The sequence below is a fragment of the Triturus cristatus genome, chromosome 7 (genome assembly GCF_964204655.1).
Source record: "Triturus cristatus chromosome 7, aTriCri1.1, whole genome shotgun sequence".
In the NCBI taxonomy this organism is placed as follows: Eukaryota; Metazoa; Chordata; class Amphibia; order Caudata; family Salamandridae; genus Triturus; species Triturus cristatus.
Genome location: NC_140590.1, coordinates 720,764,278 through 720,836,366, shown reverse-complemented (window position 1 = coordinate 720,836,366; position 72,089 = coordinate 720,764,278). Strand labels below are relative to the sequence as shown.

The window sequence follows — 72,089 nt, the reverse complement described above, 5'->3', positions numbered from 1 at the left end:
GTATTTCCGAAAGCTGCAGAGGGGCTCAGCTCATGCTTAGGCACCCTCTCACACAAAACCAAGCACTCTGCCTTCAGGATTGTCAAGGCCTGCCATAGGAGGGGCTTATAGGTTTATATGTGTCTGTATAGGGTATTGACATAGGTAGCCTATACCACAGTAAGGGGTGCAAGCACACCCTTACCCAGGCTGCAGTAGAAGACCTGTGGTGTCATTTTGGAGTGCTTCCCAGGGGTGGCATAATACATGCTTCAGCCCCTGCTAGGCCTCTGAGGTACCTATGCCCTAGGTACATAGTATACCATATACTAGGGGCTTATAAGGCACTCCAGAATCCAATTAGATATATACCTAATGTACATGGAGACCATTTTAGAGAGGAAGCAGCTAGGCTGTGGTCCTGATTAGCAGGGCCACAGCCAGACTCGAAAAACAGTGAAACACCAGCAAAAAGTGGGGGTACCCATGTGAAGCAGATCCTACATGAAGGACATATAAAAAGAAGAAAAACACTGTTACAAGAAAGAAGTAGAAAAGCATGAAAAGATGAATGCAAGGGCGAAAGGACTGCTGGATGAAGTGCACGGGTGGGTGTAAGAAAGGATGGCTGAAATGATTAAATGCTGTACAAATTGGTGGATGGATAAATGGAAATTTGGATGGATGGTGAATTTATAAAAAGAACGTAAAATGATAGATGGTTTAAAAAGAATGGATGAATGTTAGGGAAAAGGATGAATGAATACCTGGAAGTGCGAGTGGAATGACAGGAGGATGGAGGAAGAGTGCAACGATGAGAGGGTGGATAGATAGAATGTTAAAGGAAGGATGGATGGCATGGTGAAAGGATGGATGGAAGCATAAAAAGATGGATGGTTGAATGCATGAAAGGCTTAAAGGATGGAAAGCTGGACTGATGGAAGGTGGGATGCAGGGGCCTCATCTGGCATGGGTAAGGCATAGGTACTTTGATCCCCGTTGGCATTCAAGGTATGAATCAAAGTGGAGAGTATTTTCATTTTCCAGCTACTCCCTCGGTGGGGGGGAAAACACTAGGTGCTAGATGTACAAAGCTTTTTTTAATTCGCAAACGGCCCAATTCACAGAATCGGGCCGTTTGAAAACAGAAAAAGGCATTTTTATATGTACAAAGCTCAATTTGCGAATTGGTAACCTGTTCGCGAATCACAATTTGGGTTTGAGATTTGGTATTAGGAAGGGACGTGTTTAGGGCATCCCTTCTTTATACTGAATCGCATTGGTATGTGTGAATGTTTTGCAATCAAAATGCAGTCACAATACATTTGCATTTTACCGCCTATATCATGTAGGTGGTAACCCATTTCCAAATTGGAATGGGTCCCTAAGGGACCCCTTCCCCTTTGTGAATGTTTGTAAAAACATTGTTTAAGAGAAGTCACTGACCCATGGACTACTGCCTACTCTTAAAAAAAGGAAAGACAACTTGTAATTTTCTATTTTGAAAAGCATACCGTTTTCCTTTAATGAAAACAGGCTGCATTAAAAAGAAATGCTTTATTGAAAAGAAATCACAGACATGGTGTTCGGCAGACCCCATGAGGCCACCATCCCTGTGAATTTTGCAATTCCCAATGGGTTGCTAACCAAGATCATGAATATCAATTAGGAAGGTGACCCACTAGGAATCGCAAAATGTGTAAAGCACACATTTGTACATGGGTGTTTGTGATTACGAAACAGCGAATCACAAACATTCGCTATCTGGTAATTGCAAACGATTATCTACGTAAACCTGGCAATAGGTTTCCAGTTTTGCAGCTCAAAACGAGGGAATACATGAACATTTTATTGTTGCCCCCTATTATTACCTACAGAACTCAGAATGGAGCAACATACTTCATCCCGAAAAAAATAACAAGGCTCGCAGTATTGTGATTTCTCTTGTGGTATTACCTTCCAGTATGCAGCTGCACCAAAAATGAGAGTCCTCGAGGAGTGCTAAATCCCTCCTAAAAATATGACAATGAGCTCATGAGAGCTTGTGCTAGCCTTGGTACGTTTGAGACCAAAAGGGGTCTTTTCCTTCTCAGAGCACATTTGGCAAAAGTTTCATCATCTACTGAGGAATGTCCAGATTCTGCAATTGAAACAAATGAAATGAATGGACTTCTTGACTTCTTTCAACAACGATAGCCATAGATTATTGTTTTTTTACTTACACAGTGCAGGTTCTTATGAAGGCATTTTAGTGGTGAACAATTATGAATATAGTGATGAACCAGCATGAATACAGCATGATTGTAATGCATACCAACATTTTAGAACATCTGTTTGAGATCAAGGATGGAAGGGTGAGTTGTCCTAAAGTGATGCTGCCATAGATGGAAAGCCCTTCTGCCAGGACTTGTTTGCTTAGCATAAGCAATTGATAGCAATCCAGTCCTTGGGGAATGGAAACTGCAAGTAGATATGTCTTCTGAAATCAAATTGTGAGACCAGGAATGGCTGAAAGCTCTGATGCAGAGAATAATGGACCAAGAAGAGTAATTTATGCACAAGTTTATTAGATATTGGCTAGAAGGACCGCCAGGCCGACCGACCTAAGGGGCTCAGTACGATGGCGGAACGATCACCACCACCAGGCCGGCGGTGGCGATTGTTCCGCCATCACAATGGGATTTACCCTCCGCCATTTTAGGAGGGTGGTGGGTATCACAGCGGACGCAAAGTCCGTCCGCCGCTTTTCTGCCAGTGGCAATCGTAACGACTGTCTGGTGGATGGAGCAGGGCCACTAGTATGGTGGCGGTGCCTAGAAGGCACCGTCCGCCATATTAGGATGTGGGAAATGAAAGGCCTTTCCATGGCGGCGATGCCGCCATGGAGAGGCTAGTGGGGATTGGGTATAGGGGCCAGTTGAGGGCCCCCCTTGTGTCTAGGGATGGTGGAGTGCACTTGTGGGGGTACCTATGGTACCCCTCTACATTTCACTGCAACAAGTGGCAGACACCGTGTGGTGCCTGCCATGTGGTGCAGTGAAATGCTAGACATGCGATTTTAATATTGTGGCGGGTGCTGCTGTCAGCAGCACCCGCCGCAATGTTAAATTGCAGAATGCGACCGCCATGGTGGCGGTCGCATCCTAATTTGGGGTGCAGGACCGCCGCATGTCTGGTGGCCAGCCCAAACACCGCAGGGATGGCGGACAGACTCAGGTCCGCCCGCCATCCTAATGAGCCCCCTAAGTAATGTATTTTAAACTTATTAAAAGGCTGGCTGATTGTGCTATCATTTGTGAATCAGAAACCTTGGGTGAGCAGATGAAGACTGCTTTGCAGCAGCTCAGTTGCATAGAGCCAAACACATTCACTTTGGACACTTTCCGAGAGAAACTAAAAAGGGTCAGGATTTAGCTAACTATATCTATCTTAAGGGAGCATAATTTAGAAACAGAGTTCATCAGGACATTCTACAACAGACTGGTTCTTGACCGCCATAAAGGGGTTGGGTGAGAAGAAAATTGTGGAGGCCAAAAGGTCAAAGTTGATAAGGAAGCAATATATCAAATGTATTGCAGTTCAGTTTTAGGAGTTTGGGACTGATTGTTAGTTCCGAAAAGCAATAAAAGCAATAAAGCAGCATCCTTTTGTAGGAGTACTCGCTCAGGTTCAGATTTACTACATTTTGATGAACCTGGCCTCAACTTTCGTTAGCGGCTAACACATGGATGTTTTCAAACTTGGTTAGTGGGGCACAGCAGGCCATTTGTAAGATGACGTCTCTGTCCCGAAAGTTAAACGCTCTGGCCAATATTGGCATGGGGGAACTCCAGGTTTCGGCCTTCCTCCTGGTACTCTGTGAGCCCGTTCAGTCGAGAAGTAATGTGAAAGGCCTTTTGGTTGAAGATGCTTTGTAAATAACTCTTCTACGAAGAGGTCTTTTGCTTGCCCTTTTGCATGTTCTGGCACGCATAGGATGCATACATTGTTTTGGCGTGCCCTGCCTTCGTAATCGTCCAGTTGTGCTTCCATCAGTTCTTGTTTGGTCTGTAGTGTTTGTACTTCCTGGTTAAGGTGGGTTGTGTCTGTAGATATTGCGTTGATCGCGTCTTCCACATCTTTAACTCTGACATCCATGTTGCGCAGGTCTGCTCTCAGTGAGAGTTCGATATTTAGTGTGTCTAGTCTCGACTCTAGTGAGGTGCGTACATTATTGACAACCGTTATTATTTCCTGGAGGGTGAGTTCGGATTGTCTGGTAGTGGTCTGTGCTTGCGCTTGGGCGGCTGCCTTCGCCGTCTCTCGTTCTTCCCCACTTTTTTGCCACGCTTATTTATCTAGCTTGGTCTGCAGTGTGGCCTTCCCACCTTTTCCGCCCGCCATATACCTGTGGATTCTTAGTGGCTGTTCAATTGTGTCATTGCGCTGGAGTCCCCGCCGCCTGCTTCAGGGCAGTTCACCCTTTTCGGCCTGTCAGGTTTCCCTAAGATATCTCACAAACTGTATAGCCACTGCCCAGTGCTTCTTTGCTTTTGTGTGGCCTGTTTTAATGGGGTTCCTAATTCGGGAGGTGCCTTCTCCACTTCTCTGTCCTGTGATATGTGGGTCTTCCCCTGTATCTTCTATCAGGCTGGTTGTTCGGTGACTTGCACGTTTGTACTCTGAGGTGGGGGGGGGGGGGGCTGAGCCACATGCGAGGTCTCGCTTCTCTGTGCCAGGACTGTGGCACAGTTACCCACATATCTCAACCACTGTTGTAAAGTAGACCTTGCAGTTCCCTTACCGATTTCACACGTAGCTATTCACCCCCTCACTTTGTCCCTACTTTACTATGGCAATCTACCGTTTATTTCCCCCGTGAGCCGCCTCTGTATCAGCGCAATGGTAAGGCATGCATACCTCCATTCGGCCAGGGCACCGTAAGCTCCGTCTGCTCCCCTTACGTTTGTCGTTGCGCTTGGTCACGGCAGGCTGTTTCGGCACCTCTACTGCTCCAAGGTGTGCACACCTTCACTCGGCTGGGTTCCGTAAGCTCCATCTCCTTCCCTCATGTCTGCCGTTGCGCTCTGTCACGGCAGGCTGTTTCAACACCTCTCCTGCTCCGTTGGGTATAGAAACAATGCGGCACGCACTCACCGCCCTGCTCGTGCTCGCCGCTGCTTGCGCGTCCGGTGCTGAATTCTTGGTCTCGCACTCGCTCAGTTATCAGCTGAGCGATTTTCCGGGTGCCACCATTTTCTTCTTCTTCGCCACCGTCGGGACAGGTACGCTACAGTCGGCCCTTTCCCTCAGTGCTTCGTTGATTTTTGAGCTGCTACGATGTTGCCCAGGACGTCATGGGTTTGTACCGCCGATTACGTTGCTTTAGGTCCAGATGTGAGTGCGGATATTGTGGGAATACCGGGTGAGGGTTTCGGAGCATCGCTAGTGAGCGCCTATTTCCTTCGGCTGCTGGTCACGCCCCCTCCTTTAACGAAAGAAAGATTTCTTACTGCTATGTAGGTGTAAGTAAATGTAAATTCACTACACATAGGATTAAGAAGGTGCCGTATGTCATGTAATCCCAAAGAGGAGTCAAGTGTTTCATACATTTGTGTGCTTTATTCGGTCTATAAGAGCATGCTGATAATCCATCCAGAGAGCAGAGTTGGTGGTATAGTGGTGAACAGAGCTGCCTTCCAGAAAAATATCCATATCTAGGTTAAATTATCCTGATATTTGACCAAACGTTTCAGGCATTGTTGAGAGAGTCTTGTACAAGTCAGTCCAGAATTTTTAATCATCCCCATTGGTGCATATATGTTGGCCATATAAAACTCTTGTCCATCTTTAGACAGTTTAGATGATAGCCATCTACCACCATTATCATTAGTATTTTCCAGACAGAGAATGCTCGCAGTCCTAGAATCCAGTGTGACCACCCCATGCTTTTTTTGAGGTTCAGAGATAGTGCAACCATATCAAATCTAAAATTGTACAGAAGTCATGATTCATTCTCCCCAATTTATGTTTCTTGGGGAAGAATAATGTCACCTTTAATTTTACGATAATAGTGTACAATGTGATGCTTTTGACCGGTTGTTTAAGTCCCTTGGTATTTATCAACACTTTGGGGTCCATAAGGATGTCGGGCGGTGGCACCACCGCGGTGCCGTGAGCAGCGGTCCTCACGCCCGCCATATTAGTATGGCCAAACATAGTCCATTTCCCAACCGCCATGGTGCGACGCGCACCACCATCAAAGTGCGCCCGCCACCGCGGCGGTGGGAGCCAATGGAGACTCTCCGCCGTGCGAAATGACGTCTGCCCCGCTCCACAAATTAGGATGACCCAAACAAGCAGACACACCACAGCGGAGAAACCGCCCAAACAGGGACGGCGGAAGCACCACAGCGGAGCACAAAACCAGAGTCCCGGTCCACACCACCCGGTCACGACCACCATGGACCCCGCTCTACACATCTTTCCGGTACTGTACCTGCTACATCACTAGGAACTCATGGACCGCCGCGGACGCCGCCGCAGGTACGCAATGACACAACACACAACATATGGGCTGACACAGGGTCCAAATCCACATCAGACACCCTGGTGGGGACAGGGACACATCCACAAAAGGGCACCCACACATCACCCACCTGCCACCAAGTCACCCCTCTGCATCCTTGACACACAGCTACCGCCACCATGCAGCAATGTCCCGGTCACATCACCGCAGCGGTGAACACAAGGAAATACATGTGCACAATGCAGAAGGCAGGGCCAGTGCCAGGCATAGGCAGGGCACAAAGACCACAGGGCCACACCCCCTCCCACCACACTAGAACACCCCATGATGGCACATGCTATGTGCCCCTCCTGTGCACCCCATGCACATCAACAAGCCAGGTCAATACACACCCTGAACCACACAACAAACAATCATGTAGACAGACACTGCAGGAGTGGCTGCACAGGAACACACAACACACAGCACAGTAGCACAGGGCCAGGGAAACACACACACCACCACAACACCACACTCAGGGAAACTAAAATGAGGACAAGCACCAAATGAACACATACAAGGAACAAACATCCAAATGAACACACAGCCTGCTTAGTCACACATACATACCACAGACTGATACACAGACACATACACACCCCACATGCCAACAGCAATGGAGCACAACAAATAGGAAAACCAAAGTGGGATGCACACAAATGGAAGGCCAAGGAGACACACAACAATCATGTGTACAGCACATGCAAGACAAGGAACAGAGAACAGCACCCTCACACCATCAAAGCACACATGGCTGGTACAGGCAGTGAGGACAACCCACAGACATCACAGTGCAACAACACAGGGAGACAGCAAGGCAAACCATGTAGAGGCACAAGGATGAAAGGAAAGCCCTGAAGTCAAACTGTGAACAGCCACACATATATACAACTACTTCACAGAAGTACACCAGCAGCACTACACACAGGGACCATTGGCACACGCCATGACTGACAAACACCAGAAGGAATCCACACATATACCACCCTCACACCAGCAGCACACAACACCAGTGCCAAACATACTGAAGTCTGGCAATACTTGCCAGTCAACACACACACAAACAATCACACACCCTGGGGGTAGCCACAAACATCACACACTCACAGGGATGCCACAACAAATGTCTGCACAAAACCAACACACCAGCACATGACCCAACAGAAACAAACACAGAACCACAACAAGAACAGACATGCCCTGTGCAGCTAAACTGTGGAAAGGCAATGGGAGCACAGACACAACAGGAGGGCACAACATCATCACTCAGGAACAATGCACAGACAACATACCACAACACACACAAGAAGTGCACCATCACAGAAAAACACAGCCACATCAAACAAACAACAGATGCACAGGCACACAAATCACACAGCAAACACAGCAGGACATCAGGGATGCACACCAGGCAATGACAAGGCAACAGACACACACAGCACTGCATGCACAACAAGCAGTGTGTGCACACCAGGCATACCAGCCACACACAGACATCAGTGACAGAAGAGCAACCCACACAACACCATACAGTACAGCACAAAGACAGCAGCACACCCAGGAAGTGAAGCAATACCACAGCTAACACACACACATCCAACACAACACCAACAGATGCACAAGTCCGGGACACAAAGGTGGAAACAACTTGACCAGAGGACTGAGCAGCACACACAGCTGGACTGCATAGGAGCAACCATGACTGCCAAACAGCACCAGCACATCACATACAAAGCATTGGGGAAATGCCCTGAGTGGCACATTGACCCTGGGCAAAGAACTGCACCACAAAGCACAGTGGCACAAATGAAGTGATGGGGAGGCACACACACATGGAAACCAAGGGGACAGCTGACACCAAAGTTAAGTGTACTGCATGCCAGTAGGGGACATGGCAGGAGTGTACCATACACAAAGAGAGGGAGTGCAGACCCACAATGGGTAGGCATCTGAAGCACAGATGGGGGTGGCATGACAACACACACAACATTCCACACTGGAGGCAAGAAGGCACCATCTGACAGCAAGGCATGAGAAAACACAAACACAATGGCAGTGTGGAACAGCAGGTCTGCACAGTCCCCACAAACAGCCACCAGACACATGGATGTGCAACAAAACACAACACTGACTCGCCAGTCACACACTCTGCATACTCACAAGTGACAAAAACAACAAGTAGGAGTCAGACAGAACTGCAAGGACACACCAACACACGGTACAGTGCACTACATACAACTCACACATGTGCATACAACCACATCCACAGGGCTGAACAATCAAAACAACAGGCATACAACTCCTGAGTGACACATGTGTGTAGTTCACATTGTAGGGGCATGCACACATTAACACTCCCCACAAACTCACCCCCTTCACACGGCACACCACCTGACCATCCAAGAGCGCACGTGGAAAGTAAGCCATGGGACTAGGATGAATGGCCATCACAAGATGACCACACACATACACCACTGGGCACACATAAAGGAAGAACACACATACATGATGACACTGGACAGCCTGCCTGCAAAACTGTTTTCAGAAACCCACTCTCTGCCGGCAGTGCCCCCCAACCTGACATGTGTACAATATAGCCAACATGAACTAATCAAGTAAATGACAACTGCTGCACATTGTAAAATTACACCGTTGCCCCCACAAGTATCTGGTTCATGAACAACTGAAGACCCCGTCACCCCAGAAAACTGATTAGTAAGTGAGACCAAACATTGACCATGTTGAAGTGGCACGCAGAGCATGTGGCACAGTAAACCGTATACATACAGCAAAAGAACTTCATTCAGTAAGGACACTGACAAAATAGACAACAGGAGCAACTGTCTTTATTCACATATTGCACAGATAGGCACCATGACAAGAGAAGAGCAAGGCACAAAATGCAGAGCATGTCCATGAGAAGCTGCAGAGGTAGGGGGCACACAGCAGTGAATGACAAGGCCAGTGGGCAGGACAAAGTGCAGACTGAGTCCATGAGAAGCTGCACAGGCAGGGGGCAAAACACAAGGCCAGTAGCCAGTCCAAGGTGCTGACTGAGTCCATGAGAAGCTGCAAAGGCAGGGGGCACACAGCAGTGAACGACAAGGCCAGTGGGCAGGACAAAGTGCAGACTGAGTCCATGAGAAGCTGCACAGGCAGGGGGCACACAGCAGTGAACAACAAGGCCAGTGGTCAGGACAAAATGCAGACTGGGTCCATGAGAAGGCAGGGGGAAAAACACAAGGCCAGTGGCCAGTCCACGGTGCTGACTGAGTCCATGAGAAGCTGCACAGGGAATGTGTGCGACTGTACCTTTCCATGGTCACCAACACAGTCAGGGGGTAACAATGTGCAGTACAGGCCCACCTGTGTGAGAGAAAGGTGTGTGAGGGTAACTAACACTCAGACTTGGCTGTCAGGCGGACTGGGATCTGGCTGTGTCTTGGGGACTGTCTGGGCACCTGAACGGGAGAGAGCGGAACAACTGAGGTAGAGCTATCAGTGGCTTGGCAAGCCGGAGGGCTCCTTGGACCAGATGGTGTAGTGGCACGTGGAGGTGGAGTCATGCAGACGGGAGACACGGTGTGGCTTGGAGATTGTCGAGGGGTACCTTTCCACTTCTTGGAGATTCTAAATGGCTTGCCTGACTTTGTATCAATGGGAAGTGGTGCGGGCACAACAGGCACACTCACCACCAAAGCTGCATCAGGTGCAGGCGCTGGTGATGTGCTGGACCCAGCGGAACGCTTTGCCTGATTTCGCCTCTGCCCCCCCCCTTCCCCTGTTTACCAGGTGTCACACCTACAGTGCACTCCGGCCCCTGCTTCAGTGGGCTTGGAATGGGAGTCGAGGTGGAGGGTGAATCTGCCTTGGAGCCCTTCCTAGTTGTACCCTTGGCATGCACCACCTCCTTGGTGGGCACAGACACTGTATGCTTCTCTTTGCGCGATGCTTTAGGGGCAGGAGAGTCCTTGGATGGGGATGCCTCTGAGGCATGTGTGCCTGAGGCCTGCTGCTTTGCTTTTTGTCCACTGATGTCGCCTCACGGGCTTTCCTCCCTGCGCTCTGGGGTGGCTTTGGTCTTCTGTGGGGATGGTGTCTGCGGCCGGGACCGCTTGGGCTGCTGCTGCTGTGTGCTTCGTGTGCTGTATCGTGACTGTGATGTATGTGGACCGTGGTCACTATTGTCAGACGTGGCCACTGCCAGGGGGGTGGACAAAGGACCGGAGCTGGACTGTGAATATGTGCCTGTTGGAGGGCGTCACTGTGGATGACAAAGCCTGGACTGTCCGGTGCAGCCCACCCACATCAGAATGTATGCCCTCCATGAAAGCAACCACCTGGGCCAATATTTTGTCATGGTCAATGAAGGCATTGAGGAGAGCTGTCTGGCCTACACCCAGCTTGTGCAAAAGGTCCACAGACTCAGCACTGATGGCAGCAGGGGGGCAGGGGCAGCTGTGCAAGGGGTGAAGGACACTCTTTCCCTCTTACTGAGGCGGACACAGGCAGCACCAGAGGAAGTGGCTGGGAGGGTGGGCACTGGCCGCTGTGTGGTGGAAGTGGATGCAGACTCACCGTTCCCTGTGCCCTCCAACATGGATGCATCCCCGCTGGCATCTGATGATGTGGTGCTTTGCGTCTCAGGCTGGGATTCCTCCAGCAGACTCCTGTCCCCCTCTGAGGCACTGGTGACATCTGTGTCACTGGGCTCCTGTGCAGCTGTTGTGCTTGTTTCACCCCCACTGGTGTCCGTCTCCTGTCCCTTTGGGACCACAGGAGATGCGGCATGAGAGAGAGAGATGTAGGGTCAGGTCAGTGACAGCAACAGAAGAAACATATGCAAGCAATCGATTACAAAAGATGACCAAATCTACATGTTGCACACCACCCTGTGCAATCACATCGTGCTAACTCACTATATAGACTCAAGCAGTGCGTGGAAACTGGACACTCAGGCATGAGTGAGCCATGTGATGACTACACAGCACAACACCCTGCTTGTGGCTCTGTTCAACCAGACACACAACTAGCTTTGAGCACACCTAGGGACATGATGGGGGCACACTACTTGTTGCCAATGGCAGATCTGGATAGAACAGGAGGGGACAACACAGACCAAGACTACAACATGACAGTCCACAATGGACATTAGCCCATGCCACCCACCATGTTGTACTGTGGGGACAATAGAATGGTGCACATTGCTGTCAGATGTGTAGGTCTCCCCAATCTGGGTACATGCAATGGACGTATTGATGAAGGCACAGTCAGATTGGGCACACTGCCGTTCCCTCCCATGGGATTCCCAAGACTACCCCAGTGCAGAAGAAACCTGAAGATCACAACTCAGAATGTAATGTGAATGCACAGCATCCAAATCACCGTTGTCAGTACAGGTAGGGCAAATGCATGCCACCGGCACAAAGCCCAGCAGCCACTTACATGCCACAGCATCACACTACCAACATCACATAGGCCAGCGCTGGCACAGGCTCTGTACACATGCAGCCACTCCCAGCCAAAATTACCCTCCCCAAATGCTCACCCCTGGCTTGCTGCTGATGCTCCTTCAAATGTGCATCAGCTCAGGCTGTGTCACCGCCAAGATGCGGCCCATTAGTGGTGTCATGCTGCGCCGTGCCAAACGCCCAGTGCAAGGAAGCAGCCCCAAGGTCATCTCCGCTACGTTCTTTGCCAGCCGGCTGATGTCGTCCCACCTCTTGTGGCAGTGGGTGCGCCATCGGTTTGAGACCCCCAGGGCTCAAACCTTCGCAGCAATGGCCCTCCACACGGCCTTACGCTGGTGTACCTTGAGCTGCAGGCATGGGAGACAAAAGGGGGAAATGATCAGGGACACAGTGTTATGTATCAACAGCTATCAGTATAGCAGCAAGATACAAACTCATCACAAATCCAAAGATATGTCTATCAGAGACTAAAATACATCTCAAATGGTACATCTGTATAAGAAAAGCTGATGTGAATACATGCAGGCATGAGGGGGTACACAGTCCCTGCACATCTCACACACATGCAGGATGCCAGCACTGGAACCCCTATGTAGCCTGCCCACATCTCCAGTCCATTGTTGGGTTGAGCAACATATACATCACATATCAACCTGAGGGGGGGGTGACCCACTGTGTCCAGGACTGTGCAGCCCCTGTGAATAGATAACTGTGTCATGGATGTCAAATTGAGGGACACGATCTCACAACTACAAAATGCCATTCACAAGGGCGGTTGTGTGCAATCTACAGTGGTGGGATGGCCCATAGCTGGAGTGCAATGTGAATAGACTGATGTCATACTCTGTAAGTGAAGTGATGTGTCCTTGTCCTTGTCTTTGTAGACGGGGACTGTGCTGCCCAGCTGTGCTCACACTGAGATGGACTACAGGGGCACACACAGCCATCCAGCCAAGCAATCACTGTCCTGACTACAGCATTAACAACCTTCTGTGTCACTGTATGGCTGACAACACAACACAGGTCACTCATGCATACATGTGCAGGGAGGGAAACCTGTGGCATTGGGTATACACACCCTCCCCCTGGAGACAGCATGCCAGGCAGTGCATGGCACTACCCCACACTCCCAGGCACATACTGCATCAGTCCTACTACATGTGTGGCCCCCCTGCCCTACCACCGCACTGTTGACGACTTACCACCACATTTGGGGCACCATATAGCCTTGGGTACTGTGTGAGCACCTCGTCCACAAGGACCTCCATCTCCTCGCTCGTGAAGGGACTGGCACGGATCTTCTCTGTCCTTGCCATCACTGTGGACATGAGACAACAGCGGCTGAATTGGGTGGTGAGGGGTCTCAGGCAGCAGTCCCTGGAGGCAGCAGCAGGTGAGGGGTCTCAGGCAGCAGTCCCTGGAGGCAGCAGCAGGCGAGGGGTTTCTGACAGCAAGCTCTGGAGGCAGCAGCAGGTGTGGGGTCTCTAGCAGCAGGCTCTGGGAGCAGTGGAAATGTGAGGCTCAATTCCACACATATATAGCCCCCTGGGGTCGTTTCAAATGTGCAAAGCTGCAGCAATTGATGGTCCAGGTCTGCCTCTTTCAAATGTATCCAATGACCACCCCCGCGGTGGCGGAGCACGCCTACCGCGATTTTCAAAATTGCATCATACCACCGCTATCAACCTTCCCTTTGGCTCTAGGGCAAGCTCCATGGCGGGGACACACCGCCGGGGCCCGGTGTGCGCTAGCGCGATGGTGTATCTTTCAAATGCATCCAATGACCGCCTCCGCGGTGGTGTACCGCGATCTTCAAAATTGCATCATGCCACCGCTATCGAGCTTCCCATTGGCTCTAGGGCAAGCTCCATGGTGGGAACACACCGCCGGGGCCAGGTGGTAGCTACCACGATATGGGTGCCATACATTGACACGAGGCACCACGATTTAGGCAGCGGAGCATACCAACCGCCATTTCCCCATGTCTCCATGCCTATCACTACCGCACTTGTGTGAATGGGGGTGCTGGCGACACACCGCCGGGGCCAGGCGGTAGCTACCGCGATATGGGTGCCATACATTGACACAAGGCATCACGATTTAGGCGGCGAAGCATGCCAACCACAATTTCCCCATGTCTCCATGCCTATCACTACCGCACTTGTGTGAATGGGGGTGCTGGTGACACACCGCCGGGGCCAGGCGGTAGCTACCGCAATATGGATGCCATACATTGACATGTATGGGTAGGGTGTGCCTTCAAGGGGTTTATTAAAGACTTAGTTGTGTAACTTGTTTATAGGATAAATATATACCTATAACTGAGATCAATCTTATCTTTTGGTTTCCAGAAGGTTATACACCATGCAATAGTCAAATGTGTATACGGATCTCAATTTACATTAATTTCGGAATATTTATACAGTCAGAATACAGAGAAATGAAAAATAGACAAAAGGTGTGTGAGGAACAAAATTCATTTATATCAGTGAATGGTAGTAAGGGTACATAAAAATAAGAAAGTTGTATATCACAAGGGAGGCATGATTATACATCCAGTTATTACTCCACTGTACAATATATCAAACACTTTTTCAAAGATATATGATCAATTATCTAGAAAGAAGTGTGACAGTCGACGTTTCGGTCTTCATACGTGAATTTGTGAGACCATCTTCAGGACAAGAAGTTTAAAAGTTGACCCCTATAAGTTAAAAAGTATATAATGAATATATAAACTATACAAAACACACACCTAAGACAAAAAATAATAACAATTTGAATAATCATTGAATAAAGGAAAGTCAATTCTGACATTTCAGAAATGTTGTATCAGTCAATTAAACATCCAATGATTGTTGAACAAGCTAAAATGATGAAACACTTTAGTCAAAGTCAAATGGTCACTTGTATTAGGGCTCCATCTTACTAAATTATACTGTACTTTAACAATAATCGTTTAAACCATCTCGTTTCATTTCATGGTTAGACAAGGCTAACTGTTTATTCTATGTCATCACTCATAATGACACATTCAAATGACATAATCAACGAATAAAGGAAAATCAATTCTGACATTTCGCAAATGTTGTATCAGTCAATTAAGCATCTAATGATTGTTAAACAAGCTAAAACGATGAAACACTTTAGTCAAAGTCAGATGGTCACTTGTATTAGGGCTCCATCTTACTAAATAATACTGCACTTTAACAATGATCGTTTAAGCCATAAATTCATCTCGTTTCATTTCGTGGTTGGACAAAACTAACTATTTATTCTGTATCTTCACTCATAATGACAAATTCAGATGACATATTTCTAGGGAGAGAATTTGATTCGTCCTTTCCTCAAAACTTAATAGTTTCTCACACACCTTTTGTCTATTTTTCATTTCTCTGTATTCTGACTGTATAAATATTCCGAAATTAATGTAAATTGAGATCCGTATACACATTTGACTATTGCATGGTGTATAACCTTCTGGAAACCAAAAGATAAGATTGATCTCAGTTATAGGTATATATTTATCCTATAAACAAGTTACACAACTAAGTCTTTAATAAACCCCTTGAAGGCACACCCTACCCATACATACTATCTGCCCAAGCCCTCAAGGGTATATTGGGTTATCCATTACATAGATTGTGTTTAAGCGCAGACAATTGTCTGTTGTGGATCACTTTTAAGTGGTTTTTTATTATTTTTTTGATTGCCTCTAAAAATAATAACGTAGATGTCTGAAGCAGAGACATTATCCTATACTGATGATTATATATTGAAAATCGCTAGCGGCCCCTCACTATTGGGCAATAAAGGCCTCACCGCCTCTTTTCCTTATGAGTCTGATCTTAATCAACTCGAGCGTCTTAAAAAGAAACTAGTACGAACAGAACTCCATGCTAAGTTTCTGACGGACTGTTTGAATGCAAATATCATCCCAACGGGTCTCCAGATCCGAAATGTTCCAATAATTTTTACTGACGACGAGGAATTTAAAACAGGCTTTAGCTTTTCTGCCAACAAATGCTCTCGCACTTGGATGGTTTTAAGTATAGAAACTGCCATCAGACAACTGAAGATCCTAGCTAAAGAAATTGAAACTTTAGAAAAAAAGATATTAGGTGACTCTGCTATTACTAACGGTAAATTCCTCCTTGATAAGGTACAGCAAACAATCAAAGAATTCGAGGAATTCAACGCTCATAAAAAAACTGAGAAACTACAAAACGATATCAAAAGATACAATAAAGAAAAAACGTATCCATACCTACAGAAGGATTTCTATAATCCTCAAAATTCTGCCCAAATACCAAAGAAGAGAATTACCTTCTCAGATACCAATTCGGATACTGGTAGCGATCAGTCTATAGACACAACCTACCGCCATTACGATCAACAACCTTCTACCTCTAGGCAGAATTTTTTAGGGCAGGACCGCCGAGGGACAGGTCCCCCTCGGAGACAACGGGGTTCCAAACGAGGATGGTACCGCAACCAATATACACCAGGGTTCCGTCAGACACGCAACCAGTATTACGAATGGTAGCACCTGACCAAACAATACCGATTTTCAACCTATCGGCTCATACCCTATCTGAACAAGAAATTGCGGTTCTTTCCTCAGGGTTGAGCTTTGTGCCTACCTATAAAAATGACCTATTCAACACTAAATTAGAAATCCACAAATTCTTCCGCACTGTGAGATTAAAAAACTTCTTCACAGGAAAGGAAAATTGTTCTGACAACGATGTCACAGGTCTAAAAAACAAATCAACGTTTTACCCCAGTAACTGTATGGTAAAAAAGGAAATACTAACATTTGAGAATGCAATTCTCATTGAGATTGATAATCTCTTCAAACAGAAGATACAATATAAATCTAATTTTTCAAAAGAAAAACAAGTTGCATTGCAAAATCTTCAATCACTCCCTAATGTCCTGATAAAACCCGCGGACAAGGGCGGTGGGATAGTCCTCTGGGACAAGGACAAATATACTGAAGAGGCTCTTAAACAATTATCCAACCCTCTACACTACAAGAAACTTGCAACTAATCCCACAAACAGACTTACTACAGAAATATCAAAACTGAGCAAGTTAGGTTTTGATGGTGGTTGGCTCTCAGAGAAAGAATCTGCCTTCCTCGTCAATAAAACACCGACCGTTCCTGCTATATATTTGCTCCCAAAGGTGCACAAAGACCCTCTAAATCCACCTGGTCGCCCGATAGTTTCGGGTTGTAACTCCATCCTGAAGCCATTGGCCCAATATGCAGATTTCTTTATCAGACCATTTGCTGTTAACCATCCTGCATATATCCGAGACACTATGGCTGTGATTAACATAGTTGAAAATTTTGAATTTGATCCCTTGAATGAATACCTGGTCACCATGGATATAGAGAGCCTCTATACGAATATCCCTCAAGAGGAAGTTCTACAGATTCTATGCAACCTTCTAGACACCAGAGCCAGACCACATCAAGTGCCTACAGAATTCATTATTGAATGTGTTCGTATCTCTCTGTGTGAGAATTTTTTCCTTTTTCAGAATACTTTTTATCAACAACGAAAAGGAGTAGCGATGGGAGCTGTTTACGCCCCAGACATTGCGAACATCTATGTCTCTGTATTTGAAAACGAATTTATATTCAATGTAACGAACCCTTTTTCCGCTAACATCATGAAGTGGCTTCGCTATATAGATGATGTCTTCTTAGTTTGGCATGGCACAAAGGAAGAACTCAACACCTTCCATGTCTGGCTTAACCATAGAAATGCACACTTGAAATTCACCATGGAATTTGACAATGCGGAGATTAACTTTCTGGATATAACTATCAAGAATGATATTTCTCACCATTTATATACCACCTTGTTTACAAAACCAACGTCCAGAAATACCCTGCTTGAATATCAAAGTCACCACCCTCAAGCCCTTAAAGATGGCCTCCCTTTTGGGCAGTTCTTGCGTTTACGCAGAAACTGTACCTTTAAAAATGACTACTTCATTGAGGCTAAAAAACTTACAGAAAAATTAAAAGCCAGGGGTTACCCATCCAAACTTTTAAAAAAATCCATGAAACGTGCATGGTATAACAACAGAGAAATGTTGTTGACTGTGAAAGATCGTCCACAACAACCTCATCTGGTGTGTGTCTCGACTTTCGGAACTCATGCTAATGCTATAAAGAAGATTATTAATCGACACTGGAATTTATTAAAAAATCTCCCTGAATTCCAGTCAAAACCCCTATTCTCTTTCAAAAGGGGAACCAACCTTAGAGACCGTCTGGTTAGAGCATATGAAGACCGTCCTAACAACACAGTAGACAACATGAGACAGCTGGTCCCCATTGTTGGACATTTTAAGTGTAATATGTGCTTAGCATGTAACACCTCGCAAACAATCAAAAAATGTACCATCAACGGTATTACACTCACCCTTAAATCATTCTCCAATTGTAATACTTGTAATGTAATTTATTGCATACAATGTCCGTGTAAATTACATTATATTGGCAAAACAGTTCAACCAATCAAAAAAAGGATTCTACAACATCAATCTCGGATAAGATGTCACACAGAAAATGCACCACTCGTGGAGCATTATCAGAGACAGGGTCATTCAGATAAAGATATGAAATGGTGGGTACTAGATGTGATCAAACCCTCAAAGAGACAAAGTAATGTAGACCGACTTTTGACCTTAAAGGAAGGTAAATTGATCTGCATGACAGATTTGATCAACCGTGGTCTCAATTCAACATCCGAATGGCACACTTTAGCTTGTCTCTAGACTTCAGCTACAATCCAACGACATGTAATCTTTTATCTGTAATAGATACTGGTCTATAACGTATAATCTATAAATAGCTCTAGTCTTATGTATAATTACTGTTTTATACTTGATCAAACTACCTGTGAGCTATTTTTGAACACTATACAGGTTTATACGATGTTGAGATCTATATCTATGTGTATTAAACTGTTGATGTTACAGCTGCTAACCTAAATACCACTGATGATAATAAGGACACTCTGCTTGTAACAGCCCTTCAATATATGTAATTTAAATACTTGCAATCACCCTGTAACTAAAATGTATAATATCCGATCTTTGATTCTATTGATGGCATAGTAGTCATAAAGGTGGGACATAGAGAACCAAATAGGTATCTGTATACACAATCTTTGCTACCATGTGACGAACCAACTCCGTCCTGTATGCATAATGAATACCCTAATTTCAATTCTTGATGACGCAGTAATCATAAAGATGTGACATAGTATATAAAATATGTGTTTATATATACACAACCCTTGTCACTAAGGGTTAAATCAACCTCGTCTTGTGCACACAATGACTGTCCTACCTCCAACTTTTGGTCACATAGGTTTAACTGGAGGTACACTGTTGGAGTGTGTGTTCCGTTATATAAGTACGTCTAAGAACTATTAAGAGTTTATCTCAATAATTTATCCTACATACTTCGACTATAGGGATCAATTAGTTTAAAATAGAATATAATCAATATATCATCGATACACTAAAAGAATTTGACAAACATACTATATTCTAGCGTTGTTGATGCAAATATCCCATTCCAACATGGCCGACACGGATTTCTGTACCGACATACCATGTGACCTACTTACAAGTCCTATCTCTATACCGCCACAATATGTATATTTAAGACCAACCGATCTCGGCAGTTCCAATGCTCGATGCCGCGATTCAACGTAGATGACTGCTGTGCTCACGCCAGGTTAGTTGTTAGTTTTCGCCTGGCCTTTGCTTTCAATGCCCCTAAAGTAGTACAACTTAACCTAATACTACCCAATTTCCTTTTGCAGTAATTTTCGTGGGATTTAAGTAAAACGCCCCGTAACGGTGACAACAATTCCCATTGCTCGATTTACGCAGCAAGCGATCACAGCGCCATTCATATTGGGCTTAACTCTGTCTGAACCAACAGTAAGACCACTACGAGGTTGGTTGATATTTCTTTCACTTACTATGTGTGAGGTTATTAACAACTGTAACCACAACACACTAAATGCTCTCATTTTCCTCTTGCAGTTTTTAAATACACGAATGACGTTTTCTGCCGGTGTAACTACACAGTACCCTTAAGACTTCGACAATTTGCCTCTCAAAAACCGCCAAATTTAAAAGGTACCTCGATATACTTTTACCTTTTTGGCTTAGATACATTTTCAGTCGCTCTAAAGCATTTAAGACTTACGATATGATTTCTCTTTACATAGCGTTAAGCGAGAGGTTTTAATTTAAATCTCGATACAAAGAAAGGAAGATATCCACGAATTCCATAATCAATTCAAAACACTACGAGGTAAAATTACTTGCATTAGTTAAATGATGTTTCTCTTGTTTAAAATACATATTGAACCTTTTTGGATTATCACGGTGATTCAATAACAGTCTTTCACATTATTATGTGTTCAATTTCATAGCTTTAAGTGCAACCATGACTAACTTCCTCCTTATTACAAAACTTTGTCGCGATTCGATCCAAACAGGGCCTCAGGCATTCACAACAACCCACAATCTATTAAGTTTTGAGGAAAGGACGAATCAAATTCTCTCCCTAGAAATATGTCATCTGAATTTGTCATTATGAGTGAAGATACAGAATAAATAGTTAGTTTTGTCCAACCACGAAATGAAACGAGATGAATTTATGGCTTAAACGATCATTGTTAAAGTGCAGTATTATTTAGTAAGATGGAGCCCTAATACAAGTGACCATCTGACTTTGACTAAAGTGTTTCATCGTTTTAGCTTGTTTAACAATCATTAGATGCTTAATTGACTGATACAACATTTGCGAAATGTCAGAATTGATTTTCCTTTATTCGTTGATTATGTCATTTGAATGTGTCATTATGAGTGATGACATAGAATAAACAGTTAGCCTTGTCTAACCATGAAATGAAACGAGATGGTTTAAACGATTATTGTTAAAGTACAGTATAATTTAGTAAGATGGAGCCCTAATACAAGTGACCATTTGACTTTGACTAAAGTGTTTCATCATTTTAGCTTGTTCAACAATCATTGGATGTTTAATTGACTGATACAACATTTCTGAAATGTCAGAATTGACTTTCCTTTATTCAATGATTATTCAAATTGTTATTATTTTTTGTCTTAGGTGTGTGTTTTGTATAGTTTATATATTCATTATATACTTTTTAACTTATAGGGGTCAACTTTTAAACTTCTTGTCCTGAAGATGGTCTCACAAATTCACGTATGAAGACCGAAACGTCGACTGTCACACTTCTTTCTAGATAATTGATCATATATCTTTGAAAAAGTGTTTGATATATTGTACAGTGGAGTAATAACTGGATGTATAATCATGCCTCCCTTGTGATATACAACTTTCTTATTTTTATGTACCCTTACTACCATTCACTGATATAAATGAATTTTGTTCCTCACACACCTTTTGTCTATTTTTCATTTCTCTGTATTCTGACTGTATAAATATTCCGAAATTAATGTAAATTGAGATCCGTATACACATTTGACTATTGCATGGTGTATAACCTTCTGGAAACCAAAAGATAAGATTGATCTCAGTTATAGGTATATATTTATCCTATAAACAAGTTACACAACTAAGTCTTTAATAAACCCCTTGAAGGCACACCCTACCCATACATACTATCTGCCCAAGCCCTCAAGGGTATATTGGGTTATCCATTACATAGATTGTGTTATACATTGACATGTGGCACCGCGATTTAGGCGGCGGAGCATGCCAACCGCCATTTCCCCATGTCTCCATGCCTATCACTACCGCACTTGTGTGAATGGGGGTGCTGGTGACACACCGCCGGGGCCAGGCAGTAGCTACTGCGATATAGTTGCCATACAACCGCAATGGCCATCTGGCAAACATCAACAGTGCACAGTGCCCACATGGTCAATGGCACATCATTGTGCACACGATGCCAATGTTCCATTTACTCCACTGATGGCTACACATGCCATGTTTGTGTGTGTGATTTCGTAGATTGGCCTGTACTCACTCACATGTCACTTATGGATTTGGTGGTTGGGTGGGCAGGACAGTGTTGTTCTGGACTTTACAATGTGTACACATGTCAATGTATTGAGGTGCAGTGACAATCACAGCAATGCTCGTCTCAATGAATGATGATCCATTTTGCATTGCCTCTCATGCAGACATTAGTCATTCCTGCGCCGACGGTGGTTATTGTGTGATGGATCTGTGCCAGGTTGTAATGACGCATTAAGGTGTGACAGGTACAGCATCTAGGTATGAGACAGTAGGTTTGTTGCACATATGCTGGATGCCATACTCCCAGGCGTGTCCATGTGAAATGTGGCCATCTCCCTATGTGCATTCACATTGACCAAGGTGGTGTTTGAGGTACTTGTCTTGTGTAAGTTGACAGGTGTGCCCTTTGTGTAGATGAAGGTGTCCTTACATGTAAGCTGGTCTGTAACTCAATATTGATGGCAGTCATTGTTATTGTTGTGTCCTCAAGAGCGTGATATGCTGTGCACATCTCATGATGTATTGCATTGACATGTGTCCACTATCATCTCAAATAGGAGGAGGCCAAATTTGATTAGTCACTTCACGACATAGAGGATGTTGCGATCATACGGAAATGCTGTCTGGATAGAGCCACCCTGAAAACCCTATGTGAACTGTTGGAGCCCCACCTGCAGCCTCGCCGGACATATCCAACAGCTTTCACCCCTACTTATAAGGTGATGGCGGTCCTGCATTTTTTTGCCACTGGATCATTCCAAGAAACAGTGGCTAGCGCCGGTGGGATGTCACAACCGATGTTCAGCATGGCGCTGCGTGATGTACTTTCCGCCATAATGATATACAAGGACAGATACATCCATTACTCCAGGGGTGCTGAATTGCCAGCTGTGAAGGGAGACTTCTATCCCCTTGGACACATCCCCAATGTTGTTGGTGCCATTGATTGCACCCATGTCGGGCTTGTGCCAACACAAGCCAGTGAGCACATTTTCAGGAATCGCAAGCATTACCACTCCATAAATGTGCAGGTGGTGTGCCTGGCAGATATAATCATCTCCCACATGTGTGCCAAATTCCCAGGCTCGACCCATGACTCCTACATCCTGCGGAACAGCATTGTGCCCCAGGTGATGGCTAATCTGCTTCCCAAGCGTGCATGGATTGTGGGTGAGTATGCCTAGTCATATTGCGTGCCGGGTGTGTGGGCTGCTGCCCTCAGCCTCAGCGACATTGCAATGTCTATTTGTGTTTGTCATACCTAGGTGACTCTGCATATCCCAACCGTCCCTGGTTGCTGAGCCCACTGAGGAATCCCAGGACCGCAGCTGACGTCCGCTACAATGAGGCACATGGGAGCACACGTTGTGTGGTAGAGCGTACTTTTGGTCTGCTCAAGTCACGTTTCCGCTGCCTGGACAAGACCGGAGGTGCACTGGCATACTCGACTGGGAAGGTGTGTCAGATTGTAGTGGCATGCTGCATGCTCCACAACCTAGCCATTCGCAAGGAAATTCCCCTGCTCCTGGATGATGGTGAGGACCCAAGGCCCCAGCCCGCAAACCAACCCGTGTCCAGTGATGAGAACAGTGGAGAGGAGGAAGGTGTTGACCTGCGTCAACAGCTCATCACACGCTACTTCACTTGAAGGTGGGGGACAATGTGCAACATACCCATTGTCTGCTGATATTGCTGTTGTCATGAAGGGGCATGTGAGAATTGTAACAGCAGCCAGTTGTAGACCCAGCGGTGTTTGGCAATGTCTCTGGGACAGGTCATTTGGGAACATCTAAGTGTATGTTGACACTTGTTCCACATTGTGACGTGTGGATGTTGGGTTATCCTGATGGTAGGGGTTGTGTGATGTCTGTGATGCCACACCCAGACCAGTGAAAAGAGTTCTGTTGTGTTTCCCTAGGTGCTTTCAACTTCTCCTTGCCTACATGCAGCCCATGCTCCTGGTACATTGTGATCCTGTTGAAGGCTGTACATCCTGCAATAAAGACGGAGCAGACATGACAACATGTATGTAAGGATATTTTATTTGCAATGGTGAGATGCGAGGGGGGTGTACAATTCCATTGGGTGGTGGGGTGGAGCAGTGAGCTGACAGTTGTGGTAGATGAGATAATCAAGTAGTCACCACATTGATGTGGTGACCCAGTCCAACAGACAGATGCCATTCACAAGGCAGTGTGGGGAAGGACAGTCCAAAAAGTCAATGCAGTGGGGGAGAGGGTTGCCATCATGGCTGGCCCCGTTGGCAGGGGCTTTGCCTCCAGATACACCCAGGGTCTTCTTGGGACGGCCCCTTTATCGTTTGGCAGGGTGGGCCCTGCTGCAGGGCCAGTGGGATCTGAGGACTCACCCCTCTCAATGGGCGCAGGGGAGGATGGTGAACTGTCATCCTGCAGCCCACCAGAGGGAGGTGGAGGTGTTGTCTGTGGCGCATGCCTGTCCCTCAGTACCGCCACTTGCTGGCCCAAGAGGTCCACGATTTGTCCCATGCGGGTGTCAATGGACCTCATCAGCAGGATGAGCTTGTGCAACAGTTCGTCCGACCGGCCCGTTCGTCCCTGGGCCTGTTCGTATGCGCCCAGGACTCTGGTGATGTGTTCCAGGGATTGGGTCCCAGCCTCCTGGTGTCCGTTGGTGACCCTGCCCCTCCCACCTGCCCTGCTGCCACGGACCTGTTGTCTCACCACTGTGGGCACCCGCATCTTCTCCCTGCCCTCTTCCGTCGGTGGTGTGTGCTGGTCATCCTCTGGGACAGGGAGGGTGTTGTAGGCAGCACTGGTGGCGGCGATGGTGCTGGATGTGGGCGCACAGGCCGTGACAGCAGGGGTCTGCTGTGAAGTTGTTGTTGCCGCAGATGTGGTGGGGAGGACGATGGGGTCCTGGGACCTGTTCCTCCCTGGCAAACCAGATGGGCCGGCTTCGAGCTCATCGTCCATGGAATCCTGGGAGTCAACATCCGAGAGTCCATGTACCGGAGGGGGGGGGGGTAGACTGGCTCTGCAGGTTGCTGGTGTTGTCCTCTGCAGTGAGTTCTTGGTCACCTGTGGGTCAGATGGGAAATGGTCATTGCAGTGCACCCGGCAACCTTTGTGTGTGTGTCATTCACTTTTTGTACACTGCACAATTGACAGATCATCACATTGTTTATTGTGTGCACTACTGTGCTTCCTGATGATGCAGTGGTACATGCATTACTTGTCCATGGTGTTAGGTGTCAAGGCATACCATGCGACCCGTGCACAATTAAGGATTACAGGGACTTGTTGCCATCAAGGGCCTGGCACAACATGTGTTTAATTGAGAACTCATTGTTGATTTGTCTGACCCGGCAGACGTCACATCTGGCCATGGACTGGCCATTGTCATCTCCTGCATACCTTTGTCCTGTCATGTGCATATCTTGATTTGTACCACCACACATGCTTTCATATTTTTCGAATGGTCCTTGTTGCACTTGCCCCATGGCGATGCACATGTAAATAGGTGCTGTGCATGACTGTGCCCTGACTTTCTTCTACTTGTGCATTGGTGTGTCACACTTTGGTAGCTGTGACAGTTTTCTTAGCTTATCTGTGTGCACACTGTGTTTGGCAATGGGTTAGGTGTGCCTCTTTGTGCAATGAGAGGGCTGGTGTTGTCATATGGCACCATTTAATTTGTGACAAATGGGTGGGTGCACATACTGGCTACTTACCTGTAATGTGCCCACATTTGGGTTTGTTATGTCACACATGTGTGTGTGCGTGGTGGCCGCTTACATCCTGCTCAGTGGGGTCACGGTCCAGAATCATATGTTTACCTACCTGTAAGTTTGTTTGGTGTACTGCAATGGCTTCCCACTGCTTCTGGGGGGTGGAGGGAGGGCTTCATCCTGCTGAGGTGGGGGGCAGGGGGCATGGTGGGAGTGGTAGTGCAGGCCTCCCACCCCCAAACACCCTCACTGTGAAGATGGCTACCTACCTGTTAGTTTGATGAGGGTAATGTGATGGATGCCACATGCTTCTGGGTGGGAGTGAGTGCTCCATCTTGCTAGGCTGTGGGAAAGGGTGCATGGTGGGAGTAGTGGTACAGGCCTCCCACCCACAAACACCCTCACTGTGAAGAAGGCTACCTACCTGTAAGTTTGATGTGGGTTGTGTAATGGCTGACACATGCTTCTGGGTGGGGCGGGGAGGGATCCATCTTGCTAGGCTGTGGGACAGGGGGCATGGTGGGAGTAGTGGTGCAGGCCCCCCACCCCCAAACACCCTCCCAGGGAAGATGGCTACCTACCTGTAAGTTTATTTGGTATACTGGGATGGCTTCCAACTGCTTCTGGGTGGGGGAGTGCTCCATCCTGCTCAGGTGTGGGACAGAGGGAATGTCGGGAGTATTAGTACAGGCCTTCCACACCCAGACACCCTCACTGTGTAGATGGCTACATACCTGTTAGTTTGATGAGGGTGATGTATTGGCTTCCAACTGCTTCTGGGTGGGGTGGGGTGGGGAGAGGGCTCCATCCTGCTGAGGTGGGGGCCAGGGTGCATGGTGGGAGTAGTGGTACAGGCCTCCCACACCTAGACACCCTCACTGTGAAGATGGCTACCTACCTGTAAGTTTGATGAGGGTGATGTAATGGTTTCCAACTGCTTCTGGGTGGGGTGGGGGGAGGGCTCCATCCTGATGAGGGGGCAGGGTGCATGGTGGGAGTAGTGATACAGGCCTCCCACCCACAAACACTCTCACTGTGAAGATGGGTACCTACCTGTAGGTTTGTTTGGTGTACTGCAATGGCTTCCAACAGCTTCTGGGTGGGGGAGTGCTCCATCCTGTTCAGGTGTGGGACAGAGGGAATGGTGGGAGTAGTAGTGCAGGCCTCCCACCCACAAACACCCTCCCAGGGAAGATGGCTACCTACCTGTAAGTTTGATGAGGGTAATGTAATGGCTGACACATGCTTCTGGGTGGGGTGGGTGGAGGGCTCCATCTTGCTGATGCTGTGGGACAAGGGGGCCTGGTGGGAGTTGTAGTGCTGCCTGCCTGTACACATGCCCCCATGGTAATGTTGTTAGCTACGTTTGGGGTGAATGGGAGTGGGTGAATGTTGGATCTGTGAGCCATGTTTTTGTGAGTGTGTGGTGCAGATGGATGAAATTTGTCCTAGGTGGTGTAGCTTTGTAGTTGTGCAAGACAGTACATAGCAGAGTGGTGGTAGTCATTGTTTGTACTTATCAGCCTCCACTCCCCCGGGTACTCCTGTGAGACTCTCTGGATGCAGTATGGAAAGCACATTCTCCTCCCATGGTGTGAATGGTTTTTGTGGAATTGGAGGACCACCGCCAGTCCTCCCATTCTGGGTGTAGAAGCAAAGGCAGTGGAGGAGAGAGCCTGTGTAGTAGACCAAAGTTGGGTTATATAGTACAGAATTAAGAGAAGGACGAAAGAAAGTACGTAGGGATGACCGTATTAACAAAACCCCAAAAACGTAAGGCCAACCCTCCCCCTCATTTATCCACCTACTCTCCCCACTCATGGAACCAGGAAGCAGTGGAGGCCTTGAGTTGCCCCTAGCTGAGCCTACTCAAACCCACATGGCAAACAACATAAACTAATCATAAATGCAACAATCCTCTCTAACACTGGTAGTGATCAACAATAAAAGGATATCATCCTTAAAAAACAGTTGCCTACTAAAATCTGCATTTCAGGAAATAGAGGTATTATGAAAGTCACCAGAGTAATCTTCAAACAGTGAAGTATAGATATTTCTAGGAACTAAGTTGAAGATCAATGAAACAATGACCAGACCACGACTCTATGTTGAACATGTCATGGGTCTGCTTCAATTCCAAATCATATAATTAATGCTGGACTTGCGCAGAAGAGAATGCTGATTTAGAGCATATGTTATTCTACTGTAATAATGTACAGTCCTTTTGGGATCAAATAGGGAGCACCATACAGGATATATTCTATATACAACTTTCTCTTAATCCCATCAGCATCATTCTAGGCCCATGGCACGAGTTCTCAATCCAGAATCTCACTGAGGACCGTCGATGATGCATCGGGTCCAGGGAGCTGTATGGTTGTAATGCGACTCAAATCCACCATAAATGATAAACTAGTCCTTGGCAATTTTAACTGACATGTGGATGGTATTCATAATAATATGGTGCAAATTTTGATTAACTCATGCACAGCCTTAGACATGCAGCTATTGAAGACGGGCCTCACCCACTCAGAAGGACACCCATTGGATCTCGGTTTCTGTCATCTTTCTTAGATTCAACTTCATAGCTGTGGTGTGGTCAGTTCATAAACTAATTCTATTTCATATTCTCAGTCAAAATAAAATGACACCTGTCAATTCTCAGCCCTCTACATTTGTCTGGACTTGGACAAAACTAGAAATAGAGTGTCAGAGCACTCACTGCTCCATTGTACACAGAGACATTAAGATAAGGCACGCAAAATTGTAAAAGTAGGGAAGGGTTTTGGAAAGTAAGAAAGCAAATTGGCAAATAAAAATCTATTTCAACAATATAAAAAAGCTATTAAAAAAGCCGAATCTTTGTACCTTCACAGTCGTATTTTAAATTCAAAATATCCAATTAGCAAAGTTGTTAAACTATATAAGAGTAAGGCACACCTACCAGCAGGAATCAATCATATAACTTCCATGCAAGAGCTATGTAACAATTGAAACATAATCTCGGCCAAGTAAACTGGCCAAAGACATCTGCTAACAGGGATCTTAATGATTTATTTTGGTCTTTCTTTGAAGTTGCAACAGTGGAACAGATCTCCAGAGTGCTGACATCTCCACGCGAGCCTTCTCACATGATGCTTGTCCAGTACACTAGAGAAAAAAAGGGGGCAGGTTGTTTTATTCCTATGCTGACTGACCTTTGCAACTCTTCTTTTCAGGGGGAAATTGTTCTACCAACTGGAAAAAAGCCCTGGTTACACTCCTTATTGAAAATGCCCATGCTTAATCCAACAGTATTGCCCAACTATCGTCCAAACTCTCTTTTACTTTTTTGTGCTAAAATCAGAAACAGTGGTAAGCAGACAACTCATGACAACTCACATAATCGATATCCCATCAATTTTCTTCCTGCCTTAAGGAGGTTGCCAACTGGATGAATTATAACTCTCTAGTACTAAACGGAGCCAATACTGAGGGGCCGATTCCGATCCTGGAAAAACCAGGTACGAACCGTCGGTCGGAGTGTTTTCTCCGTCCGACTCGTACCCGGTAAAAACACCATACAAACTTGCAAGTACGATTCGCACGGAAACACCATTTCCGTACGAGTCTGAAAAAACACCAACCGACTGCAAAGGTACGCGCTGGGGGTCCGCACCGACGGGGGTAGGGGTACGTGCCGTACATACACGGGTGGGGGTCCGCACCGTACATACACGGGTGGGGGTACGTGCCGTACCTACGGGGGTGGGGGTACGTGCCGTACATACACGGGTGGGGGTTCGCACCGTACATACACGGGTGGGGGTCTGCACCATACACACACGGGTGGGGGTACGCACCGTACCTACGGTGGTGGGGGTACGTGCCGTACATACACGGGTGGGGGTCCGCACCGTACCGACGGGGGCATGGGGGGGTACGGCGCGTCCTTCCGCGGGGGGTACGGCGCGTACATACGGGGGGCTGGGGGGGACAGCGCGTACATACGGGGGGCTGGGGGGGACGGCGCGTACATACGGGGGCTGGGGGGACGGCGCGTACATACAGGGGGCTGGGGGGACGGCACGTACATACGGGGGCTGGGGGGGACGGCGCGTACATACAGGGGTGGGGGTCCGCACCGTACCGACGGGGGCATGGGGGGGTACGGCGCGTCCTTCCGCGGGGGGTACGGCGCGTACATACGGGGGGCTGGGGGGGGACAGCGCGTACATACGGGGGGCTGGGGGGGACGGCGCGTACATACGGGGGCTGGGGGGGACGGCGCGTACATACAGGGGGCTGGGGGGACGGCACGTACATACGGGGGGCTGGGGGGGACGGCGCGTACATACAGGGGGCTGGGGGGATGGCGCATACATACGGGGGGCTGGGGGGGACGGCGCATACATACAGGGGGCTGGGGGGGGGGACGGCGCGTACCGGGCACCTGTTTGGACGTCTCCATGGTTGCTATAGGAGTTCGCTCCGGACGGTCTTTTTACCATACGGTTGTACAATCGGACGGACGGTATGAATCGTACTTGCGCGCTCGGACTTCAGTTTTGACATTCGTACGTAAAAATGTCCGGGGACGTGTCGGACAACTTTTCCGACACGAGGACGTGTCGGGGAATTTACCCAATGCGATTCGTATGGACTTTTTAACATACGAATCGTACTTGCCAGTTTGTACGGGACTTGTACGATTCGTACGGTAAAAAATCCAGATACGATTCGTACGGGGAATATTTTTCCAGGATCGGAATCGGCCCCTGAGTTGTTACTTTTGGAGACAACGACATGTGGACAGAGGAATTATAAGGATATAATGGTGGCACTGTAAGCAACTTTGAAAGAGGAAAACCCCCTAGAGGCTTTGGCACTAAATATTGTCCTAGTCTTACTGAGGATTAAAATCTCAAATAAAATATTCATTCTGGGCTTAAAGATAGGCATGTCCCAAATGAGGGAGTCAGGTTAAGCTTCATGAAGGCAGGTCACAAAATAATGCCATCTGCTCATGTCAGCATTTACGCAACATTATCAATGCTATGATATTAGTGGAATACATGCCTAAGGCTGCTAATAAATATATACAGCGGTGTGCTATTTGTCAACAAATAAAACCCTCATTACTGCAAGGCCCAATCCTCTACCTCTTATTACATCAGATACATCGTTTGGTGCTGTTTACCTTAACATACTGTGTCCGTGTGACACCAAAAGAAAGGAGGGTGACAAACAATCATATATTTTTGGGACCTGGAAAAAATAACTTTCTTAGATGTATGAACAGTGCTACAGAAGCTCTCCATTGAACAACTCCCCTGAGACTCCCCTCGGAGGGCAAAGGGCCAATGAAGATTACCACATAAGATCTATCCTTAGGGAACAGTTTAGACCGCCCTACAAAATTCAATTACAATTGTGATATCACTTACGATTCCCTCTAATAATGGTGTACAGTAATGGAATTGTGTGTTACAGATAAAGTACGAATCTTTTACAAACTAAAGGGCTGGCTGGCCCGTGATTGATTACTTGTTATCGATGGTTTGTTGAATTCTGGGTCTAACCCCACACCAACCCCCGAACACAGCTCAACTCTGGGTCAAGTGCTGAAGAGGTGCACTGGGTGCTGAGTTTTGGGCTCAATGATAGCTTCAGCCCCAGCCTACCAGTGGTAGAGGGCTTGATTGTCAGAAGGTGAGCCCTGTAACTCCATGACTGCCCTGTGACATCTGAAAAAGTTCCTACAGGAATGTAATAACGAAGGGAGTTAATTAGAGTCTGGAGGATGCAGGACATCTGCAAAGAATCGATATCGATGTCCTGTCTGCTCTATTTAAAGTGTATACTTACGTGTGCACTCTAAATAGAGCAGCAATTATATGGGCCTGCTGGGAAGTCAACCACCACTAATGGATCAGAGTAGATAATACACTAACCTGAAAAGGTGCCAACAGTGAGGGATTGGCAGGTGGGAATGGAAATGACTCTTTGGGTCTTATTGAGGGTTTGGCAGGTGTGGGACATCCGCTACAAAAATTGGTGGATGCCTTGTTCGACCTATTTAGACTCTATAGCCAGGGATACATTAGTGGTAGTTGACTTCCCAGCAGGCACATATCATTGCTGTATCACTACAAGAGTCCATGGTGAGCTCATCCAGTGTGTATGAGAGTCCAGAGTCCTTCTTTAGAAGAACCAGGTGACAGGTGCAGCTGATCTCATCCAAGAATAAATGTATTTTGTCAGGAAAGAGAAAGCTCTTTGTCTAAAGATATGTATACAGTACCCTTTGTCGTTATACTACTGCTGCTAAATTTGTATTATACAATCCTGCACTAAGCTCACTATCCAATCAGCATTTAAAGAACTCTGTCAAATGTATGTGTTTTAAAATATGCAAAAGACTTGTGGACATCAAGTTCAGATCCTTAAAACAATAAAAATGAAGGGCATTTAAAGTACCCCTAAAATTATTCAAAAACTTTGTGAACAGTTCCAAATGTGACCCTTTGAAAGAAGGAATTAGTCTAAACTCTGGGGAAGAGTCCAGTGCCAAACAACAGGGTCAAACAATGGTTTCAGGCCTGTGGAGTTTGTATATTCTTCAGAGCTTAATTTGAGGCGGTGGTTGCCAGAAGGGGTCACCGGAACTTATTTTTGGGGTCCAGCACTTATTTTTCAGGAAAGAATTTCGATTGAACAGAGCACCACGAAGCAGCCAGCAACCCAAGAGCCTTAGATCTTCACGGATGATTTGCTGTGCTTTATAAATCTGATTGATTAATCGAATGACTTTTCCTCATCAGACATTTCAAGAGAGGGAAGCACATACATACAGGAAGGAAGGAGGAAAAGAACGATGGAAAAACCTTCACAACAGGGGAAAGCAGGAACCTGCAAAAGTGAGATAAATGGGCAAATAGTGTGTGGTAGTCGATTAAAGAGGCCTGAAGTGGTTTTCAGGCTATACAACGGACTGTTGAGCCATTCTTTGGGTACCTGAACTCATTATTTTACAAATTAAGCACTTATCTTCCTCACAGATAGAAAATCGGGACATCAGGAGTATATGCCAGAGCTCAGTGGACAGATTTTGTAATTAGTTTCTAGGAGAGCATTTTTCCCTAGAGTAATATAAGGGTGCACAGACAGAATATCGAGTTGTGATTATTGAACTACCATAGAATCGAGTTGCAAATATCGTGATACAAGAATATTGGCTGCAAGAATATCATGGTCCAGAATATAGACAGTAAGGTAAGAAATATAGTTTTTTTTAATATCAAAGTCAGTAATATCATTTGTAAAAATATTGTTGTTTATAATATAGATTTTTATATGAGCGTGATGTAGTTTAGTATGTATTTTAAAAGTATGTGATCTAATTTTTTTGTATAAGTATTGCTTTTTTTAATGCATGTGTACATTTTTTAGAAGAGAATAATTTGATGTTAATTAAATTATGCATTTTTTAGTTCTGTAGCGGGTTGTGGGTTTATAGGGGAATAGGGTGAGAAGTAATGTAATTACAAAAAGATAATTATTAATTTTTATTTATTAGTATTTATATATATTTATTATTAATTGGTTATTTATTTTTATTATTTAATTAATTGATAATTCTGTTAATTGTGTTATTATTAGGGTAACTAATTAATTAAAAACTAAATATGGAAATTGTGTAATTAATTAGAGATGTGAGTTGTGGGGTTTATAGTGGTAAAGGGTGGGAAGTAGATTAATTTCAATTAATTAATAAGTTGTTAATTGATAATATTTTAATGATGTTAATTAGTTATGGAAATTGCGTAATTATTTTTATGTGTGTGTTGTGGGGTTTGTTGGTAACCCCATACTCCCGCCCCATATGTGGCAGTAGACAAGCATTTTGATTTATATAAGGTTATTAGTTCCGCTACGGGCTTACGGCCCAACTTGCACGTAAAACGGAAAAGACCTTCCACAGCACGACTAGTGTTCTGTACCCTAGATATAATGAGGTTTTCCCAGGTCAATTTATTATTAAAAACATTCCCTAGATAATTAAAATTCAAGACTTTTTCAATGGTCTTTCCCTTTACCATGAACTTTCTAGATTTAGTAAAACTTGGTCCACAGACCATGACATATGATTTAGTAAAATGAACCTTTAAATCTAGAGCTAACATAAAATTTGTGAATGTGTTCAGTGACTTCTGCAAGCTATTCACGGTTAAAGCCATTAAAACAGTGTCATCTGCATATGATAACAACGGAATCGGCTTACCCCCTATTCTAGGGAAATCTAACTCCTGATCTTTTAGAGCTGATTCTAGACCGTTTGTGTATAGAAGGAAGAGAAAAGGGGCCAATATGCACCCTTGACAGACTCCCTCTGTAGAGACAATGGCTCCTGTCCTTTCTCCCTTAGGTCCAAATCTTATAGTTACGGTGGTGGTTGCGTGCAACCTACGCAATAGGGTGATCAACGGCTCCTCAAAACCCATTTCTCCCATCATAACCCACAGTTTGCTCCTATTAACAGTATTGAACACACTGGACAAGTCCATGAAGGCAAGGTGTATTGACCCCTTCCTTGCCTTCATGTACTTACCCATGATCAGCGCCAACTTGAGACACTGTTCGCTTGTCCCCTCTTCGAAAACCATATTGTGTTGGGGACATTAGACCTTTGGAGTCTGCCTAGGTCTCAAGGTGTGCTAAAATCCCCCTCCCCAATACCTTGGCCGTGGAGTCAATTAAGGAAATGGGCCTATAACAAGCCGGATCCTCCTTCTTTCCCTTTTTGTAGACAGGGACCACAATGGCCTCTTGCCATGATGTTGGAATAGGACCCGTTATTGCTGCTCTAAAGACATTCGTTAGGAGATGTACCCAAAGTTGACTATTGCTTTTAAATAAATCAAGTGGTACCCCATCCGGGCCTGGGGCTTTTAGATGTATTCCTCTCTGTAGGGCCTCCTCTACCTCGCTCACTGAGAGTTAGGCGCTTAAATGGTGCGCGGTCAATGGATTTGGTTGTTCTACCAGGCTTAGTTCCTGACTAATTATACCATTCAGGTTAAAAATCTTAATATAGTGGGATTCCCACATGTCCCCTGGTATCATTTAGTCCATACCCCCTGAGTCCTTTGAGAACAATGGGCGGTTAATTACCTCCCAAAAGCACCTGGGGTCTTTGGGCGCACTTGCTCTCTTCAGATCCTCCCAGGCCTGCTTCCTCAGATCTTGCTTCCTCTGTGCCACTATGCGCTTATAGGACTTCCTTGCACTTTTAATTAAGTCCTTATCTCGCGGGTTTGTGTGTAGTGCCTTACAAATTCCCTGAAATCCCTGTATAACCGTTTCAGGGGGGCGGGGTCATAATCAAGGCATTTCAGGAAATACCTTAAATTTGTTTTTACAATACTTTTCTCAAATTGGGGAGGGTTGATCATACTCCACTTCATTCTCACTCCTTGATTTGGATTATACTGAAGGGGGCGGCCATCACCTTCATTCTCCTGGGCAGCTACAATTAGAGAGGCAATGAGAGGCTTGTGGTCGCTGGCATTGTTTGGCTCCACCTCAAAACTAACTACAAGGGAGGCATATTTTCTAGATATTAGCATGAAGTCAATAACGCTTCCACTACCTCTGCCCATATAAGTGGGGTACTATATTTCTAAATTACTGACCAAATCATCACGATAAACACAAATCATTCACAATGATAATATCATATAGGGCGTCTCCCTGTGGGGTGTGTATAAAAAGCGGTAGTGGCTGTCCATCAGTATCTGTTAGCCCACAAACCTTATCTGAGCTATAGCCACATAAAGTACAATTAAAATCCCCAACCCAATAGATGCAGAGAGGCTGCCACTATCCTGCGATCTTGTCGATCTCCTCCTTGAAGTTTACAATAATGTTGCTTCTATTTAGGTCGAAAACATTATAATGCCAATTAATTAAAAGAATCTTGACCTGAAACAAATTAAAAATCAAAATCAATTGATACCATGGTGAACTAATAACAGACTTGACATTGATAGACCCGTATTTAAGAGAAATCAGGGTCCTCCCTTTGCTCTTCCTGCAGGTGAAACAGTTGCATGAACATTAAGGGACCGGTAACCATTTAGTTCGATATTCTCCTGAGACCAGGTTTCCTGGGTACAGATAATATCAAAGGTATTTACATACTTTAACCACATTTCATCATCCAGTTTTGAGCGAATGCCTGCAATATTCCAGGAGGCAAATCTAAGGGGACGAGTTTTGTGTGACCTTAAAGCTGGATCCTCCCTATTACTAGCGGTCTCAACTTCCAAAACAGTCCCACCCCCCTTCCAAGGACCATTACAGTAGGGGGAATGGAAGAGTCATTTCCTGATGACCGCTCCTCTATGCTGCTAGAATTGTCTGTTGTGGTATATGTATTGAGGTTAGCCGGGTGGGGCCCCAGTCTATTCTCTTCTGTTGGATTCCCTGGGTAACCCTCCTGAACTTAACAGTTTATCTGGGTTATGTAGGTCTACTCTTAGTCAGTCATTATTCGATAAGCCCGATAATACTTCATAGCGATTTGTGTGCTGCCATGTGTGGGGCTGGAAAAGAGAGGTTCTGTTTTGGGAGCGCAAACCAGACCCAGTGCTCCTTTGGTGGCGGGGATAAAAAAGGCCAGAGAACGGACCCGTATGTTTTCCATAGGGGAATCTCTGGGGTTTGAGCCTCTAGATTGACATAAGGCAATATCTACCCATCTCCTATCATTAAAGTTCAGGATCACACAATCGCCTTTATGTCTTTTTGTGTTTTCCCCAACCAGCTCACTCGTCTTGCCATTATTATATGTTTTCGGCAATTTACCTTGAGCTCAATTTTGCTAGAGCACCAGTGGGCAGACATATTAATGAGACTGTGTCAATTTTCGTGATGGTCTGGGGTATTGTGTGGAACCCCTGTCAAGATAATCGTGTAAGGTGTACATGCTGGCGGGAGGTCTAAAACGATGTTTTCCTCCGGCATGATTTGCTCAAGTCCCTTATTGGTCCTTTTTTTATTCCCTTGGTTCCCACTATCAACCCGATATATGTTCGGGGAATTGAGGTGCACTTGTATTTTATTAATGTTCCTAGCTTGATAGTTTATCTGTGTTTGTGGCACTGGTTTAGGTTCTGAGCAATTTACCCCCACCCGATCTGGAGCTGTTAGTCTTGCCTTTCCATTTCCATTTACAATTACTGATCTATCCCTAGCCACCCCCTTACTTTCTAGGGTAATACGGGTGACATTTACTTCCCTTTCATTCTGGTTTTTGCCTAAGGAACCCTTAACATTAGGCTCAATTTGCAGAGCTGGGTTCCCCAGATTTAACAGTATTCGGCCAAGCTGCTTCTCTATGCAAGCCAATCGTACCAAAATGGGCTCTAATGAATCTGACACTATTTTCCCCATTTGAGCTGCCACCATGTCCACATCTGGCATAGATTTCAACTTTGCAGGCCCTCCTCCCCCTCGGGCTTTCCCCATGGGAGCCAGTGGGTTTTGTTTAGTCCTCTTAACCCTGGGCAATTGACCCCCGGTCCGCTGTTCGGGCCCAATAGCGTCAGTGCGTTTCCTTTTTCCCCCAGCTATATTTTGGTCCCCCACGGTGTCCATGCCTTTTGATTCGCCACCCGAGGTGCCCTGCTTCACAATAATAACAGTTGGTGAAAGTACAATTGGGAGATCTCCTTGCCGAGATGGAGGTGTCATAGATGATATTCGTTTAGGGTCCTCCGCAGTTGTTCAGTGGGGGACTTGCCTGAATGGATGTTCAAGTCAGCTGGTAGGGGTACTGGGGCCAGCGATAGTCTGCGTTCTGCCAATTCGATTTCTTTATTGAGTGCCCCCACAGCCTTTTGTAGAAAACCATCTAGGGTTATGTCTGTACTTTTAGGGGCCGGCATAATTTTCTTTCTTCCCATCTTCCCACGCAGAATCAATACTAATATTCCCCCAACCTTTCAGCCCCGCTCCTTACTTCTGAGTCTCTAGTGATAGTGCCAAGAGATGGGGCCTAGCCCGGCCTCCTCCGTTCGCCGATGGGCGCAGACGGGCCCGCCCTTGGCCGGGGATTTGCCCTGGCACACCCGCGCATGTCCTGTGCCGCAGGAGCCCGTCCAAAGATTTAAAGCACCTCCGGGCATGTTGTGGGTGCGTCGGCGACGTCAGGAGCCGTAAGGAAGCCTGGAACCTGGAGTCCTGGCCCGCTCCCCATCTGATCCCTTTGGCGGCAAACAGCGGCTGGCATGCCTCTCTCGGGATTCCCGCGACGCGGGAGCCCATACAAAGATTTAATGCGCCTCCGGGCACGTTGTGGGTGCTTCAGCGGCGTCAGGAGCCGCAAGGGAGCCTGGGACCTGGAGTCCTGTCCCGCTCCCCCTCTGATCCCTTTGGCGGCAAACTGCGGCTGGTGTGGCTCTCTCGGGCTTAATAATAATTGTTTATTTGATAATTAATTATATTAATTATGGAGGTACAATTTTATCGAAATTTAGATATGTGTTGAGAAATTTGTGGTGTTATAAAGTAGGAAATACAAAGTATTGTTTTTGTGTAATAATTGATGTTTTTGATTATAATTAATTTATATTAAATATAGTTATTTGTTTGTAAAATATTTTTTATTTTATTATAAATTAATGTTTGTAGTAAATTTTTAGTATTTTTTAACATTATAATATGTTTCTATCCTTTGTAATTTTTTATATTTTGATATATTTTCTATTTTTGTGTTATTGACAATTTTTGTATTGTAGTTGATATTTTGTTTCTTTTTGATGGTAATTTATTTTTTGGGAAATATTAATTTTAACCCTCTGCTATCCAACACTTTCCCTACTGTTGCACTCTCTGGAGTGGGAATAGTAATTTTTACCCTTCGCTATCCAACACGTTCCCTACTGTTGCACTCTCTGGAGTGGGAATAGTTATTTGAACCCCTCCGCTATCAAACACTTTCCCTATTGTTGCACTCCCTGGAGTGGGAATAGTAATTTTTACCCTTCGCTATCCAACACTTTCCCTACTGTTGCACTCTCTGGAGTGGGAATAGTAATTTTTACCTTTCGCTATCCAACACTTTCCCCACTGTTGCACTCACTGTAGTGGGAATAGTAATTTTTTCCTTTAAGCTATCCAATACTTTCCCTACTGTTGCACTCACTGGAGTGGGAATGGTAGTTTTTAACCCTCCGCTATCCAGCACTTTCCCTACTGTTGCACTCACTGGAGTGGGAATAGTACATTTGACTCCTCCGCTATCCAACACTTTCCCTACTATTGCACTCACTGGAGTGGGAAAAGTCATTTTTACCCCTACGCTATCCAACACTTTCCCTACTGTTGCACTCTCTGGAGTGGGAATAGTCATTTTTACCCCTAGGCTATCCAACACTTTCCCTACTGTTGCACTCTCTGGAGTGGGAATAGTAATTTTTACCCCTACACTATCCAACACTTTCTCTACTGTTGCACTCAATGGAGTGCAAAATGTAAGTTAAAAAATTTATAACATTTATTTTATAATACAATGTTTTTATTATTAGATTTTGTGTTATAGGTGTATATGTATATATATATATTTAATTCTTTTTTTTAAAGTTATTCGTTTATTAATTGTTTTAAAGTAAATATACATTTATATATTACATTTTATATATGTTTGTTTAAAGTTTTTCAAATTAAATTTGTTTATTATTTTTTTTAAATGTACATTACATCTAAGTAATTTTTTTTAAAGTTCATTTTATTATTTCATTTATTTAACATTAATTTTTATATATAAAAAACATAATTTTTTACATCAATATTTTTCACATCTATATCATTTTTTCGATATCTTAGTCATTTACATTGTAAAGATAGGTTGTCGATATTTTGACTATCAATATTTTTGCATCGATATTTGTCTAGGTAGATATTTTTGTATTCGATGATATGTCAGTGATTCGAATATAAGTGCAGGGGCCTAAGTGTTCTTCAAAAAACACGTCTATTATGTTTTGGTACTGTAAATAACAGATGGTATTATTACCCAATTTACAGAATTCTATTTACCAACCTCAGAAGGATGGAAGGCTGACTGTGCCTTGCTGGGATTCGAGCGTTTGACTGAGATCACTACATTTGTCAGCAGTGAAAGTTCATTTCACTGAGCTATCCTCTCATAGAAAATGGTTCTAACTTTATAAAGTCTCGAAGACTTTCTAAAGAAAATGTCTGTGGAGAAACCATAGGAACATTGACCGAAAGAAGCAATTACGAACACAAAAGGGCAGCTAGGATAGCATCGCCAGAAGAGACAGTCAAAGGGAAATCCAAAGATTTTGGAGTAAACACCTCCTCCACTTAATAGTGGTATGCCTCATAATCGTCACCTATCCACAACCTGGTATGATAATACAACCAGGACAGACTCAAACAAAAGAAGATGGGAGTTCTTATATAAATCTGAATTGGATATGTGGCAGGGATCTAAGAGGAAAGAGATAAAAATTTATTAGGGTAAACCCTGGAAATTTCCTTTAACGAGTGAGTACCCTAGACATAATTAAAAACAGAATTCGGGTCTTATGGTTGAGTGGCAATGTCTCAAGAAAGACCCTAATTAAGCCAAAATGTTTAGGCCCACCTTAAAAGCCCACATGCGTCTAATGCCTTCGTCAGGGCTGGTGATGTCCCTGCCTATCCAGGTAGTCATACCATGCAATAATGAGAAACTAAGGCTCTCACCTTACCGAGGAGACTTTACTTCAGAAACCCTGTATTCTGGTGGATCGGAAATTGTGCGCATCTGGTGGGAGGACCTAGCACAGCTTCCTCTTCGTGACCAGTGTCCTTTCACTGCTCCAGGTACTTTAAAAAAAAACTTTTGGCTATGCACTGTTATAGAGTGAATGGCACTGTATGGTCTCCCCTATCCCTGCTGTCTGCTTTACCCCACCCTCCTGTCGACAGTTTACCCACCCCCCCACCGTTCCGCCTCACTGACCTACCGTCCGGTCAGCCACACAGCCCGTCAACTGTTTTCCCCACACCCCCAGCCCGTTTTCTCCAATCCCCCATCGGTTTCCCCTCACTCCTCCTGCTGTCCTTTTTGCCACCCCCGGTGTCCATTTTGCTCCTAACCCCACTGCTTCCATTTTGTTTCAACCGAACCTCCTCCGTTGTGTTGCTTAGCCGCTCCCTTCCCCCGGTGCTGTTTTCACAAATTTTGCTTGCAACATGTCTTATATGAAAAAAACATATGCGATGCTGGTTGCGTCATAGAGACATTTTTTTGCTGTGCAACATATAAAAAAAATGACAAAAACAATAGCTCTTGCAAAGGGAAACATATTGACTTTTATCACCACCATCCGCATTCCCAATATTGCAAATACTACATGCTTTAGGGCGCTCAATCATCAGTTACATGGCCTTCCAGACATCTGTAAACGAGAGGGATCATGCACTTCACTAGCAGCAAGTCGGCTGAAATTAGCAGCAGAGTGGTAAAGGTCACTCTGCTGCCAAAAACTGTAGCAAAACTGTCAGCAGGGGAGTTCTTCCTTTAAATCTATAGCAAACTGTGTGTCAGTATCCCATCACAGGCATAAGTAAGAAAATGCTTCTTGCAAACAGAAACATCGTTCGTGGAAAAATAAATCTACATTAAATTCAAAAGCGTAATCTTGTGCTTCCAGATTTATTTTAACAATAATGTTAGGAGAAAGCAATACCCCAAATATGAGCCGCTTAGAATTCTATACATGCCTAACTATATTAAATAACTATATTAAATAAAACAACCTTTACATATGAGATGTGCTCAGCCTAAAGTATGAAATCCCAAATCTCCAAAGAGTGTCTCCTAGATACTCGTCTCTAAATGGAGAAAAATTGAGCTACCTAAACACATGAAAACTATGTAAACAAAAGCATCGGTGCAGAAAGACTGGCAGATGCATTCTATTCAGCGCGCTAATTGATTTCTTCAAGCACATGCTCTTGTGTATTATGTTTCTTGAATGGCTAAACGATTGTTCAATCTTAATTAATGTTCATGTTTTGAACACACAATGGGCTGAGCTCCCAATAGAATAAGGGGACTGAAGCACAAGGCTACAGGGTGATTTGCTCAGAACTGCACAGTTTGGTCAAATAGAGAAGCCAGGATTTCCAGTTCATTTCCTGATGACAAAGTCTGGAATGTAGCCAAGCTACTGGGAGTCATCTCTTCCTTGTTCCACTCTACTCATGTTCCTCAGAGAAGAGCCCAAGTCTGAATCTTCGCGGAGTAACCATTTGTGATGACCCTCAAACAACTGTGGACTGCAACGTAGCGACTGCACTGGTAGTGCCGGATCAGTCAATCACCTTTGAACTTTTATGCAGTATATATTGATGATATGCTTATGACCTGGACAGGTACTCTGGAGTCACTAATGCTTTTTTTATAACTAGTGAAACTCAAGATCCAGTGATCTAAAGTTCACCATTTCATCTAAGAAGGAAAAAATAAAATGTTGGGATATATTGATCAAAGCAGAATCGGGGACACTTTACGCCAGTCTATACGTAAATGAACCAGATTGCAATTCTTTATTTAGTGATCATCCTAGAAATCTACGTGACAACTTGCCCTTTGGGCAGGTTTTACGCATAAAAAGGAATTGTAAAAAACCAGCAGATTGCTTCAATGAGGCACATCATCTGACTAGTTGACTACTGGCATGGACTAGTGAGACGGGCCTTAAAAGAGCCTGCTTCAATGACCGAGGTAATCTTTATGAAAGGGAAATCAAAAGTTCTGCTTGAAGACTGGTCTGTGTATCTGCCTTTGGCAATCGAAGTGATGAAATGAGACATATCATTAGGAAGAACTGACATTTGGTGTGTTTGGGGTACTTTAAACTTCGCCTTCCTTTGCTTGCCTTTTAAAGATCAGAAAAACATAAGGGATAAATTGCTGAGACCATATATGGAACCAGTGCATTGTTCTGACATTTTGGAAAGGTTTGGATATGAGAAAGTGGGTGGCCAGTACAGACGTTCACATCGGGCCACTAGCGGACTACTAGGACAATTAAAACATTCTCAAGTAATAAAACCAGATGGAGTTTGTGTAATTTCATGAATTGCCAGACTTGCAACGTGATTCATTGTGTTGAGTGTCCGTGTGGTCTCCGGTATATTGGCAAAACAGCACAAGTCAACACACGCATTTTGCACATCAATCACGCGTTAGATGCTGAGTGATGAATTTACCCTTAGTCGAGCATTTCATTAATAAAGACCATAAGTCCATAAATATATTTTGCTTTGTGATTGACTCCGTGGAGTTCTCTGAGAGGGGTTGCAACACAGAGAAAGTGCTGGCATTTAAAGAAAACAACTGGACATGGAAATTGAACACGTTAAACTGTGGTCTTAATGATTCATTGAAATGGAACTATCTGTCAACTTTGTAACAGCATCATAATTTTTTATCTGGCTGTTTGTTTACTTACATAAGGCCTGCTCCAGTGATTTAGACATTTCCTGTCTAAACTGATGTTTTGTTACACATTATGGTGAGACTCCTTCGGGTTTCTTTAGTTGCCATCCTCCCCAATTGCCTTAAAAAGGGGGGAACTACATTGGATTATCTATATGGTTTGTATGAGAAGAAGTTTTTACTAGGGTGTTCTTTCAATTGGATTTGATACATTGTGGCACTCTCACCTTGTTGGTAGACTGTGGATGTCACTAGTTACAAAGTTCGGTTTTGGCACCAAAGATCACGTTTACTTTTATTGTTACTTTTCCTTTGTACTTTTTATTGTTTTTCATTTGTTTGTTTTTTCAGAAAAGAGACAACGTGCAGGCCACAATTTCTTGTCCAACACAGAAGGCTAAGTAGAACACCTAGATTAAAACCCTTTTGACAACAGTCAGGATTTTATGCACTGTGGAACTTGGTCTGTCTGTTGTCTATTTATTATGGGTAGGAGATTGTTTACAAGATATTCTCAGTAGACTGTATTACAGAAGACTTTGGACCCCTTTATAGCTGGTACTAGACACCACATGTGGGAACCCCTCTTCCCGATCAGTGCGGTTTACTGGATAAATGAAATTGACGGAAATGTTCAAGCCAACCATGTTATATGAATTACAATTGATCACATGCAATTTAGTGTGTCTTGAGACGTATGAAAGTAGTTCTTTCTTAACCTTAAAATGGCATCCAAGGTGGACTCGGGCCTCCTTTGCAATGATTAGCGTTTCAAACGGTTTGAACACATCGTTTTACGTCAAGTACCGGCTGGTATTGAAAGACTTTGAATTTCTTGCTCAATTTTCAGCAATATCAAGTATGTTGTGGGAGAGCTTCAACCCATACTCCTAAATTCTTTAGGCCCGTGGTTCTTTTTATGCAGCATGAAAGGTAAAGAGAAAACTCCTTTCAAAATATCTAGAATTTAAATCTTCCACACTTCTGGGTAAAAATCCAGGTCAACAACCAAATTCAAGTTAGGTTGTTTAATTCCAGTGACGGCTCGCATAGGGTATGCTGCAGGGCGGTAGGGCGGGGGAGGGAAAGGGGGGTAGTAAACTCGGACATACAATGGAACGGAGGAACGTAATAATCGCTTTCCTCCGTTCTGTCGTATGTCCAAGTTTAGTACCCCCCCACCCTGCCCCGCCCCACTGCCCCGCAGCACGCCCTATGCGAGCCGCCACTCTTTAATTCAAAGTCTGAAACAGACTAATATACACTAATCGAGGCATTGTGGTCTAAAAATACAAAGTAAACAGAATGAAGCTAAATCTCCGAAACCGATTGAGGCAGTACAGCAAAAAGAAGACAACTAATTTGATCACTGTAACATGTAATCAAAAGACAAAAATGAACTTTGGATTGCATCAAGTTTCAGGTAAAAGCTCTACAAATCCCTAACTATCCCTACACTGCCTTAAAATGGGAATCCTCGTCTAGGGCAGGCTTAGCAAAGGAAAGAAAAGAAAAAGGTGTAATCTGTTAGAGCTTTTCTAAGAAGTAACTCCAACCAGGGTCAAATAGCAAGATGCCACAAAGTAAAAGGTGAGGTCTGTACCTCAAGTCGTCCTAAAGCAGAGTGTCAGCTGTCCCTAACTACATTATAACATAAGCAATCACTGAACTAAGGCACCTCCCATCATGCCACTGTTAAAATTCCATCTTCACCGTTCTCTGGCTTCCCTTCTCCGCTTCCATGTTCACACGCTGAAATATTTCATTCGACCTTGGCACGATCTCCTTCTCCCATGAGAACTCGTCCTCCATCCGTTACCACTTTCTCCTTCTCAGGCCTCTCTCTACTAGGAACAATAATTCTTTCTCTCAACTAATGAAGTCTTGTCCACCTGCAGTTGGAACACAAGATACAAGCAACATTCCACAATGCAAGCAAAAATACGAATTGAAACGTTAGCTTAAAATTACATTAGAGAGGCATTTCAGGCCTACTGTTATACTACATGAGCAACGCACAGGTTACATTATGTGTACATTTTCTATAAACAACTAAGGATACTCTCAGCATGTTGAAACAGTTATGAGTGAAAGGTCTTAATACGCTAAAGGTTGTGAATGAAATAATAAAGAAGTCAATAAACACATGTACTTTGTTATCCCTTCACACAGTATTAGTTCACCTCCTTGTCATTTCTAAAACACACATGTAAATCTGGTTAATCATGAGGATACACAATTATCTTATAATCCTCTTTCTTCTTTTTTATATTGGTCACACAGACAGCCGCGGTGCGTCCATTGGGGCGTAGGGGCGTAGCCCCACCAGCCCTGCTGCTTGGACCCGCGGCTGCCCTACAGTTAAAGAATTAAAATAAATGTTTTACCAAATTACCATTTACTGCGCAGCACCAAAATTATTCCGGCGGCGCCGGGCAGCACCCGACTTTATCGGGAGTGTGCAGGGGGGGGGGCGGGCTTGAATGATGATTGACAGGTCTTTAAAAAAACTTTTTTTTTCCCCCGCATGTATGCTTCGGGCAGCAACTTGCCCGAGCATGCGCACCCAGGCCGGCCCCATTAGCTAGTAGCGGGGGGGGGGTGCAGGACCTGCTGGCGGCAGCGCTGGCAGCAAAAGGGCGACAGGGCGAGCAGTCACTGTGCCCTCCAAGCCCATCCTGGCGCTGCATGCAGCGCCACTGCGCCAGGATTGGCCGGTCACCGCGCAGCACAGCAGGGGCAATCCATATTGGATGCCGAGCGTGACGTAAGGTAAGCGTGCTGCGTGCGTCAGATGACTCGGATCCGGTAACGGTCGGGTTCACTTCACTCTCGTGCGCGTCGCCTGAGCCTCGTGGTCGTGACTCGTGGACACGCTGCAGCATCGGGCCTGCTACTCCATCTCTTCACGCCTGGGGGGACAGTGACACACAGGTAGGATCGGTTGGGGAAACATGGGGAAATGCTGGGCCGGCTGATAAGCTGCGGAGTTTTGTGCTTGTTTCTGGAGACACATTGAATCTGTGTGTTTCCAGGCACTGGAGAGATTTGCATGCCCCGAGAGTGTAGACAGATCAATGTGACTAGTGACTCCAGGCGTACATGATTCCTGAGAGTTTAAAAGCGACCACGGGCTGTTTGCGTTTAACCATTTGCAAACCATGAGCCGTCACAACTCGATGTTTTGCACTTCACCACAGAGGCACTTTACCAACATTTCCATTTGTAATGGTACATGCAGCCGTAGAAAGCGAATACCAAACATGTCCTTGGTGGCCGGGCCTGAGCAGGGGCCAGTTTACCTTGAGGTGAGAGGTCATTCATTGACACGCCCATTGGAAACTCTCTGCAGTCCAAGCTAGAGGTGCAGGCCTGGGGCGACCATCAGTGTGGATAGCCCGAGACAAGGAGGAGACGCTGCGGGCAACTATGGGGTCGCCTTGTAATCCATCACAAATCTAATAACTCGCTGGATAGCAATGCCGTTGTCCCTGGCAGGAAGAATCTCACTGATGAAACTTCTTTATTTTTCCATCACCATCCCATATCATCCAGGACGCCCTTTCTTTAGCGCAATTAAAACGAAGCTCCTCCGATTGGCATGGGGGAAAGCAACCCCATATAAGCTGGCAGACACTGACGCCTCCTTTCTCGCGGGGAGGGTTGGAGGCACCAGACATTGAATTATACTTTCTTTGCGCCCAAGCACATCACGCAATACACTGGTTTCACCTGCCACCATTTATGCCTCACTTAGCTATCGAACAAGGTTGCATAGCGCCACGGCCATCAGAAGCCAATTTAGGCACCAATACCCCAGAAGGAGGCACCAAATATGTGACAGTAGCATATACGAATGTCGCAATATTGTTAAGAAAAGTGGGGTGCACCTTTCCATAGTCACCGCTCATCCCTATCTCGAACCTGCGCTGGGCACCTGCCACCCATGAAACTGCTTGTAGAAATATGCTTAAAGTACGTAAACTACGCACAATGGAGGGTCGATCTAAGGAGGGCATATTTAAAGACAGCCAAGGATTGCTAGGAGAAGAAGGCGTCACACTGCTCGAGGTCTTTCTCTACATGAGGCTTAGACACGATATAAAAGCAAGAACTCTCACCTCACTGCCTGAGCTAATGAGCCGCGATACCCTACACACGCTTATGAGATGACACATGTAGTGTCCAGATTATACCGGGCAGCTTCTAAGCGCGCAACCGGAGGCAAGAAAGGGCTGGGAGGCAGAACTAGATACCATACTTGCAGATAAACAATGGGAATACTGCTTTAAATAAACAGGAGCAATTACGGCGAGCAGTCACCTTCGGATCATACATTACAAATTCATTCACCGAGCTTACTACACCCCAGCACGTCTGCACAGCCATTGCAAGAGATGCCGGTGCAAAGGCGCTGGGCAGTGTGAAGCGATACAGAAATACTGAAGGAGGCGCTTGAAGCAATATCCGAAATCGTAGGCGCTCGAGTTCCAATATCGCCCATTATCACGTTATTGGGATACACAGAAGAACGACCCCCTCTGCACAGGAAAATGACAGCGTTACGCATGCTATTGGCCAAAAGGCAGGTGGCATGCAGATGGGCTCGGGGACGTGCCCCCAGTCTAGAACATTTTATATCATCACGCCCTTTCTCTGTCTCTTGATTGGTGCAAGTGTATAAATATATAAATATGTGTGTGTGGAAGGGATGTGCCGGTATTTCCCTCACAAGCATTTTTGGTAAAAATGTCTGGCAAAATATAATGTACTTATCAAGTCTCTTCAGTGCACAAATTACATAAAGTTGTGTAATGACAAATTTCAAGTAATGTCAGGAATGTAGCGTAAATCAACATTTGGCAATCACACCACTTTTGCCAGCATTATTAAAATTTCTCCCAGGCCTAGTTACGGTTCAGTGAACACAAAACTGAAAACGTCCTGAAATTCACCAGTTATGGTGTGCAACATACAATGCACACCATTACTCATCCCTCCACTATATTTTGCTCTTTGTTTGTAGGCAGCTTTTTAAAGAAAATATTCCTAGACAGTACTGAACATGGCAGTGGGTATGAGTTATTTTGTAAATTCTGCCATGCACACTGTAATCGGCACATTTCATGGCTTTTTCAGTTTTGTGTTCGCTGGACCAAAACTGATTCTTAACTGTGGTATTTCTTCAGCGAAGTTAATGTGTTTTTATGACGTACTACATGCGTTCCTGAGAGTTTTGCTTAAGACTTGATATAATCAACAGAAAACTAACCTTTCTAAACATGTGACTTGAAGCTCGGGGCAGGGCGAGGCCGAAGCTGCAGGGTATGAGCAGGCTCTGAAAAGGGAAAGGGGCGGTGAGAGGTGTGGGACGGAATAAAGAGACAAGGTAGGTGAGTGAATAAACCAAACTGAAAGCTAAACTTGAAATCAAACTGAAAGGCAGTTAAGAGCTAAAGGCCGCTTGATTGGAACAGGTGTGCAGCAGAAACGTGTCATTTATCGTGCATTATATTAAAGAAACCCCGCCTCACAAATGCAATTTATAACAGTGGGGACTCCCCACTGCTCTTGCCCATGACACTGGAGAGGACACTCTGGGGCTGAAAGTGCCTGCCACTTCGAGCGGGGTCTCACTGCGTGGGCCGCTATCAGGCATTTGTGACATCTTGACAGAAGCGTTCGTTTATATTGCGGAATGTTGTGATCGTCAGCTTCATTAGGAAAGCATTTAACAATCACAGGAGATGATTTTTATAAACCTGCTGTTCTGCTGACTGGGGGATAGCACTATCACAGCACAATTAGGTTTCAAATGGGCTTTGAGCAACGATGGCTAATATAATTCAGCCCCGGCAGTAGACTGTTGCATTATAGAATCATTTATCATTTGAGCGGGAATTCTGACAGTGCTCAAATGTTGAGGCCTCGATTAAACTGTCTGCTCTAACATAGTCTTCTGGAAACAAGTGCACTCTTCTCCAGGTGATGTCTGAGGGAGAAGTTAAGACAAAAACAATTGGGCGCTGCAGTAGTTTAATCAATGTATTAAATGAGCCCTGTGCAGAGAGATCCTTTTGTTAATTGCAGTTTCTAAGTTAAAATCCTAACATACAACAGACAGCTATTAACTGTCATCTAAGAGCTGGATGCAAACTGCAAGGAAAAAATTGGAGCGTTATGTTTTTTCCCCACAGTCTTTGTTTCATTACCCTACTGTTTCAAAAATAAATTGTTATCTTTTCATTTTCAGCACCTGACAACCTGAAACATTACCGCATTTTGGGGCAATTTTCCAGCAAACAACAAGAGGACCCCAACCTCCTTTGCTGCTCTCTCACCCGACCCCGGCTACAACCCAGCAAACACCAGTGTTAAAGGTAAGGCAACTGATGCTATATATTTTTTTACATCGTAGTTAGAGCTATGTATGTCATGTGGTCACTCTCAAGGCCCTCAAGCAGTGTCTTTCAGTGCCTCCAGCAACCACTATGGCACAGAGAGGCAGGAGGCAGTACGGCTCTATTTTAGCAGTCATTTGAGATGTATTAGGATAATGCACAAGATATATGTATAATGTATTTATACTGAAATTTGATATTATTGCACTGCACCTTATACGTTGTACTTTGATTATTGACAGGTTTCTTTAATATATATATATATATATATTGGTAAGGCCAGCAACACCCGACACCCCATCATGAATACAGTACAAGAGCTGATTACAAAGTCATTCCAGTCACGGCAACTTGAACAAAAACTGAAGTTAAAAGAATTGGGACCTCATCAGCCTGAAATTAACCTACAGCAAACTAACCAGGACAGAGGAAAAATGTCAAAACGTACATTCTCAAATGCCTGGTACACAAAAGCTGATTGGCTTACAGGGTGCCCTATAAGAAATTCTCTGTTCTGCTTCCCCTGCTTGCTGTTTGGCGGTGACTTTTCTTGGACACGGCAAGGAATGGTCGACCTGAAGCACATCGCTGAAAAAATAAAGAAGCATGCGCTCACAAGAAATCATCTGGAAAACCTGACAAGACTGGGAATGTTGGGGGAAGACGCACCAATTGAGCAGCAGATAAATGATGCGTATCGCAAATCCATTCAAAAACACAATGAAGCTGTTGATAAGAACAGACAAAATCTATCCAAGATCATTGATTGCATTCGTTTCTGTGGTGCTTTCGAACTGGCATTGCGAGGCCATGACGAATCAGAAACTTCCTCAAAACCTGGGATCTTCCGAGGCCTAGTGGATTTAATGTCAACCATAGACCAGGATTTGGAAAGACATTTAGCACATGCTACAGTCTTTAAGGGCACCTCTAATACAATACAAAATGAACTCCTTGACTGTATGCTCGAAATTATAAGAAGCCATATTGTGCAAGAGTTGCGAAACACAGACTTTGTGGCTATTCAGGCTGATGACACCACTGATGTGTCCACTCAAACACAGTCCGTGTTAGTGTTTCGGTACCTTGACAGTGACAGAAACATTGTGGAAAGATTTTATGGCTTCACGCATTTAAGTGACTCTAGTGCAGCAACCATCACTGAAGCAATACTGTGTCAACTGGACTTAATTTTCCCGGACCTGCCTCAAAAACAAAAGCTTATCGCACAAAGCTATGACGGTGCATCCGTAATGAGTGGGAGCCTTAGTGGAGTTCAGAAGAGAATTCGAGATGTGTACCCTAATGCTCATTTTGTGCACTGTTACGCCCACCAACTCAATCTTATTATGCAACAGGCGGTATCAAAGATCAGAGAGACACGAGTTTTCTTTCAGGATATCGGAGGCATAGCAGCATTCTTCACACGTTCCCCCAAAAGAACAGAAGCCCTTCATGAGATTGTGGACAAAAGCGTACCAAGGGGATCCTCAACTTGTTGGAACTTTCACATTCGTACAGTCAACTTAATCTTTGAACAGAGGGAGGGCCTTGAGAAATGTTTTGTCGCCATAGCATCCAGAGCAGACTTTGATCACACAAGTCAGAATGAAGCCCATGGCTTTATTAGAACACTACAAGACAAAGAGTTTCAGTTCTTACTGTTTTTATTTCATGACATAATGATTCCTGTTGATGTGTTATACGATCAGTTGCAAAGAAAAGACCTAGATACTGTCTCTGTGAAAGCCAATACATCTGCATTTGTACAACAGATTATGAAAGTGAGAGATGGGGTTGAAGATTTAGAGAGCAAACTGCCGGAGCATTCTGTTTTTGCAAACCGCAGACAAAACATCACCTCTCTGGTTCGAATTGGAAAGGAGATATGTGACATTGTAATTGTGCAGGCGAAAGAACGTTTTTTGTTCACAAAACATTTGGGGCCTCATGTAGGTAGCATACGAGTTACCACTTCTAAAATACCGAACGATACCGAATCGGTATTTTAGAAGTGGTAACTCGTATGTAGGTAATGAGTCGGTATTTTTTACCGATTCGTTACTATTCGGTAATTACCGAATCGGTATTTACCGATTCGGTAATGAGGCATACCTTCCCATTGATGGGAAGGTATGCCTCATTACCGAATCGGTAAATACCGATTCGGTAATGGGGGGAAGACATGCAAGGGTGGCAGGGTGTCACATTGACACCCTGTTGCACCCCTGATTCGGCCATGTGTGCACATGTGGCACACATACATGCCCTAAGGGCATGTATGTATGCCACATTGCACACTGCTGCGCGCATCAAAATGCAGTAACACATACATTAATTATTTACCACCAACTATAAGTTGGTGGTAAATACCGACTCGTATACACACACACACACTCCCCCTACATCTCGATTGTGGATTCGGAATTTACCGAATCGGTAAAATTACCGAATCGGAAAAATTACCGATTCGGTAACATTACCGATTCGGTATTATTACCGAATCGGTAATTTTACCGAATCGGTAAATTCCGAATCCACAATCTGTCCCCCTACATACCAATAGCCAGAATACCGGTCGGTAACGGTATAATTACCGAAAATCGGCCGTTACCGACCGGTATTTGGCTACCTACATGAGGCCCTTGGTGAGTGCGACTTTATTGCAAAGTAAAGAGTTTGCACAATATGATGAATCCTTCCCTGAGCGTGCTCTGAATCAGGCTGTGGAAGCATATCCTATGCTCAAAAAAGAGCAGCTGAGAACTGAGTTAACTGTACTCTACGGAATGCCTGTGTCCCGGAAGGCCACAAGCGCCTTGACTTTGCTGAGTTTAATTCATAAACTGCATATGGAAAACTCACTTACAGAGACAGTGACTTTACTAAAAATTGTGATTACGACTCCAATGACAACAGTAGAAGCTGAACGATGTTTTTCAGCCTTAAAGCGCATAAAGACATTCCTCAGGAACACCATGCTAGAGGAAAGACTAAATGCTTTGGCGATGCTATCTGTAGAGAGCAAGCTAGTCCAAAAGATACCGGACTTCAACATGAAAGTAATTGACAAGTTTGCTACACTGAAAAGCAGACGTGCGGATTTCATATACAAAAAGTGAATGCTGCTACTTGTTTGAATACAAAAAATTCTGATTGAGGTAAGAAATGCATTGTTATCTCTGTTTTTAAAAGTTTTGTAGTGTTTGTTCTATTTGGAGACTACACAGATTTGCTCACCTTTGTTCACTGGCCGGACCTGTCTCCCGCAGGGTGAACGATTCGTTGCTTGTGTTGCCTATCAAACCTTTCCCCTTGGAAAATTGCGAAAACCTTTATACCATTTATATTTGGGGTACTTGCGTGGACCTATGTGAAGTGTGTGTACAAAGTTCAGCTCAACCAGAATCACGGTAACAGCGCATTGCGCTGCCTCTTTTATATTCAGTATATTGTAAGACTGTTTTTCTTCCCCCGCCTTTCCTTGTTTTGTTTCCCTGTTTTCCCCTTGCTTGCCATTCGTTACTCTAGAGTCTAATATTCAGTATGTTGTAAGACTGTTTTTCTTCCCCCGCCTTTCCTTGTTTTGTTTCCCTGTTTTCCCCTTGCGTGCCATTCGTTACTCTAGAGTCTAATAGAGTCGGAAGGCCGTAGGGGAAGACTGTGGACTTTTCTTCAAGTTCCTGACTCTCCTGCGGAACGAGCCTGGCAACCATTACACTGCTGTGCAACTTCTTCTACTCTTAGAGCTGAGATTTCCATGAGTCTTATAGTCTGAATTCTGCACCTGAGCATAATAGGACAGAATGTATGAAGCTCTGTGGTAATACTGAATAAGCAGCTACCTATGTTATGCCATCTATTAATGTAATAACTGCACTTTCACAATTGCTTTATTAACCCCTTCGGTGCTCATGACGGAATGGTTCCGTCATGACCCACGGTTGAGCTGTGCTCATGACGGAACCATTCCGTCATGACCACGCCCGCGCAAGATTCCGTCAGCACAGCGGCGGAATCTGCGCAGCATCGAAGGGGTTAACCTTCCTGCTTTCTCAAATTTGCTTGAAAATGCATGATTTTTCTTCTTTTTTTTCAAAATTTTCTTGGGGGGGGTAACCCCCCCAAATCCCCCTTTTGAGGTTCGGGCTCGCTCGCTGCGCTCACTCGCTACGGTGCTGTATGCTAATTCGTTTGCGCCCCACCACTTTTAAATCTCACCCACCGCCCCTGCACACAGAGTATACGTGACCGCAAACTAACCGTGATTATAACGCTCTCCTAATGTTACTTCAAAAAGGCCCAAAAATGCTCTCCTCCAGTTGGTGAGTGCGGCCTACCTGTCTTTTGGGCGAACTCATTTGGGTTGTTCTCAACATTTCTCGCAGTCTAATCAATGCTGTATTCCGCATGCTTGCGATTCGTCTGCATTTTTTTTTATTCGGGTTGATTGATTGTTGCTCTAACTTCCCTCTAGACGCCATGCAGCTGTATTTTGTTCCCTTGAAGTTGTGGTGCTGTGTTAACTCAAATTGCAAATCTACCGATCACACCAAGTGGAAACGCAGTGAGTGCCTGATCTAAGAGGTAAAGACAGTTATTTTGCTCTCATGAAGAGAAATATGTGGCACGTAAATCGAACTAGTTATGAGTGTTTGGTTATTTTTTCTCTTTCCTTCTCATAGACACTGTTCCTCTCTCTTCCGGTGTCTTCAAGCCGCTGTGTATGCAGTATTCACAAACACCTTGAATGTTCCCAGCACAGTATCAAAGAGGTAAAGAATAGCCCTTTTATATAGAGGTTGTCATTCACTGAGTCATCCATCACATGCCAGCTGTGGATGTACCTGTGCTGCGTTCTGTTGTGCATCCATCACTCTGTAAGTATCCTCTCTGAGCATTTGCTGTGAATGCTCTTTTAATGTGTTCATTTGGTAGGTGCTTGGCCACAAACATTGCCCTTTCCTATCGCCATCACTTCCTGTTTTCATCTGAAAGACAATGAGTGCCCGTTGCTTTGATCCGTTCATTAGTACAAGATTGTTGTGCTTTCACATGATGGCTACTTCCATTGCCAACACCAACTTACCCAATCAGCACAGCTCTGCTACTTCTACACGCAGGGAGTATTGCGTATTGGTCACGGAACTGAAACAAGGATGAATGTCTGACTTAAACTACTCATTGTCACTGTGTGAATAAGCCTGGTGTGAGCTGAGACAAGCGATGATGAATTATATACAGTTGTTTTCACAAGGAGGTATAAATCAGATTGATGAGGCAAAATGATTCATACCCAGTGAGGATGACACATGTACCCCTGATGTACTGGAATTGTTGCTGATATCCTTACAGCAGCCATTACATGAATATATATGTTAATTTGATGATGTGGAATGAAAAAACGAATTGACACATTCTTATTGATTACATGAGCCTAATAGGTGTTGTGGTTACAAACGTTAATGAGGCACAGGTGATATTTGTGGCAATGTTTTCCACAATTAATGACATTCCAGGAAGGTTTTATGAAAATCTGTGATTCAATTAAGCAATTGTACCGACTGGTATATACCTTACTGGCTCTGGAATGTTGAAATGTGTACTGATGTGTATTGATTCTTGTGAAATGTTTCGGGAATGTTGTACATAAGATATGAATGTATAGATTATGATTCTCTTTATTTAATCTTATCAGCAACGTGCCCTGTATGTTGTAGCCCAAACGATGCTTTGTCTTGATGGTGGTCTTCGACAATTGTTATAAGGACCGAAGCGTCGTCTTCGCCCACCGAGAGGCCCATTTCTGAACAAATCTTTGTTCCACTTGGGACTGTACTATCAGGAAGACTGTTTAGGCCTCTCATATTTGGTGTTTTGTTTGGTCTTGAGTATATATATTTTTTTTTAAATGTTATATGTCGGCTACAGACATGAATGGTCTTGGGTGCCTACATATTATTAATGTGTAAGGAGTGTTATAATACAATTATCATCACTAATGTGGATTCTGCCCCCAGACGATTTTCCAAAAAGAATGGCTAAAATAAGAAATTATATAAACTTTGGTTGAGAATTAGAAAATACACTTGCATGATTGAACTTAGCCCGTGGGGCAGTTTTAAATTTTTTTAATTATTGTTGTTTAGCACAGCCCCTTGAGCAACTGGGTAATCCCTGTCTCTGCGTTGGACAGTCCACCACCAGACACTCAATTGAAGCTGGGGGGCCTTAGCGTGCAAAGATGCGCCCCAGACTGAATCAGCTGTTACCAGCATGGCAGGTAGCGCACCATCGCGCTGCTCCGCTTATGTCAGCGCCTTGTAACAGACTCCTGCAAACTCAAGGTGTAATCATCTCACCACTCTTCCTTAGTGGCTCCCTTAACATGCTACTGAAGCTCATCGAGTCCTTCCATATACGTTTCTACAGTCATGCTGACAAGGTACATCTCACTTAAAACTGAAAAACCCAGAAGATCCTCACAACTCACGCTTGATTACTGCCCTGCAGCTGTAGAGTGCTTGACGCAAAGCAACCATTTCAAATGTAACTCTTCCAAAGGTGAGATCCTACCCTGTACCTCTAGCCAAAGATCCTCACAACTCCCGCTTGATTACTGCCCTGCAGCTGTAGAGTGATGGACGCAAAGCAACCATCTCAAACGTACCTCTTCCAAAGGTGAGATCCTACCCTGTAACTCTAGCCAAAGATCCTCACAACTCCCGCTTGATTACTGCCCTGCAGCTGTAGAGTGATGGACACAAAGCAACCATCTCAAACGTACCTCTTCCAAAGGTGAGATCCTACCCTGTACCTCTAGCCAAAGATCCTCACAACTCCCGCTTGATTACTGCCTTACAGCTGTAGAGTGATGGACGCAAAGCGACCATCTCAAACGTAACTCTTCCAAAGGTGAGATCCTACCCTGTACCTCTAGCCAAAGATCCTCACAACTCCCGCTTGATTACTGCCTTGCAGCTGTAGAGTGATGGACGCAAAGCAACCATCTCAAACGTAACTCTTCCAAAGGTGAGATCCTACCCTGTACCTCTAGCCAAAGATCCTCACAACTCCCGCTTGATTACTGCCTTGCAGCTGTAGAGTGATGGACGCAAAGCAACCATCTCAAACGTACCTCTTCCAAAGGTGAGAGCCTACCCTGTACCTCTAGCCAAAGATCCTCACAACTCTCGCTTGATTACTGCCCTGCAGCTGTAGAGTGATGGACGCAAAGCAACCATCTCAAACGTACCTCTTCCAAAGGTGAGATCCTACCCTGTACCTCTAGCCAAAGTTCCTCACAACCTCCGCTTGATTACTGCCTTGCACCTGTAGAGTGATGGACGCAAAGCAACCATCTCAAACGTACCTCTTCCAAAGGTGAGATCCTACCCTGTACCTCTAGCCAAAGATCCTCACAACTCCCGCTTGATTACTGCCTTGCAGCTGTAGAGTGATGGACGCAAAGCAACCATCTCAAACGTAACTCTTCCAAAGGTGAGATCCTACCCTGTACCTCTAGCCAAAGATCCTCACAACTCCCGCTTGATTACTGCCCTGCAGCTGTAGAGTGATGGACGCAAAGCAACCATCTCAAACGTACCTCTTCCAAAGGTGAGATCCTACCCTGTAACTCTAGCCAAATATCCTCACAACTCACACTTGATTACTGCCCTGAAGCTGTAGAGTGATGGACGCAAAGCAACCATCTCAAACGTACCTCTTCCAAAGGTGGGATCCTACCCTGTAACTCTAGCCAAAGATCCTCACAACTCACGCTTGATTACTGCCTTGCAGCTGTAGAGTGATGGACGCAAAGCAACCATCTCAAACGTACCTCTTCCAAAGGTGAGATCCTACCCTGTACCTCTAGCCAAAGATCCTCACAACTCCCGCTTGATTACTGCCTTGCAGCTGTAGAGTGATGGACGCAAAGCAACCATCTCAAACGTAACTCTTCCAAAGGTGAGATCCTACCCTGTACCTCTAGCCAAAGATCCTCACAACTCCCGCTTGATTACTGCCCTGCAGCTGTAGAGTGATGGACGCAAAGCAACCATTTCAAACGTAACTCTTCCAAAGGTGAGATCCTACCCTGTAACTCTAGCCAAAGATCCTCACAACTCACGCTTGATTACTGCCCTGCAGCTGTAGAGTGATGGACGCAAAGCAACCATCTCAAACTGTTACAGTCTGTTGTAACAATCAGGCTCAGAATCATGCTCAAACTCATTTAGAAGAATCTTAACAAAGCAAGATGGTTTTGGTACAATGTTGAATGTGTCTTGGTTTTACATTATTTTTTCCCAATGTATTAGCCAATGCTTGTTTATTAAAGCTAAGTACTCGTGATGACATTCTGTAAGCAACACGTGTTCATATTTAGGTTCATTGTCATGATATTTGATTCCGCTCGCTCTTTTCTTATTATGCACGTTTTTTAAGACATGCTCCAAACCGGCAGTTGCAGGTCACGTTCTTGGGCAGGTGAAATCGGATATTTGCAAGCACGTGTAACACCGGTTCCTCCTTGTGCCAACCCCACCCTTCAGAAATCCTATTTAAGCCCCAGACATGCTTCCACAAGCGCTTACGCTCGTTGCGTCTTCAACTTACCTGAGGGCAGAGATCCAGGCTCCCTCCTCCACGATTCAGATCAGCTCCCGAGTGACTTGAAGGTTCCGGTCCGGTCCTTTAATCCTTCCCTCGTAGTCCAGGAAACAGCACAAGCTTTCTTCCGGAGCTACGAACAAAGGCTTCCCACGCTGCAGAGAGGAAACAAAAGGCATGCAGAAACAGTGAGTAACCGGCTGGCTACATAAACAACAAAAAGTAAGTTTCTGGCATACATCTTGCACTTTCGTATGGAATAACTTCTGTCAGCACATTCAACTAAATACTTGGCCAAGTTCGCAGGAAAATGTGATAAATCACTAAGCAAAGACGTTACAACTTTTAAAAGACTGCTTATCTTATTTGGCATCTTCTTTGTTGCATCGCGATCTCCTCATTCAAGGTTCTAGGAACTGTAAAGAACAGACATTTAGACTTTATCAGAAACAGAGTTCTTTTGGGCATCTCCGGACAGTTTATTTGTAAGTGAAAGTTACTGGAAAAAATCGTAATTCAGCATTGCTTTAGAAAGGAAGCTTCACAAGACAATTAAGCATCTGTTTTATTTATCATTGGAGAACCACGATATTTAATGTTATTCAGGTGACAACTAAAAAGCCTGAGAAAATCAAAGGTACACATTTTGTGATCAGACATTTTACACAATTGTTGTTGATCCTTAATTATTAATGCTAATATCTTTTTCTGTTGTTTGTTTTAAAAATTAGAGATATTTCCTGAAGAAAGGCAGACAGGAAAATAGAAGCAAGCTGCGACTGGCAGTGTTTTTTCTGTTTATTATTTTGTCCCTATTCCCCCTTCCCTTAAGGATTTAATTTGGGTAAGCTGTGTTTATAAAATCCAGTTGCGCCCAAAGGAAGTTCTTGGGGGAAGTCGAGAACAATCTACACATCTCTCAAGTTGAACGTCCTGCCTTTCAGGTGAGTGAAGGTCAACAGAAGCGTAAGCCTTCACAACAATAAGGTTCTCCTTGAGAGATATGGATTCTGATACGGAGAGAATTGATGGCCAAGAAATGGCGCACGCACTTGCAGATGATGTTTTAAGAAATCAATCCATATCGGAGATGTTACAAAAAATGCAATTGGAAATTAATACATTAAAGCACGAGAATACAGTCTTAAGGCAGGAAGTCCTTCGTTACAAACCTAGAGATTCCTTGTGGGGAAATCCTGTTTTGTCCCAACATACGGATTCTTCGGGTTTTGGTACTAAGTCTAAAGCCTCTAAGGTAGTCATGAGTTCAGATTCTAATCCTGCGCCAGTACAAGTAACGGTAGCTGTTCCTAATGTTGTTCCTTTGGCAGCCCCAGAACGCTTTTTTGGCGATTCTAGTAAGTTTAATGTGTTTCTTAGCCAATGCCAATTACATTTTATATGTAAACCACAATTGTTTCCCAATGATGCAACTAAGGTGGCTTTTGTGCTTTCCTATTTGGGAGGCACGGCAGCAAACTGGTCCATACCCTATATTGATCGAGACGATCCCATTCTACACAATTGGCCTCTGTTTAAAAATACCATGACCAAATTGTTTGCAAAACACACGTATGTACAAGCCAGTGACAATGAGTTACTAAATCTAAAACAAGGTAAACAAGATTTGTTAACGTATGTAACCATGTTTAATAGACTTCTGACAGAAACCCAGTGGCCAGAGGAAAAACGCACATCCTTGTTTTATAGAGGTTTGCGTGATGAGCTGAAAGATGCTTTGGCTCATATTGTGGATCTTCCAGAGGAATATTCAGACTTTGTGGACTTAGTAGTAAAATTAGACCATCGATTAGGAGAAAGAAAGGGTGATAAAACACGATTTGAACCAAAGTTTTCTGTATCAAAAAGTGATAGGAAAGAAATTGATACTAAATTGTCAGAGTCTGAACCTATGCAGATTGGGACCATTAAAGGGCCTTTATCAGCAGAGGAAAAGGATAGAAGGAGAAAATTAAACCTCTGTTTATATTGTGCCAAATCTGGGCATTATGCAAAAGAGTGCCCTACAAAACCAAAAGGGGCAAAGAAAGTTAATTCTGTAGCCACGAACCCTACAGAGCAGGAAAACTAAGAAACTCGTCAAGGAGGGGGGTCTCTTGTACGAGTGGAGAATCTTTGTTGACCTCCAATATTTCCACTAATTTGGTACCAAGAATACCTCGACATTTTGTAATACAGGTAGTTCTCATCATTAGTGCTCATGTGCGACACTCCGTTCCAGTCTTATTAGATTGCGGAGCCACTGGGAATTTCATGGACATTAAGATGGCAGAAGAGTTACAGATACCCACTGAGTGGAAGACTCAACCTGAGTCAGTTTGTGCAGTAGATGGGTCAGCTTTATCTTCAGGAATGATAACCAAGAAAACTACTCCACTGGTTATGGTATGTCAGAATGGTCATACTGAGAAGATAGGCTTTGATTTAATCGATACACCTACATTCGGGTTAATTTTAGGAGTACCATGGTTAACTCTACATAACCCTAGAATTAATTGGACCTTACGAACGGTAACTTTAGATTCCACGTTTTGTCGAGAATCTTGTTACCAAGAAGCTCTCAATGAATCTATGACAATTTTACACTGTGCAACTACACAAACACAGGTTGCTAGTCTACCAGTTGAGTATCAAGAATTCAAAGATGTGTTCGACCCTGTAAAGGCTGGCTCTTTGCCACCACACAGGTCATACGACTGTCGTATTGATCTAATACCCGGAGCCACTTTGCCTAACACTAGAGTGTATGCTCTCACGGAAGAAGAAACAAAGTATTTAAGGACGTACCTTGATGATTTACTGGCGTCAGGATTTATAAGACATTCCACCTCTCCAGTATCCTCGCCCCTATTTTTCATTCCTAAACCAGATGGAAGTCTCCGCGCTTGCATTGACTATCGCGGATTGAACAAGGCCACAATTAAAAATAAATACCCGTTGCCTCTGATACCTGTTCTTTTAGACCAATTACGTCATTCCACTATTTACACAAAACTTGATTTGAGAGGTGCATACCATCTTGTTAGAGTAAAAGAAAATGATGAGTGGAAAACAGCTTTTAAAACTAAATTTGGATTATTTGAATACACTGTGATGCCATTTGGTTTATGCAATGCGCCTGCAGCATTTCAATTTTTCATCAATGAGGTGTTGCATGAATTTCTTGATGTATGTGTAATTGTATATATTGATGATATACTTATCTATTCAAAAACTAAGGAAGAACATGTACATCAAGTTAGGGCAGTATTACAGAAATTGCTAACAAATCATTTATTCGCCAAGCTTGAAAAATGTATCTTTAATACAAACACAGTTGATTTCCTTGGGTATTGTTTATCTCCAACAGGAATAATGATGGATGTAAAAAAGGTAAATGCCATTAGAGATTGGCCAGAACCCACAACAGTTAAAGAAGTACAAAAGGTTTTGGGTTTTGCCAATTTTTATCGGCGTTTTATTCCTCGTTTTGCTGAAACTGTTGTACCCTTAACCAAATTGCTGCACAAGGGACAGAGGTTCATATGGTCAGAACAAACAGCTCAGGCATTTGAGTCACTCAAAGAAAAATTCACCTCGGCACCTTTGTTAAAACACCCAGATCCAGATCTTCCATTCTTTGTAGAGGCAGATGCTTCTCAGGTGGCGGTGGGGGCTGTGCTCTCTCAAAGAGATATTCAAGATGGACAACTACATCCCGTAGCTTTTTATTCTAAAAAACTGTTGCCAGCTGAGCAAAACTATACCGTGGCCGAGAGGGAGCTCTTGGCAATAAAATTAGCCTTTACAGAATGGAGACATCATTTAATGGGCACGAAATTTCCCGTCACTATATTTAGTGATCACAAGAATTTGCAGTTTTTTAGTTCAGTAAGAGCATTGACTCCCAGACAGATGCGTTGGTTAAACTTTTTCAGTGCCTTTGATTTTGTTATAACTTATCGACCAGGAGCACAACAAATTCAGTCAGATGTCTTATCTAGATATGGGTACACCGCAGATTTGAAGAAAGAAACAGGTCCCCCCATAATTCCTCCACAAAGAATAGTGGCACCAATTCTACAACAAGATTTTTTAAAACAAGTTAGAGAGGAACATTTGAAACTGAAGATTCAAGAGTGGTTAAAAAATCCCCATAATACTATACAAGATGGTTTATTGTATCATAACTCCTTGTTATATGTACCAACTAAATGTTTACAAGAAAAGATTTTGACATGGCATCATGATTCAATTTTAGCAGGTCATCCAGGTTCACAAAAAACCTTGGAAAATTGTAAAAAGCATTTCTGGTGGTCTTCAATGATTGCAGACATTAAAGCATATGTCAAGTCCTGTCCAATTTGTGCAAGAAATAAAACTGTACACAAAGCGCCTATGGGGTTATTGCAACCATTGCCAACTCCTCCGAGTCCCTGGCATACAATCAGTTTGGACTTCATAGTCAATTTACCTAAGGCTAACACTTATACAACTATTTTAGTGGTGGTAGATTATTTGTCAAAAATGGCACACTTCATTCCCTTGGTGAAACTCCCTACCGCTGCAGAACTGACGGATGTTTTTATTAAAGAAATTGTGAGGTTACATGGTTTACCAACCAAGATCCTTTCGGACAGAGGGAGTCAATTTACCTCTAAATTCTGGACAAATTTAGGAAAAAGCCTAAAAATGGAAATAGCTCTTTCAACAGCCTTTCACCCAGAAACGGATGGCCAGACAGAAAGGGTAAATCAAACCTTATTGCAAACTTTACGTTGCTTGATGGCAGAATTTACCACTGACTGGGATAAGGTATTACCTGTTGCAGAATTTGTTTATAATAATAACGTACATTCCGCAACAAAGTGTACTCCATTTTATTTTTTACAAGGGTACCATCCACAAGCGTTACCCGTATCAGTGATCCCCTCTTTAACTCCAGGAGTCACGGAGCGGCTTTCTACACTATTAAACATACAAGAGAAGGCTATGAAACATTTAAACAAGTACAAAGTATCCATGAAAAGGCAAGCAGATAAACATAGAGTAGATACTCCACAATATCAAGTAGGAGATAAGGTATGGCTTTCAACAAAAAACTTAAAATTAACAGGATCAAGAAAATTGCTACCAAAATACATAGGACCATTTGTTGTAAATAAGTTAATCAATCCAGTAACAGTTAGATTGGACTTACCTCAAGAATATCCTGTACATCCTGCTTTCCATGTATCTTTATTGAAACCCTATGATTCACAAACTAGACCAGAACCTCCACCCCCTCCCATTCATGTCGATGGACATTTGGAATATGAAGTACAAAAAATTTTAGATGCAAAAAGAATGCAAGGTAAACTGTACTATTTGATAGCATGGAAAGGGTTTGATGCTACTGAAAATTCATGGGAACCAGCATCATTCGTTCATGCGCCACGATTATTGAGACAATTTTACTTACGTTTCCCCCTCAAGCCTCGTCCGGTGGGGCGGTCTTTGAGGGGAGCGACTGTTACAGTCTGTTGTAACAATCAGGCTCAGAATCATGCTCAAACTCATTTAGAAGAATCTTAACAAAGCAAGATGGTTTTGGTACAATGTTGAATGTGTCTTGGTTTTACATTATTTTTTCCCAATGTATTAGCCAATGCTTGTTTATTAAAGCTAAGTACTCGTGATGACATTCTGTAAGCAACACGTGTTCATATTTAGGTTCATTGTCATGATATTTGATTCCGCTCGCTCTTTTCTTATTATGCACGTTTTTTAAGACATGCTCCAAACCGGCAGTTGCAGGTCACGTTCTTGGGCAGGTGAAATCGGATATTTGCAAGCACGTGTAACACCGGTTCCTCCTTGTGCCAACCCCACCCTTCAGAAATCCTATTTAAGCCCCAGACATGCTTCCACAAGCGCTTACGCTCGTTGCGTCTTCAACTTACCTGAGGGCAGAGATCCAGGCTCCCTCCTCCACGATTCAGATCAGCTCCCGAGTGACTTGAAGGTTCCGGTCCGGTCCTTTAATCCTTCCCTCGTAGTCCAGGAAACAGCACAAGCTTTCTTCCGGAGCTACGAACAAAGGCTTCCCACGCTGCAGAGAGGAAACAAAAGGCATGCAGAAACAGTGAGTAACCGGCTGGCTACATAAACAACAAAAAGTAAGTTTCTGGCATACATCTTGCACTTTCGTATGGAATAACTTCTGTCAGCACATTCAACTAAATACTTGGCCAAGTTCGCAGGAAAATGTGATAAATCACTAAGCAAAGACGTTACAACTTTTAAAAGACTGCTTATCTTATTTGGCATCTTCTTTGTTGCATCGCGATCTCCTCATTCAAGGTTCTAGGAACTGTAAAGAACAGACATTTAGACTTTATCAGAAACAGAGTTCTTTTGGGCATCTCCGGACAGTTTATTTGTAAGTGAAAGTTACTGGAAAAAATCGTAATTCAGCATTGCTTTAGAAAGGAAGCTTCACAAGACAATTAAGCATCTGTTTTATTTATCATTGCAGAACCACGATATTTAATGTTATTCAGGTGACAACTAAAAAGCCTGAGAAAATCAAAGGTACACATTTTGTGATCAGACATTTTACACAATTGTTGTTGATCCTTAATTATTAATGCTAATATCTTTTTCTGTTGTTTGTTTTAAAAATTAGAGATATTTCCTGAAGAAAGGCAGACAGGAAAATAGAAGCAAGCTGCGACTGGCAGTGTTTTTTCTGTTTATTATTTTGTCCCTATTCCCCCTTCCCTTAAGGATTTAATTTGGGTAAGCTGTGTTTATAAAATCCAGTTGCGCCCAAAGGAAGTTCTTGGGGGAAGTCGAGAACAATCTACACATCTCTCAAGTTGAACGTCCTGCCTTTCAGGTGAGTGAAGGTCAACACAAACGTACCTCTTCCAAAGGTGAGATCCTACCCTGTAACTCTAGCCAAAGATCCTCACAACTCACGCTTGATTACTGCCCTGCAGCTGTAGAGTGATGGACGCAAAGCAACCATCTCAAACGTACCTCTTCCAAAGGTGAGATCCTACCCTGTAACTCTAGCCAAAGATCCTCACAACTCACGCTTGATTACTGCCCTGCAGCTGTAGAGTGATGGACGCAAAGCAACCATCTCAAACGTACCTCTTCCAAAGGTGAGATCCTACCCTGTAACTCTAGCCAAAGATCCTCACAACTCACGCTTGATTACTGCCTTGCAGCTGTAGAGTGATGGACGCAAAGCAACCATCTCAAACGTACCTCTTCCAAAGGTGAGATCCTACCCTGTACCTCTAGCCAAAGATCCTCACAACTCCCGCTTGATTACTGCCTTGCAGCTGTAGAGTGATGGACGCAAAGCAACCATCTCAAACGTACGTCTTCCAAAGGTGAGATCCTACCCTGTACCTCTAGCCAAAGTTCCTCACAACCTCCGCTTGATTACTGCCTTGCACCTGTAGAGTGATGGACGCAAAGCAACCATCTCAAACGTACCTCTTCCAAAGGTGAGATCCTACCCTGTACCTCTAGCCAAAGATCCTCACAACTCCCGCTTGATTACTGCCTTGCAGCTGTAGAGTGATGGACGCAAAGCAACCATCTCAAACGTAACTCTTCCAAAGGTGAGATCCTACCCTGTACCTCTAGCCAAAGATCCTCACAACTCCCGCTTGATTACTGCCCTGCAGCTGTAGAGTGATGGACGCAAAGCAACCATCTCAAACGTACCTCTTCCAAAGGTGAGATCCTACCCTGTAACTCTAGCCAAATATCCTCACAACTCACACTTGATTACTGCCCTGAAGCTGTAGAGTGATGGACGCAAAGCAACCATCTCAAACGTACCTCTTCCAAAGGTGGGATCCTACCCTGTAACTCTAGCCAAAGATCCTCACAACTCACGCTTGATTACTGCCTTGCAGCTGTAGAGTGATGGACGCAAAGCAACCATCTCAAACGTACCTCTTCCAAAGGTGAGATCCTACCCTGTACCTCTAGCCAAAGATCCTCACAACTCCCGCTTGATTACTGCCTTGCAGCTGTAGAGTGATGGACGCAAAGCAACCATCTCAAACGTAACTCTTCCAAAGGTGAGATCCTACCCTGTACCTCTAGCCAAAGATCCTCACAACTCCCGCTTGATTACTGCCCTGCAGCTGTAGAGTGATGGACGCAAAGCAACCATTTCAAACGTAACTCTTCCAAAGGTGAGATCCTACCCTGTAACTCTAGCCAAAGCTCCTCACAACTCACGCTTGATTACTGCCCTGCAGCTGTAGAGTGATGGACGCAAAGCAACCATCTCAAACGTACCTCTTCCAAAGGTGAGATCCTACCCTGTAACTCTAGCCAAAGATCCTCACAACTCACGCTTGATTACTGCCCTGCAGCTGTAGAGTGATGGACGCAAAGCAACCATCTCAAACGTACCTCTTCCAAAGGTGAGATCCTACCCTGTAACTCTAGCCAAAGATCCTCACAACTCACGCTTGATTACTGCCCTGCAGCTGTAGAGTGATGGACGCAAAGCAACCATTTCAAACGTAACTCTTCCAAAGGTGAGATCCTACCCTGTACCTCTAGCCAAAGATCCTCACAACTCCCGCTTGATTACTGCCTTGCAGCTGTAGAGTGATGGACGCAAAGCAACCATCTCAAACGTAACTCTTCCAAAGGTGAGATCCTACCCTGTACCTCTAGCCAAAGATCCTCACAACTCCCGCTTGATTACTGCCTTGCAGCTGTAGAGTGATGGACGCAAAGCAACCATCTCAAACGTACCTCTTCCAAAGGTGAGAGCCTACCCTGTACCTCTAGCCAAAGATCCTCACAACTCTCGCTTGATTACTGCCCTGCAGCTGTAGAGTGATGGACGCAAAGCAACCATCTCAAACGTACCTCTTCCAAAGGTGAGATCCTACCCTGTACCTCTAGCCAAAGTTCCTCACAACCTCCGCTTGATTACTGCCTTGCACCTGTAGAGTGATGGACGCAAAGCAACCATCTCAAACGTACCTCTTCCAAAGGTGAGATCCTACCCTGTACCTCTAGCCAAAGATCCTCACAACTCCCGCTTGATTACTGCCTTGCAGCTGTAGAGTGATGGACGCAAAGCAACCATCTCAAACGTAACTCTTCCAAAGGTGAGATCCTACCCTGTACCTCTAGCCAAAGATCCTCACAACTCCCGCTTGATTACTGCCCTGCAGCTGTAGAGTGATGGACGCAAAGCAACCATCTCAAACGTACCTCTTCCAAAGGTGAGATCCTACCCTGTAACTCTAGCCAAATATCCTCACAACTCACACTTGATTACTGCCCTGAAGCTGTAGAGTGATGGACGCAAAGCAACCATCTCAAACGTACCTCTTCCAAAGGTGGGATCCTACCCTGTAACTCTAGCCAAAGATCCTCACAACTCACGCTTGATTACTGCCTTGCAGCTGTAGAGTGATGGACGCAAAGCAACCATCTCAAACGTACCTCTTCCAAAGGTGAGATCCTACCCTGTACCTCTAGCCAAAGATCCTCACAACTCCCGCTTGATTACTGCCTTGCAGCTGTAGAGTGATGGACGCAAAGCAACCATCTCAAACGTAACTCTTCCAAAGGTGAGATCCTACCCTGTACCTCTAGCCAAAGATCCTCACAACTCCCGCTTGATTACTGCCCTGCAGCTGTAGAGTGATGGACGCAAAGCAACCATTTCAAACGTAACTCTTCCAAAGGTGAGATCCTACCCTGTAACTCTAGCCAAAGATCCTCACAACTCACGCTTGATTACTGCCCTGCAGCTGTAGAGTGATGGACGCAAAGCAACCATCTCAAACGTACCTCTTCCAAAGGTGAGATCCTACCCTGTAACTCTAGCCAAAGATCCTCACAACTCACGCTTGATTACTGCCCTGCAGCTGTAGAGTGATGGACGCAAAGCAACCATCTCAAACGTACCTCTTCCAAAGGTGAGATCCTACCCTGTAACTCTAGCCAAAGATCCTCACAACTCACGCTTGATTACTGCCCTGCAGCTGTAGAGTGATGGACGCAAAGCAACCATCTCAAACGTACCTCTTCCAAAGGTGAGATCCTACCCTGTAACTCTAGCCAAAGATCCTCACAACTCACGCTTGATTACTGCCTTGCAGCTGTAGAGTGATGGACGCAAAGCAACCATCTCAAACGTACCTCTTCCAAAGGTGAGATCCTACCCTGTACCTCTAGCCAAAGATCCTCACAACTCCCGCTTGATTACTGCCTTGCAGCTGTAGAGTGATGGACGCAAAGCAACCATCTCAAACGTACCTCTTCCAAAGGTGAGATCCTACCCTGTACCTCTAGCCAAAGTTCCTCACAACCTCCGCTTGATTACTGCCTTGCACCTGTAGAGTGATGGACGCAAAGCAACCATCTCAAACGTACCTCTTCCAAAGGTGAGATCCTACCCTGTACCTCTAGCCAAAGATCCTCACAACTCCCGCTTGATTACTGCCTTGCAGCTGTAGAGTGATGGACGCAAAGCAACCATCTCAAACGTAACTCTTCCAAAGGTGAGATCCTACCCTGTACCTCTAGCCAAAGATCCTCACAACTCCCGCTTGATTACTGCCCTGCAGCTGTAGAGTGATGGACGCAAAGCAACCATCTCAAACGTACCTCTTCCAAAGTTGAGATCCTACCCTGTAACTCTAGCCAAATATCCTCACAACTCACACTTGATTACTGCCCTGAAGCTGTAGAGTGATGGACGCAAAGCAACCATCTCAAACGTACCTCTTCCAAAGGTGGGATCCTACCCTGTAACTCTAGCCAAAGATCCTCACAACTCACGCTTGATTACTGCCTTGCAGCTGTAGAGTGATGGACGCAAAGCAACCATCTCAAACGTACCTCTTCCAAAGGTGAGATCCTACCCTGTACCTCTAGCCAAAGATCCTCACAACTCCCGCTTGATTACTGCCTTGCAGCTGTAGAGTGATGGACGCAAAGCAACCATCTCAAACGTAACTCTTCCAAAGGTGAGATCCTACCCTGTACCTCTAGCCAAAGATCCTCACAACTCCCGCTTGATTACTGCCCTGCAGCTGTAGAGTGATGGACGCAAAGCAACCATTTCAAACGTAACTCTTCCAAAGGTGAGATCCTACCCTGTAACTCTAGCCAAAGCTCCTCACAACTCACGCTTGATTACTGCCCTGCAGCTGTAGAGTGATGGACGCAAAGCAACCATCTCAAACGTACCTCTTCCAAAGGTGAGATCCTACCCTGTAACTCTAGCCAAAGATCCTCACAACTCACGCTTGATTACTGCCCTGCAGCTGTAGAGTGATGGACGCAAAGCAACCATCTCAAACGTACCTCTTCCAAAGGTGAGATCCTACCCTGTAACTCTAGCCAAAGATCCTCACAACTCACGCTTGATTACTGCCCTGCAGCTGTAGAGTGATGGACGCAAAGCAACCATCTCAAACGTACCTCTTCCAAAGGTGAGATCCTACCCTGTAACTCTAGCCAAAGATCCTCACAACTCCCGCTTGATTACTGCCTTGCAGCTGTAGAGTGATGGACGCAAAGCAACCATCTCAAACGTACCTCTTCCAAAGGTGAGATCCTACCCTGTACCTCTAGCCAAAGATCCTCACAACTCCCGCTTGATTACTGCCTTGCAGCTGTAGAGTGATGGACGCAAAGCAACCATCTCAAACGTAACTCTTCCAAAGGTGAGACCCTACCCTGTACCTCTAGCCAAAAATCCTCACAACTCCCGCTTGATTACTGCCCTGCAGCTGTAGAGTGATGGACGCAAAGCAACCATCTCAAACGTACCTCTTTCAAAGGTGAGATCCTACCCTGTAACTCTAGCCAAAGATCCTCACAACTCACGCTTGATTACTGCCCTGCAGCTGTAGAGTGATGGATGCAAAGCAACCATCTCAAACGTACCTCTTCCAAAGGTGAGATCCTACCCTGCAGGGAACAGAAGTCCCTCTCTAGCCATTCCTCGGTACCCCAAGTGAACCAAGTCAAGGAAAGGAGTTTCTGCACCATGGAAACTCACACATCTTCCCTCATTCATGTTTACAACAGATGCTACAGGCCAACCTCACCTTTATGTCTAATCTAGAAAATGCAAATAGTGGCCTACTCAGGAATACTGCAGAGCGCCCACAACCCTGCAGGATGGCCTCTCTGTGCCGTCATTCTTCGGGAACACCTAACAGTGGTACTCCAAGCACTGCCTGATGCTCCAATCTCAAGGCATCCTACATTGCACACAAGGCCATGTACAGCAAAGGCCTATCGTTCACCCAAGTAATGCTCCAAGGATACTCACAGAATCATCTGCTTTAGATGGGCACCTCAGCTGGTTCTCCCTCCTACAAGAAGACACGCATTGGCACAACCTCATCTTCATTTTACTGGAAACATTAGGAAATTCTCTCTCTGCAGAGACAAGAATCGTCAGCGATCGCTTGGAATTCGGGAAGGGGGTAAATGCTAAACTCTTCACAAGCAGTTATCTCAGAATCGCAGCGACCAAAAAAACAGACCCAATCTTCCACCAGTATTGACATCCGATGACTCTGGACTGTACCTGCCCATGAACTGACACCCAAGACCGGCTTTAGGGCAGTGCGGCCGCACTGGGCGCTGACCTGCGGAGGAGGGCTGACCTCAGGGGTGGGGCTGTGTTTAGCAATAACTTATGATTGGAGAGATGGGGGGCATTTTTGGCCCGGTAGTAATCAGAGAATCCGAGGAGGCAGTCATAGGGGGTGGGGGCGCCAAAAATCTTAGTCACACCAGGTGTCACCAGTGCTAATACTGGCCCTGCTGGCACCTATTCTCCCAACAAGGAGTGTAGGCATGACCACATGCAAGGCTATCTCTACCACATTCCACTTGAGCGCAGCGACACCATTGCAGCAAAATGTGTACAGCAATCTCCGTCGCATCACAAATGTCCCCAAACACTTCCCCCACAGGCAGCGCTCCTAACCCACACCCAACTCACCAAATACCATAATATGAATCTCAAACTTTCCATCCCTCACTCCCATTTGCTTACTACAAGCTTAAGAGCAGTGACATAGGGCAGGATAAGGGCGTCTTTCTGCTCTTCATTCACATTGTCATAACTCCTCTGTTGTAGGCCACACTACAGACTAACATCCTTCCAACCAAACATAACCAAAGTTTCACGGCGCTTGTTAGTGTGCCACCCATCTGCTAACGCGCGTCGGCACGTTGTCAGTTATGAAGGGGTATACAGGTGCAGCTACAATACGATGTCATTGTTAACCACTATGGTTGGCAAATGTTGTGTATTTTTTTTTTAATTTACCATGTGACCCAGTTGTAAAATCATTTATTATTTAGGAGTATTATGTAGCACGAACTCAACCCGAAGGTATCAGAGCGCTTTGCATGAGCACCAGATGCGTTACTGGGAGATTAAGTAATTTGCCCAGAATCACAGGAATTTGTGCGTCCCTGCAAAGACTCGAACCCGGTTCCCCCACGTTGACAGGCCAGCGTCGACAGCTCTTGCCGTTATGCCACATGCTATCCCGTAATGGTTCTGGACTGGAAATAACCGAGCGCACATTGAAATGTGCCGGATCACACAGCACAAGCAAAACCCTCAATGAAGCCTAAACCGAGAGTGTCAAGATTTGAGATTTACCTGCTATACATATATACATCTTCAAAACAAGAAGGGGTAACCCAGTATCCCTCAGAACCTGGGCGAGTATATAATAGCAAATATTGTTCTGTCGGGTGTAGCTATTTCTTTGTAAATGAAAACAATCA

At 44.7% G+C, this 72,089-nt stretch overlaps 1 protein-coding gene across 2 annotated transcripts; it reads right to left on the bottom strand.

The window, feature by feature from the left end:
• Positions 1-24,080: 24,080 nt before the first annotated feature.
• Positions 24,081-64,629, bottom strand: LOC146810416 (uncharacterized). Of its 2 annotated transcripts, none has more exons than XR_014966586.1 (4): positions 64,223-64,629; positions 58,287-58,696; positions 44,945-45,158; positions 24,081-25,113 (listed from the first exon to the last, which is right to left on the bottom strand). XR_014966586.1 is itself a non-coding variant. In XM_085617420.1 (4 exons), exons 3-4 carry the CDS (start codon positions 45,076-45,078, stop codon positions 24,238-24,240), a joined length of 975 nt encoding a protein of 324 aa, XP_085473546.1. In that variant the 5' UTR covers positions 45,079-45,158; positions 58,287-58,696; positions 64,223-64,629; the 3' UTR covers positions 24,081-24,237. The 2 variants fall into 2 exon arrangements, 1 of the variants encoding a protein (XP_085473546.1); XM_085617420.1 differs by having other exon boundaries at positions 44,980-45,158.
• Positions 64,630-72,089: the final 7,460 nt, after the last annotated feature.

What these genes read in the sequence shown, in the direction of transcription:
- LOC146810416 (XM_085617420.1), bottom strand. Translation starts at nt 45,078, where the DNA reads ATGGAGGACGAGTTCTCATGGGAGAAGGAGATCGTGCCAAGGTCGAAT. An exon ending in AGAAGGGAAGCCAGAGAACG is followed by an intron (nt 25,114 to 44,979) that starts GTGAAGATGGAA and finishes TCTGACCCACAG; the next exon opens with GTGACCAAGAACTCACTGCA.